The sequence below is a fragment of the Apodemus sylvaticus genome, chromosome 5 (assembly GCF_947179515.1).
Source record: "Apodemus sylvaticus chromosome 5, mApoSyl1.1, whole genome shotgun sequence".
Taxonomy (NCBI): Eukaryota; Metazoa; Chordata; class Mammalia; order Rodentia; family Muridae; genus Apodemus; species Apodemus sylvaticus.
The window spans coordinates 137,782,522-137,852,730 of record NC_067476.1 but is presented as its reverse complement, the minus strand read 5'-3'; the positions used below and the strand labels follow the sequence as shown (position 1 = coordinate 137,852,730).

General features: G+C 49.0%; 4 protein-coding genes and 2 long non-coding RNA genes across 6 annotated transcripts in view; 3 read left to right on the top strand and 3 right to left on the bottom strand.

Moving 5' to 3' along the window:
• The window catches only part of C5H20orf96 (chromosome 5 C20orf96 homolog), an 18,557-nt gene extending 8,795 nt beyond the window's left edge, over positions 1-9,762 (bottom strand). Inside the window, exons 1-5 of the mRNA XM_052183914.1 lie at positions 9,700-9,762; positions 9,462-9,610; positions 9,241-9,289; positions 8,592-8,691; positions 3,082-3,197 (exon numbers count right to left, since the gene is read on the bottom strand). Of these exons, the coding sequence (XP_052039874.1) occupies positions 3,082-3,197; positions 8,592-8,691; positions 9,241-9,289; positions 9,462-9,472 (276 nt within the window). The 5' untranslated portion in view covers positions 9,473-9,610; positions 9,700-9,762. The remainder of the gene's footprint in view (positions 1-3,081; positions 3,198-8,591; positions 8,692-9,240; positions 9,290-9,461; positions 9,611-9,699) is intronic.
• An 11,276-nt stretch (positions 9,763-21,038) lies between these two features.
• On the top strand, positions 21,039-23,966 carry Zcchc3 (zinc finger CCHC-type containing 3). The gene has a single exon (XM_052183913.1). The coding sequence runs from the start codon at positions 21,126-21,128 to the stop codon at positions 22,326-22,328; it is 1,203 nt and encodes a 400-aa protein (XP_052039873.1). The 5' UTR covers positions 21,039-21,125; the 3' UTR covers positions 22,329-23,966.
• A 7,289-nt stretch (positions 23,967-31,255) lies between these two features.
• Positions 31,256-33,330, bottom strand: LOC127684637 (uncharacterized). Its single transcript, XR_007977760.1, has 2 exons — positions 33,272-33,330; positions 31,256-31,356 (listed from the first exon to the last, which is right to left on the bottom strand). It is a non-coding gene; the product is annotated as an uncharacterized LOC127684637 (long non-coding RNA).
• Positions 33,331-35,878: 2,548 nt separating this feature from the next.
• Sox12 (SRY-box transcription factor 12) lies at positions 35,879-39,301 on the top strand. The gene has a single exon (XM_052183912.1). It carries the CDS (start codon positions 36,228-36,230, stop codon positions 37,170-37,172), a length of 945 nt encoding a protein of 314 aa, XP_052039872.1. The 5' UTR covers positions 35,879-36,227; the 3' UTR covers positions 37,173-39,301.
• Positions 39,302-54,055: 14,754 nt separating this feature from the next.
• Positions 54,056-59,678, top strand: Nrsn2 (neurensin 2). The gene is made up of 2 exons (XM_052181523.1): positions 54,056-54,238; positions 58,833-59,678. Exons 1-2 carry the CDS (start codon positions 54,056-54,058, stop codon positions 59,244-59,246), a joined length of 597 nt encoding a protein of 198 aa, XP_052037483.1. The 3' UTR covers positions 59,247-59,678.
• Positions 54,213-65,822, bottom strand: LOC127686069 (uncharacterized). Its single transcript, XR_007977985.1, has 4 exons — positions 65,707-65,822; positions 59,930-60,056; positions 57,431-57,600; positions 54,213-54,546 (listed from the first exon to the last, which is right to left on the bottom strand). It is a non-coding gene; the product is annotated as an uncharacterized LOC127686069 (long non-coding RNA).
• Positions 65,823-70,209: the final 4,387 nt, after the last annotated feature.

The window sequence follows — 70,209 nt, the reverse complement described above, 5'->3', positions numbered from 1 at the left end:
CATCAGATCCCATTACAGATGGTTGTGAGTACAGATGTGGTTACTGGAAACTGAACTCGGGACCTCAGGAAGAGCAGTCAGTGCTCTTAACCTCTGAGCCATCTCTCCGGCCCCCTCTGTATTTTTACTTTTGAGACAGATTCTCATCATTTAACCCTTCCTGGTCTGGAACTCAGCATGTTCAAGGTCACCCTCTACTATCTATATAGCGAGTTAAAGCAAGGTAGGCTACAGGAGACCAGTTTGCTGTTTTCTTTATTTGGTTGGTTGGTTGGTTGGTTGGTTGGGTTTTTTTTTTTTTAACCTTTAAAATGTGGTCCAAATGACTACAGAAGCCATAAAAACAATGTGTAAGAAGGCTGGGTATGGTGGCGCACACCTGCACTCCAGCACTCTCGGGGCAGAGATAGGATTGTGAGTTCAAGGCTAGCCTAGGTTACTCAGACCTGCCTCAGAAAGTTAAATAAAGGAGCTGGAGAGATGGTTCAGCAGTTAAGAGCACTGACTGTTCTTCCAGAGGTCCTGAGTTCAATTCCCAGCAACCACATGGTAGCTCACAACCAACTGTAATGGGATCCAATGCCTTCTTCTGGTGTGTGTCTGAGGACAGTTACAATGTATAAATAAAAATAAATAAATCTTAAAAAAAAAAAAAAAGGAAGTGTAGTGGCTATTCCTGGTTGTCAACTTGACTATATCCTGAATGAACTACAATCTAGAATTGGAAGGCTCACCTATGATCCTAATCTGGAGGCTCAGAGATATAAGTTTCTGACCTGAATCTTAGCATGAAGATCTTGAAGCATAGTGGCTATGAATTCCAGAAGATTAAGACAAGATCTCGAGTTCAAGACCACCTGGGATTAAAGGCAGGGAGGCACGCGCCTTTAATCTGGGCCACACCCTCTGCTAGAGACCTACAGCTTTTAATCTGGGCTACACCCTCTGCTGGAGATCTATATAACGACATTGGAAGAAGGAAAATTTACTCACTCTTCCTTGCCTGCTTGCCTCGTGGGACTGAGCAACTGCTAGATCCTTGGACTTCCATCCACAGCTGCTGCTGCCCATTTTGAGGGAGTTGGACTATAGACTGTAAGTCATTGACAAATTCCCTAACTATATAGAGACTGCCCATACATTCTGTGACTCTAGAGAACCCAAACTAATACAGAACCTGGTACTAGGAGTGGGGTATTCCTGTGACAACCTGACATGTTTTGGGGAGGACTGTGGAAGGACTTTGGAACTTTGAACTGGAAAAGCCATTAGGATATTAAGAGCTCTGTGTAAAGTTCTGCAGGAGCTTGGAAGACAATGTTAAGAACAATGCAGAAGATGGAGACCTGACTTGTGAAATTTCAGAGGGACGAGTAAAGACTCTTATCAGGGCCATGTTTGATTGTGAAGATTCTGTGGTTTTGGTTAGCTGGGGCTGAAGAATCAGCTGTGATTAACAAGATACCAGAACCACTAAATCAAACCTTTGTGTTACTGGGACTATTGATGCTAGTTAGCTGGAGCTAAGAAATTAGTGGTGATTAAGAAGAAACCAGCATCACTGAGGTGAAATCTTCTGGGAAGTGTTTTCTGAGAGCACAGAGGCTGTGTTCCAGAGATAGCCACAGTTGTATTTTGTGCTGTGGCTGGACTTGGTACTGTGTAAGAGTCACCCAGATGGTACTGGTTTTGAAGGCATGAAGGGGTCATGAAGAGCAGCTGAGGCCCTTGGCAGAGTGAGAGGCCATGGAAGGCCATTGGTGAAGGTGCAGCCTCAGTTGCAATTGACAGCCCAGGACTTGAAGGGGTCATGCATAGGAGCAGAGGCTTGTCACCATGAAGAGAGCCTATGAGAGGCTATTGGTGAAGCCTAATTACAGTGGAAGATAGCAGTATTTTGGAGATGCCAGTACCATGAGATGACCACCAAGAACAGCAGCAGCAGTGGAGTACAGGCAGCTGGAGCCTAGAAGACAAGTTGTGTGCTACAAAGGGCAGAGCTGGAGAAGTGACCCAAGCCCTTGGAGGAGCCCAGAAGATCGTGAGTTGGATCCCAGACATTGGACATTTGGAGTTTGAGTTTTGCTTTTGGTTGTGACTGTGCCCTGATATGTTTCCATCTTGAAGGAAGAAAGTATTTTAGTGGAGTCCACAGTTAAGAGACTTTGAATTTTAAAGATATTGGACATTTTAAAGTGATTGAACTTTTAATATGTAAAGGCTGTGGGACTTTCAAAGTAATTTAGATCTTGGGGATGAATAAGAAAGTAAGGGTTGAGACTTAATAGTGATGTGTTTGTGTGTCAAGCTGACAAAGGTTCAATTGTACTGGCTGGTTTTGTGGTCAACTTGACACAGGCTGGAGTTATCACAGAGAAAGGAGCTTCAGTTGGGGAAGTGCCTCCATGAGATCCAGCTGTGGGGCATTTTCTGAATTAGTGATCAAGGGGGAGGGCCCCTTGTGGGTGGTACCATCCCTGGGCTGATGTTCTTGGGTTCTATAAGAGAGCAGGCTGAGCAAGCCAGGGGAAGCAAGCCAGTAAGGAACATCTCTTTGCATCAGCTCCTGCTTCCAACCCTGCTTGAGTTCCAGTCCAGACTTCCTTTTGTGGCGAACAGCAGTGCAGAAGTGTAAGCTGAATAAACCCTTTCCTCCCCAACTTGTTTCTTGGTCATGATGTTTGTGTAGGAATAGAAACCCTGACTAAGACAGGAAGATAAATATAAATAAATAAATAAATAAATAAATAAATAAATAAATAAATAAAAGCATGACAGGAACATGGTTGGCTACAGCGGCATCCACTCTGTGGAGGTTTTGGAAGTATGCTCCCTGCTCCACGAGGGCCAATGTACTGCCAACACTGAGACAAGCCACTGGCTTCCGTCTCTAACGCAGAGAAGGAAAGAAAATCTGTTTTCTGGATGTGTGACCTGGTACAAGTTATTTCTTCCCTCCCCCCCCCCCCAAAAAAAATGCTTAAGCGTGTCCATGGGCTTGCCGTATCATGTACATTGACTGGTGCTACCTCAGCGCTGCCTCGGTCATGGAGCTGTGTGTCCATCCTGGGCCTCTCTTACCCTCATCAGCCGGACCTTGGCCTGCACTTTCCCATGGTGCGTTTGGTCCCTTCTCCGAAGTCCTCGAGAAGTCTTTGTGGTATTTGCCATCTCTACAGAGACCTGGGACTGTGCCACTGAGGACAAACGGGAAAGGGTAGAGAGGGTGAGGGTGGATACAGGCCTCGACCAGGTCCCGGAGACTGCGATAGGCCCCGACCCCAGGCCCCCTCATTACAGATTTACCATGTGGCCCAGACCAAGGATGAAACTGCTGCCCACAGCCTGGGCCTTGATATAGGGAGGGACAAGGCCAGGAGAATGCAGTGATGTGGAGATGTGAGAGGGAGGGCCAGCAAGGGCAGACAGCCAGGGATGGGACCTCTCCCCCAAGCCAGCCACACTCTCAACCAAAACGGAAGTTGAGAACCACCCGGCTACACTCATCCCTACCACAGCCAGGCATGGTGGTACTCTCCTTTAATCCCACTTGGGAGGCAGAGACAGGAAGACCTCTGTGAGTAGCAGACAGCCAGGACTACAAAGAGAGACCAATAAAATAAAGTGCACCGCCCCCACTGTTTCTCCAGCCCTGACACAGATGAGCAGCAAGAGGAGATGGAGGACACAGTGCCAGACAAACCCAGGTCCTCGCTCTCCCCATCTGGCTGGTGAGGCGGGAAGGACTTTCTAGTATCTCTGTCACCTGGAAGGCCAGGTGGTCTCTTGTCCCTCAGTCTCTCCTGTATGATGTGAACAGCCGTGCATGCCTCATAAGTGGGTCAGGAAGGTTGGGTGTCACTTCACCCTAAGGTGCCTGACTTGGGACCTGCCACATCTTCAGGACTGGATACATACTGCCTAGTTACTAGGCAACTAATGATCACTACAGCTATGCAGAACTCCAACCGGCCACCTCTGTGATGCTATAAGAGGCATTTCCAACAGTGGCGAGCAGATGCTTGGAGGCATGCTGGGGATATTATAGCTCAGTTGATGCAGTGCTGGCCCGGCCTGCACAGAGCCCTGAATTTAATCCTTAGTACTGTAGAAACTGGCCATGGAGGTCACAGCACTCAGGTGGTTGAAGCTGGAGGATCAACAAATTAAAGGACACTTAGGCTGCAAAGGAAGGAAGGGAGGTTGGAATGGAGGGAGAAACCATGCTTCCTGTCAGATGATTCTGTACCAACCGCAACCACCACTCAACCGCTTGTCTCCAGACACAGTCTCTGCCAACATCCCTACTCCACGTCAACCATACTAAGTATTGAACAGATCAAGATCCTTAACTCTGGGAAATTTTAGTATTAAGTGCTGAAATATATGAGATAATAATATTATATATATGCTAACTACAGGAATTTTTTTGTTTGGATTTTTGTTTTTCAAGACAGGGTTTCTATGTATAGCCCTAGCTGTCCTGGAGCTCACTCTGTAGACCAGGCTAGCCTCGAACTCAGAAATCACCTGCCTCTGACTCACAGGCGTGCACCACCACCACCCGGCTCTTTTTTTCTTTCTCTCTCTCTTGAGCGTGTGTATGTGTGTGTGTGTGTGTGTGTGTCTGTGTGTGTAGATTGTTGAGACAGGGTCTTGGACAAGCTACATATCCAAGATAGCTTTCTCCTAATCCTCTGGCAGGATAGGATCTGCCTCTCACTTGAGATCACTGGGATCACAGACGTGTTAAGCTAAACTATTGGGACTTTAGAAGAATACAAGATTACTCACATGTACAAGTCTGATGTCAGATATACAGAATTATTGAGCTTTTGTTTGTAATTTGTTGGATTTTTTTTTGCATGTGCAGCTGCGTTGGCATGTGTGGGGACGGGTGTATGTGCAGGTGCATGTATGTGAGCATGCACGAGGAGGCAAAGGTTGACATCAGCTGTTACCCTCATTGGCCCCACCACCACCTTACTACAGTGAGGCACATGCTCTCCCCTGAACCCAGAGCTCACCGATCCAGCCAGTCTGGATAGCCAGCTACAGAGACAGCAGACCACTAGGGCCTGCTGGCTTCCAGCCTAGTTGAGAAAACTTGTTCCCCAGGTTCAGGGAGAGACCCTGCTTCAGAAGGGTAGGCGGAGTGTGACAGAGGACACCTAACACATACTCTTCCATGTTTGCACACAGCTGTTTGCATCGGCCCACACATTCATGCACACACACACAAAATTCATAATCATCTTTTTTAGAAAATGATACTGAGTTGTGTGGGAGTGCCGCGTGTATCTCATCATTTGAGTGGGATGTCTTTCTACAAACCACCAGCCATTGCTGTGGTGCCTGTCCCAGTTTTTCTTTACCAGCATGGGGTGTTGTATGACTTTTCCTCTGGGCATATGGACAAACAGTTGTCCATCCCACATAGGCACTGATGACAAACCAAAGGAATGATTCTGCCCAATTCTACCTTAGGGAACCAGTAAGTTTATTGGGGCCACTTACAGGAGTATGGGGCTGGGGGTCACAGGAGCGTGAGTAACTCAAAGCCCACCCCAGCGTGGGTGACAACCCATGAAGCTGCATACCATAGCATATGTGTAGGAGGTCAGGGACAACCTTATGAAGGAGCTTCTCTCCTCAGACCACGTTGGGCCTAGGCACTGAACTCGGGCCATCAGACTTCTTGGAGAGCACGGCAACTGCTTGAGCCATCTTGCTAACCCCCCTCCAGGTTTGTTTTATTTTAATGAATTCTGGTATGCCTATTTTTCCTCCCTGGATTGAGCTGTTAGCATAACATGTAATAAATTCCACACTTAGTCATATCATAGGCTTTGTGGGGGCTTGAATATGCTTGCCCCATGGGAGGTGGCACTATTAGGAAGTGTGTTGCTGTATAGGTGGGTTTTGAGATCTACTGGTGTTCAAGTTCTACCCAGTACAGAAAGATTCTCTTCCTGGCTGCTTTCAGATCAAGATATAGAACTCTTAGCTCTTCCACCTTCAGATCTGCCTGAATGATGCCCTGCTTCCCACCATGAGGAAAATGGACTGGACCTCTAAAACTGTAAGCCAGCCCCAGTTAAATGTTTGCCTTTATAAGAGTTGCCTTGGTCAAGCCGGGCGGTGGTGGCACACGCCTATAATCCCAACACTCTGGGAAGCAGAGGCAGGCGGATTTCTGAGTTCGAGGCCAGCCTGGTTTACAGAGTGAGTTCCAGGACAGCCAGGGCTACACAGAGAAACTCTGTATTGGAAAAAAAAACAAATCCAAAAAAACAAAACAAACAAACAAACAAAGAGTTGCCTTGGTCATGGTGTCTCTTCACAGCAATGGAAACTCTAGCCAAGACAGGCCCCAACGATGTTTTTATATTCTGCCTTTTTCTAAAAGTTGTACGATTTGTGTTTCATTTTTCTCTCACTTTATGCTTTTATTTTAAGTTTTTTTCATTTATATTACGTGTGTGTGTGTGTGTGTGTGTGTGTGTGTGTGTGTGATTATCTGTCTTTGTACCACACATATGCCATGTACCAGGAGGCCAGAAGATAGGGTCAGATCCCCTGGAACTAAAGCTACAACTAAAGTTACATGTAGTTGTGAGTTGTCTATTGTATGTGCTGGGAACCAGGCCCAGGCAATCTGGAAGAGCAGCAAATGTTCTTAACCACTGAGCTACCTCTTCTGCCTCCCTCTCTTTGCTTTGTATTTTAAGACTGAGTCTTGCTAAGTTGCCCTGGAAAGCCTATAACTGACAATCTTCCTACAAACTCTCAGGGAGTTAGAATTAGAGGGCTGTGCCACCAGGCTAGCTTGGCCAACTGACTTTTTAAAATATACACACACTATTTCTCATCTACTCTGAGAAATGCATAATGTGTGTCTATCATGTCCACTCCCTCCCCCTCCCCACAACTGCTTCCAACTTCAACTTCATGCCTTTATAATTACTAATTACTGCTACCCATATATGCATGGGTGTGGGGCCATCCACTGAAGCACAGACAACCTCCAAGAGTACCAGGCAAGCAAGTAGTCCACAGACATACATGCAGGCAAAACAGCAATACATATAAGATAAAAATAATAAAAAAAAAATCAAAGAGATGGAATGGGGTGCAGCTTGGTAGTTGTGGACCTGTGTCACCATGCCCATTTTCACATGAGTACTGGAGATCTGAACTCAGGTCCTAATGCTTACATAGCAAACACAATACTCACTCAGCCCCACCCCTACCCTAGCACATCTTCAAATAAGGAATGCTCCAAAATAGCTGTTATTTAGTTTAGACTTGGTGTCAGAGGCAGGAGGATTTCTGTGACCAGACACTTTTTTTTTCCCCGAGACAGGGTTTTTCTCTGTATAGCCCTGGCTGTCCTGGAACTCACTCTGTAGACCAGGCTGGCCTCAAACTCAGAAATCCACCTGCCTCTGCCTCCCAAGTGCTGAGATTAAAGGCGTGCACCACCACTGCCCAGCCCAGACACATTATTCTAACCAAGTCTAGCCACTCGACTAGGGTTACTTGAAGGAGTAGGAGTTAAGGGTTACTTACAGGAGCATAGATGGCATTCATGACTCATCGGCAGCTGTATCCCCAAAGCCCACCCAAGCATGGGTGAAAATTCACAAACGCTGCATTCCTGGAGCTCCTTGCTTGCAAACAGCTCTGCCTTACCTCTCGGGGCAGCTAGAGGAGGGCCTATGGCTTTTGTTTAGGGAATATCTTGAGCCTAATAACTTTCCTTTACTTCCTGAGCCCTGTTAATTTCCTTTACTTCCTGAGCCCTGTTAATTTCCTTTACTTCCTGAGCCCTATTAATTTCCTTTACTTCTCCCTCCAGAGTCGGGAATGCTTCTATGAGGAGGAAACAGCTACACAACCCAGGGACAGCTCTTCGAAGCTCAAGTTGCCATTCAGCTCATTAGCTACTGCCTCAGCCCCTGAATGCTGAGGGATTATGTATGTGCACCGTCTTGACTAGCCCACAGTCCTTTTTCACAGTGAAGATATTTAAGGCTCAGAAAAATGAAAGACTCTTCCAAAGTGAGTGAATAGCACTGCCAAGATGCTAACCCACATTTGCCCAAGCCAAGACCTAGAATTTCCCAGGAAAGGTTAGCGATGATATGCTAAGATGATCCTATACATTCCCTCAGACTGCAACCCTCCTGGACACAGAGCTAGACAGTTCCCAGCTTCCCAGTCAGGGATGGTCATGTGACAGGAGTTACAGCTCCTGGGAGGAATACAGGTGGTTTGTGTCACTTCAGGTCTGAGTCCTCTGTTCCTCCTCTCTCTTCAGTCTCTGCCAGCTGAGGTCCTCAAGGACTTACCACACATTAGATCTATGGGGTGATGGAGCCTACATGCCTGAATCACTCACTGTATAGAGCAGACCTCACTTCTACAAATGCATTGCTGGGAAATGAATTTCCATATCAATACCTGAAAATTAAAGGCTATTTGTTATACCAGTTAGCCTACCATAATGAATGGTGTGTCTAAGACCAAAAGCAACCACTATAGCTTATCCCCGGCATCCACAATTGCTCCCAAGAGCCTCTGCCCACCTGGTTGGATTTTAGTCAGACTCTTCGTTTTGCTTTTGCTGTGGCCTTTGGCTTGTCGGAGAGGAGGCAGAGTAGATGGCTTCAAGCTCTTTTCTGACCCCTGCCAGGGAACACAATGCCACCATATAGAGCACAGTCACCCACAGGGTTGATGGGTTCAACTCCAACCTGGTGTTTGAGGGGATCCATATCCTAAAGTGACCTGAACTCTAATGTGAACCTCATGATACAATCCCTGAGTTGGTGCAAGAATTCTGAGAAGTATTTATAAGGCCTGCAGTGGCTCCGTGAGCACTAGTCAATGCTTTTGTCTGTTTTTACTAGGCAGCCAGAACCAAGGCTTCGAGGTACTAAGAATCTGAAGAAACAGAAAGCAAGACCCACCACTCTCTGGCAACCGGAGCAACAGTGCAGAAGCAGTTTGATTCACCCTTATGTTCTGGTTAGGTAATGAGTGGCCTTAAGTGGGGGTTGAAGGCTTGCTCCAATGGCAGTGCTGGGCTTGGCATTCAGTCCCAGAGTGCATCGTACTGTTCTCACCATGGGAGTGGAAGGCAGGTAGAACACAGGGTCGTGGAGAGCCTCCCCCACACCCCCACCCACCCACCCACACAACAGTCTGCCCTACCCTTTCCCGAACTCAACTCACCGGTACTTGAAACTTCTGCCCTGAGAATTGAGTTTTAGAGGAGGTGCGTCTGGAAAGAGTTGAGGGTGGGTGGGAGAACTTCCATTATCCCCAGCCCAAGCAGGGATCCCTCAGCCCCACTTTACCAAAGCACTCCAGGAGCTGGAGCGGGAAAGCAACGGTTGAGGGATGGCGTCCACGCATGCGCTTCCCCCATCTAAACCCCCAAGCTCTCTGCTTACTTCTGTGCCATTGCGGAAAAAAATCCAGATCCTCTGGGTACAGACTGTCTCCAGATACCGGTGAGGCTTCTGCCACCCCTGTCTCAGAATGGAGCCCAAGGAGACCAGGCTTTCCGCTAGCAGCGTCTGGTCTCCAAGGAAACGGCAACCTTGGAACACGGAGAGAGACAAACCTACCCAGTCAAACCGCAGAGGCCCCGCAGACTTCCCAACTTATTTTCAAACGTCTTTTCTTTACCTTGACTTTCATCCAACTTCCATCACTTGTTTCTCGTCCTCACTCCTGACTTTGCTTCCTATTTCATCAAGAACATCGTGGAGATTAGAAACCATGACAGGTTCATCTTACTGACTCCCCCATGCCCCGTCCCCACCCTCACCGCGACTCCTGCACATATACTTGTCTCCCGTATCCATGGATCAATCACCACCTGGGACCAGTTCCTAAACTTCCACTCCAAATTCCATACACTCCCATTCTCTCAAAGATATCTGACCAGAATGAAATCAAGGCAGCCCCTTTCCATCGTGTATGGGAGGGAGCCCCGCAGAGAGGAGAGAGGAGATGGGAGGGAGGAGTTAGGGGTACACATGATAGCGGTACATTCCATGTATCTCTGAAACCCTCAAAGGATAAATTGAGGGAGGGGACTAGGCATACACACACACACACACACACACACACACACACACACACACACACACGCTCCAACTAATTCAACAATGGCTGGTGTGTACAAAAAGTCCAAGAATCCACAAGTTGCTGGGTCCACGAGGCTGGATGTCTCAGCCGGTGCCAGAATCCCAAAGCAGACATTAATGCCAGTGAAGGAACAGATTTGCTAGCAAAGGGACAGCAAGCAGACAAAGAGCAAAAGCTTCCTCCTCCTCTGGGCTGCCAGCACAACTGTGTGGCCCAGATTAAAGGTGTGTGTCTTCCCTCCTCAAAACCCAGATTAGAAGTGGATCTTTCTACTTCAAATTAAGAAAAAAAAATACATATATATATATATCCCTCACTGGTGTGTCTCTGTTTTTGGATTTTAGTTAATTTCAGATGTAGTCAAACTGACAACTAAGAATAGCCGTCACAAAAAGACTACAATTTAAAGAACTGCAAAGAACAAATGATGTAAAAATCTCCACCGGGCGGTGGTGGAGCATGCCTGTAATCCCAGCACTCTGGGAGGCAGAGGCAGGTGGACCTCTGAGTTCGAGGCCAGCCTGGTCTACAGAGTGAGTTCCAAGACAGCCAGGGCTACACAGAGAAACCCTGTCTCGAAAAAGCCAAATCCAAAAAACAAAAAAAAACAAAACAAAACAAAAAAAAACAAAACAAAAAAAAATCTCTAAAACACCAACAGAAGGACGTTACTGTAGAACACTAGGGAAAAGCTCATAATTTTTTCCACCATCTATAAATAATAGGAACTAGGAGGACTGTTGGAGTTTGGAAGTCCCTACACAAACCATGCATACACCAATCTCAAAGAAGAATAGTTTATTGAACGCACACCATAATATTGGATGTGCAGGTTCACAAGAAGGAAAAATCTAAGGTGGTACCAGTCTGTCCTAAGGGTGCACTTTTCATATGAAAGACCAGGTGCAAAAATTCAAAGCAAGCAGTGAAGTGGTACAACATTTTTGGCTAACTAGACAAAGTATTATCAGCTAACCTTTAAGTTGATTGGTCCTGAGTGAAGTAAGAAGGATGATGGACAGGTGGGGGGGGGGGGGGCGCTGTTTGAGGGAGAATTTCAGAACACTGAGATAATGAGATGCCAAATCTTTTAAATTCAGACTCCCATTTTAGAGAACCTGACCTAAGTTTGAACTCAGGTAAACTAACAGGCTGGTACCTAGCATTAGTTTCCAAGTTGTCTCCCAACAAAACCTAGGCTAATCCCCAACAAGACCTGTGTCTCCAGGTTATTCCAACAAACCTGCACCCCCAGGTTACAAGCCCACCCCCTGCCTAATGCTACCAATACAGAGGGGAGCAGATGATATGACTCCCAGCACCAGTCAATTGTGTTCAAGGCCACAGCAGCTTTGGATGCTCGCACACTACTACCTGCTTGCTGCTCACTATATGGCCTTGCCCAGGGAGACATCTAGGGCTCCCCACCACCAAACCATCCTGCATGACAGCAGTGTATTGAGAAGGCCCTAGCTAGCTCAGATAGAATAAAGACCCTGTTGTGAGCTGCATCAGATTGGCTCTTGTCTGTTTTTGGGGGTGACCACTAACACTTCCCTGGCACTTCAAAAACAGAGTACGAAAGATTCAACCATAACTTTTGGCTTATTAGTAGCATTCTTCAGTGTCAGTTATGGATAATTACTTCTGGGAAGTGGAGTCTAAGAACATGAACTTAATTTCACCTTATGAGCAAAATGGAGACTGAATACAAAATGGTTACAGTTATGTTAAAAGGAGAAGGTCTTAACAGAGACATGGCAACACGATGCACTCCATAGATGGAGGCAGGGGGATCAAGGAGTTCAAGATCATCTGTATCTACAGAGTTGAGCTATGTGACCACATGAGATCCAGTCTCAAAAGGAGAGGGAGGGAGGGAGGGAGGGAGGGAGGGAGGGAGAGAATGTTTTAAATGGGATGCCCTCCATGGTAGACAAAAGAAACTGTTAAGAGGAAGAAAAAAAAAAAAAAAAAAAAACAGTGGCCAGGCAGTGGTGGCGCACGCCTTTAATCCCAGCACTTAGGAGGCAGAGGCAGGCAGATTTCTGAGTTCGAGGCCAGCTTAGTCTACAGAGTGAGTTCCAGGACAGCCAGGGCTCAAAAAACAAAAACAAAAACAAAACAGTGAACCTGGGTGTCCTAAATACCAAGGTATACCTGACAGCTCCTAGAGAAATGAAGGAATCACTGTGCCAACTGTCCCCATTTATAAGGCCTACTGTGCCACAGGAACTCACCAGTGCAAAGAAGTTAATATCTAATAAACCAGACAAGAGGCTGGCAGCCTACAGCCTGCAAAGGTGCTCTCAAGCCTGGCGACCTGAGCTCCATCCCTGATCACAAGGAAGAATGAGGAAATCAACTCCCAGAAGTCATCCTCTGACCATCACATAAGTGACACACACACACACACACACACACACACACCCACACACACACGAGTGGCCAAGGAGAAAGGGTCTATTTGTAGTTTGGGGAAAAGCTGTAAAGACTTTTTTGAAAAAAAAACATTATAGATCAAGCACAGACACACAGGATTTCAGTGGTTAGAAAGCTGTGACATCTCAAGTGGTGGTGGAACACACCCTTAAATCCCAGCAGAGGCAGTTAGATCTCTGAGTTTGAGGCCAGACTGATCTACAGAGTGAGTTCCAGGACAGCCAGGGCTACACAGAGAAACACTGTCTTGAAAACAAACAAAACTAAGGGGAAAAAAGCAAAAGAAAGAAAAGAAAGCTGATGCAGGAATCTAGAGATGGCTCTAGGCCTCTTGCAGAGGACTTGGGTTTGATTCCCAGCATCCACATAGTGGGCAACAACCATCTGTAATCCTAGAATTCCTGTCCCAGGAGACATCGGACCTCTGCAAGTTCAAGCATGCGCATGATGCACATACCTACACACCAGCAAAACACCTATATAAATAAAATAAAAACAAATATTTAAAAAGAGAAAGAAAGCTGAGGCAGGAGAATGGAGTTTCAGACCAGCCTCAAAAAAAAAAAAAAAAAAAGAAAAAGAAAAAAAAATCATAGCTAGGCATGGTGAAGAATGCCTGTAAGTTCCAAAATATGGGAACAAAGGAGGGTTAGGAGTTCAAAATCACCCTGAACTATAAATGAATTTGAGGCCACCTTAGTTTACATGGGACTCTGTATCAAAAAAAAAAAAAAGTAATGAATACATTTTAAAATCCACTGCAGGGAGTATGTTTAGAGCATTTCCCTAGTATACACAGGCCCTGGTCCTTAAGCATGACAAAAATGAAAAAATGTGCAGGGCGGTGGTGGCGCACACCTTTAATCCCAGCACCTGAGACAGAGGCAGCACAACGCAAAAAATGCAGAACATTTCCATGTTGTCAGGATCAGAGGAAGTCCTAAGTGCCTGTGTGTCCCAGGGTAGCCTAGAACCCAGGGATATACTTGCCTCAATCTCCTGGGATTAGAGGCTGTGTCTTCCAGCCTCAAGACCTGGGCCACAGACGTGCCCTCCATTTCTGGAATGTAGTTCATCTCAGATATAGTCAGGTTGACAACCACGAAGAGCCATCACATCCATGGAAGCAGCAAAAAGCCAAAGGTATATTATGAGAATTTCTCTGGTACATTTTCTCTCTACAAAGTCACAACAAGCAAAGATCACCAACACAGTGCAAGGTGAACCAATGCCAGCATCATCATGGAAAACCAGTGAATCAAAGCGAGGTGAACAGATGTGTTGCTGGATTTTCCCTGACCAATCACATTAGGGCAGCAAGAGGCCTGTGATTGGACAGGGAAAAGAGAGGCGGAGCTAAACGTGAGGGAAGCCTGGGAGCCTCTCAGGAGAGAGGGAGAAAATGGAAGCCTACATGATGTTATTATAAAGTTAGAATAATTGGAATAAAGCTTTTATCATTATCAATTGGCTATGAAATTGTATTGGCATCTTGTAAATTGTGATTGTATTGATACATAAATCTGATTGGTTAACCATAATCATAAGCTTTAAGAGTCTTGATTTTGCCAGGAGGTGGTGGCGTATACCTATGAAAATATGGAAGACACTGGTGATTTGAACTGTGTAGACCTGGCCCAAGAGGTGTCAGTGGAGAAGAGTATGTGGTCGAGAGTTTGTTGTGATAGTTTGGTGAAAAATATGACTGCTTTTGCCTTTGTCAGAAGAGTCTGCCTGAGGCTAAGGTGAAGAGATTTAGATTAATTGCTTTGACAAAGGAAGTCTTAAAACAGCCTGGTGTAAATTTTATTGTATGTTGGAGATGGGGGAGGAGGAATGGGATGAGGAACTGTCAGAGGGTAGACCAGGAGGGGGATAACAGCTGGATTGTAAAAAATTAATAATAATAATAATAATAATAATTTTTGTGTGGTTAGTAAAGTTCACTCTTATGAAGAACATTTTAATGAAAAAGCAAGCTGAGAAAGGAAAAATACAAAATGTATGTGTGGTAGCTATTTTTGGTTGTCAAACTTGACTACATCTAGAATGAACTACAGTCTAGAAATGGAAGGCACACCTGTGATCCAGATCTTGAGGCTAGAAGACACAGGCTTCTTCTAACCAAAATCTCGACCTGGAGATCTTGAGGCATAATGGTCATGAAGTTTAGGCCCAGGCAAGTTAGTACACGCCTTTAATCCCAGGAGACTGAGGCAAGCAGATAAACCAAGTTCCAGATCTAGGCGTGGTGGTACATACCTTTAATCTGAGCCACACCTTCTGCTGGAGACCTACATAAGAACGTTGAAAGAAAGAAGGTTCATTCTTCTTGCCTGCTTGCACTTACTTGCTAGCACAATTATTGGAATCTACTTCTTCAGGATTCCAGCTTATTCAGAAGACCAGGTAAAACAACTAGCCTCATGGGACTGAGCAACTACCAGATTTTTGGATTTCCCATTCATAGTTACCTATTGTTGGCTTAGTTGGACTACAGACGGTAAGTCATTACAATAAATTCTGTTAATATACAGACATTCCATAAGTTCTGTGACTCTAGAGGACCCTGACTAATACAGAAGTTAGGACCAGGACTGGGTCTAAAGGAGCAGAAGTATAAGGATGGATCTTGTAAGTATCTAGAGTTGACTTAATAAATTGCCAGCACCTTCAGCTACTGAAATAGACACTCTCTTTCCTGGGACCTCAGAGAATATGGAAGGCCATAGTGGAAACCACATTTCAAACCTAAAGAAGCAGACGTCTTTGATCATCTTGATCCATTAATGGAGATTGGCAATGAATCAGGTGATCCTGTATGCAAGATATTCTACAGTTTGAGAGACAATAAGGAAAAATGGGTTTGCAGGCTCATTGCTCTTAGCATCTCTGAGCAAACTGCTAAAAGACAGGAATGAGCTATATGGTAAAATTGAATGGTTCTAGATGCAAGTAAACAATCTAAAGGTTTCTAAGTGCATCCTTGAAGAGAATTTTCTCTCCAGCAGCACAGACCTCAAGATGTAGAAGCCCTCATCTAACGTTGGCTGAATTACAGCGAAAATTCAAGTCTCAGCCTCAGAGGGTGTCAGCAGTTAAAGTAAGGGCATTAATTGGCAAAGAATGGGATCCTATAGCTTGGGATGGGGATTGTGGGAGGCCCCTGTTGAAGCTGAGACCTTTGAATCCTTATATTCTCAAGGGTTTACCTCACTTGAGGAAGTAGTTAGTACCCTCAGCCCCACTCCCTTGAAATAATGCCTTTTCCACATGAAGAAATTAATCCCTCAAAGTCTGGTAAACCAGCAGTGACCTTCTCTAAAGAAAATGTCAAGCAAGACAAAACTGATGTTCCTCAAGGCCCACCAATAGTCATCTAGACCTATAACCAGACTCATGAAACTAGATTAGGCTGAGTTTATTGATATGGGTCCTCTCAGTGGAGATTCTAGGTTTAATATGGAGGCTCCCACAGTTAAAAGAGATGTCGAAGTTTGTTTGAATAGTTGGCTGAAGCCTTTATCAAAAGATGGCCTACTGAAAAGGAGCTGGAGATGCCTGATATCCCTTGGCTTAGTGTTGATGAAGGCATTTTAAGACTCAGGGAGCTGGGTGTTGGTGGCCCACTCCTTTAATCCCAGCACTTGGGAGGCAGAGGCAGGTGGATTTCTGAGTTCGAGGCCAGCCTGGTCTACAGAGTGAGTTCCAGGACAGCCAGGACTATACAGAGAAACCCAGTCTCGGAAAAAAAAAAAATCAAGAAAAAGAAAGAAAGAAAGAAAGAAAGAAAGAAAGAAAGAAAGAAAGAAAGGAAGGAAGGAAGGAAGGAAGGAAGGAAGGAAGGAAGGAAGGAAGGAAAAGGAAAGGAAAAGAAAAGGAAAAGGAAAGGAAAAGAAAAGGAAAAGAAAAGGAAAAGAAAAGGAAAAGACAAGACAAGACAAGACACAGGGGCTAGAGAGATGGCTTAGTGGTTAAGAGCACTGACTGCTCTTCCGAAGGTTCTGAGTTCAAATCCCAGCAACTACATGGTGGCTCACAACCATCTGCAATGAGATCTGATGCCCTCTTCTGGGGTGTCTGAAGACAGCTACAATGTACTTACATATAATAAATAAATAAATCTTAAAAAAAAAAAACAAACAAAGAAAAGACACCTAAAAGTTTTGCTGTTAGCTTTTCTCCAGTTCTTACCCAGAGGAACTCATGGCCTTTTATAAGGGTAAGTGTACAGTAGGGGAAATGAAATAATCACTTTCTGGGGTCTATTGGATACTGGTTCTGAATTGACGCTGATGCCAAGAGATTCCAAGAAACATTGTGGCCCTTCAGTTAGAATAGGGGCTTATGGGCTGGGCAGTGGTGGTGCATGCCTTTAATCCCAGCACGTGGGAAGCAGAGGCAGGCAGATTTCTGAGTTCAAGGCCAGCCTGGTCTACAGAGTGAGTTCCAGGACAGCCAGGGCTACACAGAGAAACCAAAAAAAAAAAAAAAAAAAAAAAAAAAATAGGGGCTTAGCTTATGGAGGACAGGTAATTAATGGAGTTTTGACTGATGTCTGACTCACAATAGGTCCAGTAGGTCCTCAAATCCTGTGTTCATTTCCCTAGCTTAAGAATGTATAATTGGGGGCTGGAGAGATGGCTCAGCGGTTAAGAGCAGCAACTGCTCTTCCAGAGCTCCTGAGTTCAATTCCCAGCAACCACATGGTGGCTCACAACTAACTGTAATGGCATCTGATGCCCTCTTCTGGTGTGTCTGAAGACAGTGACAGTGAAATAAATAAATCTTTAAAAAAAAAAATTTAAAAAAAAAAAAAGAATGTATAATTGGGATAGATATACTTAGAAGCTGGCAGAACTCTTGCACTGGTTCCCTGACCTGGGGAGCGAGGCTATTATGGTTGGAAACACAAAATGGAGGCCTTTAGAGTTGCCTCTGCCAAAAAAAATAGTGAATCAAAAACAGTATTGTGCTCCTAGAGGAATTGCAGAAATTACTGCCACCATCAAGGACTTGAAAGATGCAAGGGTAGTGATTCCCACCACATCTCCTTTAACTGTCCTATCTGGTCAATGCAGAAGACAGATCATGGAGAATGACAATTGACTACTGAAAACTAAATCAGGTAGTAGCTCAGATTGCAGCTGCTGTACCAGACAGAAGTAGTTTCCTTACTTAAGCAAATTAACACATTTCCTGGTAGCTGGTTTGCAGTTACTGACCTGGCAAATGCCTTCTTCTCAGGACCTGTACATAAGGACCACTGGAAGCAATTTGCTTTCAGTTGGCAATGCCAGCAGTATACCTTTACAGTTTTGCCTCAAGGATATATTAACTCTCCTGCCCTCTGTCATAACTTAGAAGAGATCTTGATCATGTGTCTCTTCACAAAATATTCATTGGTACAGCATACTGGACCAATTATGCTGACTGGACCAAGTGAGCAGGAGGTAGCAAACACTTTGGACTCATTGGTAACAGAGGATGGGAAATAAATCCAACCAAAATTCAAGGTCCATTTACCTCAGTGAAATTCTTAGGAGCCCAGTGGTGTGGGGCATGCAGAGAGATTCCTTCCAAGGTGAAAGATAAATTATTGCACCTAGCCCCTCCCACCACCAAGAAAGAACTGTAACATTTAGTGGGTCTATTTGGATTCTGGAAACAGGGTAAACCAGATATTAAATACTTGGCAGGGAAGAATGTCTGGGAAAGGACACTTATTGAATAAACTCTCAGCGCTTCTATATACCTCATTAGCAGGGAGAACTCTGTTTTGGGCTACATGACCACAGGTCATGTTTTCTTGTGTAGGAAGTGTGGCACGTGTTCCAGGTCAGGAATCTAGTAGGGAACAGGGAGCCACCTACAGTCTCAGGTAGTGGTGCCTGGGTGCCAGTGACTCAGAACCTGTTCAACTGTACCAAGTTTCCTGGCAAGGTCCACTGTCCTGCACCCCATGGTACTTGAAGTGTCAGTGGCAGATAGAGATGCTGTTTGCAGTCTTTGGCAGACCCCTATAGGTGAATCACAGAAGAGACCTTTGGGATTTTGGAGCAAAGCTCTACCATCCTCTGCAGACAAGTAGTTTTTGGCCTGCTATTGGACCTTAAGTGAAAACTGAACAATATTATCAGATCAAATTTGGTCTTGTAGGTCAGTATAACACTCTTCCCCAAACAGCTGATCTTTAGTAACACTTATCCCCCTTGCTAAATTATGTTGTTCTATTTTTGTGGCTTCACACCTCTACCACAACCACCATTGTCACTGTTGACCAGCTTGTAGAGTAGCCGACACCAATCCCTCCAAATCTTGGGGAATAACTGTATGTTGCATAGCCCAGTTATTTAACATTTCTTTCAAGAATGGAGAGTGCAAGCCATACAATACAATAGCCTCTTTAAAATGCTTTAAATCCTGTAATCCCAGCACTTGGGAGGCAAAGGCAGGTGGATTTCTGAGTTCGAGGCCAGTCTGGTCTACAGAGTGAGTTCCAGGACAGCCAGGACTACACAGAGAAACCCTGTCTCGAAAAAAAAAAATGCTTTAAATCTAGCATTTCTATTAGATGCTATGTCCACGCATTAGAGGCATGACCATCACCGTTTAGAGTCTGTCTTAGTTAGGATTTTACTGCTGTGAACAGACACCACGACCAAAGCAACTCTAATAAGGACAACATTTAATTGGGGCTGGCTTACAGGTTCAGTCCATTATCATCAAGGCAGGAACATAGGAACCTGGATAGACAGGGTTGATGCAGGAGGAGCGGAGGGTTCTACATCTTCATCTGAAGGCTGCTAGCAGAATACTGACTGCCAGGCAGCAAGGATAAGGGTCTTAAGCCCACCCCACAGTGACACATCTACTCCAAAAGGGCCACGCCTCCAAATAGTGCCAAGCATATTCAAACCATAACAGAGTCTAAAAAGATGCTTTAAGGTTAATAAATACAAATTATAGGGCTGGAGAGATGGTTCAGCGGTTAAGAGCACCAACGGCTCTTCCAAAGGTCCGGAGTTCAATTCCCAACAACCACATGGTGGCTCATAGCCATCTGTAATGGGATCTGGTGCCCTCTTCTGGTGTGTCTGAAGAGAGCCATGGTGGTGTATGTATTCTTGAACTCAAGTTCTCAGAGTTCTTTCCCACAGCTCTAAAGGCTGTCCTGAAGATCTCAGCATTTACCGTTTTTGCTGAGGAACACAGGACACAGTCTCCCCTCTTGCACTCACACTGTTTCTAAATGCCATGGCAGAGAGAGCATTCCCCTAAGGAGGAACATGAAAACCTGTACATTATTATACAAAGAAGCCTTACACCTACAGCAACTGTCAACCCTTGTGAAGGCCCACACCCTGCTGGCTCCACTTCAGGGGTGGAAACCTCATCACACCGTTCCTTCTGAGGCTGTACAGGATTTGGCAGTCTTGACTTTTTACACGGCTACTAGCCTTGTTCACAGGGCAAATGATACTAAATTTTTTTTTCTGCTAGCACCATGCTTTCTCCTCTTCCTCCAGGAATAGATTCATAAAATTTCCCAGGTAACAGTCAACCAAATGCTCCTCCACTCATACCTCCCAAGGAGCAGGACCCCACCTACTCCCTACTCTCCTGTCTCAGGCTGTCCCTTTTCAGCAGGAAGTAGCGAGATCGGAATCGTTGCCCTATACCCAAATAGGTTGGGATGTTAGGTTGGAACCCCTGCTCATCTCCTGCACAAGCTGGAAAACCCAGTCTGCCCTTCTACACCCAACCCCACCACCACAGAGACACCCCCTCCATTGAAGATCACTCATGTCCCCATTTCCAGAAACCCACCCAAGAGCGCCCGCCCAGGGACTTAGTTTTTGACCATGTATGGACACCATCCTAGCTCATAGTTGGCACTTCATTCCTTCCCCAAACTCTATAAAACCCCCTTGCTTTCGCCTAGATGTGTGACTTCACTGACCTCCACCTGTGAGATCGATGAACCCACATGAGAACTGCCTCCTAATAAACCTGCCTTTACATACTTTTAACCTGGCCTGTATCTGTGCCACCGAGAGAAAATATCTATCATGTACATTTGAAAATGTTCATAACCTAAAAGTGATGGGGAGAAAATGTGATGTGATTCGGGCGGCGCCATTTCTTTTGCTTTTTCACAGAACGGACACTCAAAAGAAGAGCGAGCAAGACTGTAGTGAAGTCCTCGCAGCGTGCGCTGTAAGCACTGCTCCTGGAATGCAGCACAAGCCTGCTTGAGAAATGCCAAAACCTCGAGAGCGGTAGGGCGGGCGCCGCCATCCGCAGAGGGGAGGCGAGCCGGGGCCAAGACGGGCTGTCTCCGGCCGGCACGAATTGGGGCACACAAGACTTCCAAGGGGGCGGAAGCCAGAAGCGTCGGATTTCAGAGTGGGGGCGGAGAGTCGCCCACGCAGCCCTCGGCCCTCATCCCGAGCGGGAGCGCGCCATGGGCACCTCGGACAGCGGGAGCGAGTGGAGGATGCTGGGAAAGAGGTAACATGGCCACCGGCGGCGGAGCGGAGGAGGAGCCACAGCGGGGCCGGCCGCAGCTCCCGCTCCCCGCGCACCCCGTGGCCCGCGCCGAGGAATCCGAGGGCGTCCGCGAGAAAATGGGCTGGGCCCAGGTGGTTAAGAACCTGGCGGAGAAGAAGGGCGATTTCCGCGAGCCGCGGCGGCGCGAAGAGGCAGGCAGCGGTGCGAGTGGCGGGCTCAGCAGCCCCGGGGGCCTGGCCGCCCCGAACCCCGGCGACTTCCCACCTGCTGCTCGCGGGGACCCAAAAGGCCGCCGCAGAGACCCTACGGGGGAGGCGGCAGACGCTTACAGGAAGAAGGGCGCGAGCGGTGCGGGAGACCCTAGTCGAAGGAAGAAGGCCGAGGTGACGGCGGCCATGGCGACCCCCGCCAGGCCCGGGGCGACCGAAGATGCAACCGAGCGTCCGCTTCAGGACGAGCCACCGGCTGCCGGCCCGGGTAAGGGCCGCTTCCTCGTGCGCATCTGTTTCCAGGGAGACGAGAGTGCCTGTCCGACCCGGGACTTCGTGGTAGGTGCGCTCATCCTGCGCTCCATCGGCATGGACCCTGACGACATCTACGCGGTCATTCAGATCCCCGGCAGCCGCGAGTTCGACGTGAGCTTCCGATCCGCCGAAAAGCTTGCCCTGTTTCTCCGCGTCTACGAGGAGAAGCGAGAGCAGGAGGACTGCTGGGAGAACTTTGTGGTTTTGGGGCGGAGCAGGTCCAGTTTGAAGACCCTCTTCATCCTCTTCCGGAACGAGACCGTGGACGTGGAGGACATCGTGACCTGGCTCAAGCGCCACTGCGACGTGCTGGCCGTGCCCGTGAAAGTGACCGACAGGTTTGGCATCTGGACCGGGGAGTACAAGTGCGAGATCGAGCTGCGCCAGGGCGAGGGCGGAGTGAGGCACCTGCCCGGGGCCTTCTTCTTGGGAGCAGAGAGGGGCTACAGCTGGTACAAGGGCCAGCCCAAGACGTGCTTTAAGTGTGGTTCCCGGACCCACATGAGCGGCACCTGCACGCAGGACAGGTGTTTCAGGTGCGGGGAAGAGGGCCACCTGAGCCCTTACTGCCGGAAGGTCATCGTGTGCAACCTCTGTGGCAAAAGGGGACACGCCTTTGCCCAGTGTCCCAAAGCAGTTCACAATTCCGTGGCAGCTCAGCTGGCCGGAGTGGCGGGACACTGAGGTCGCGTCTGCCTGCCAGGGTGAATACACAGCCAGCTTACCCCTTTCAAGTGCCAAAACTTTTTTTTTTAATTTTTTTTTTTAATCGGTTTGGAAGAAAATATTTCTAAAACCTACCAGAGACCTTCTCTCTATGCCTTTTTAAAACCGCGTGTGCTCCTTTTTGGCCTGTTTGAAATGGTGAATGTTACCAGTAGGGACTGTTTGGAACCATTGCGTTACAGATACGTCGCCTGCTTTTTTTTTTTTTAATTCCTGTTTCGTATTTGTTTTTGGTACTTTCATCGGCCCCCCTTCCCCCTTTTTACTACCTCCCTCCCTGTACATTGTCTCCTTAAAAGATGTGTGCCCTTTGGACCGCCTTGCTCATATCTTTATGTCTAAGCCCAGGGTACAGGGCCCATCGCGGGATAGACACTCTTATCAAGGGTTTCACTGAATCAGAGCGTTATTGACTGGCATCTGTCAAGAGTGTCGCCCTTTTGCTGACTGGCATCTGTCAAGAGTGTCGCCTTTTTGCAGCTCTCTGCTGGGCCCTTTTCATTTGCTGCTTCTATGTGGTATCAGACTTTGTGAAAACAGTGTTGCCAGAAGTGTGTAATCTGAATAAGCTCTGAGTGGTGACCAAGGGCCCCTCGTGGCAAAAAAAAAAAGTAAAAAAAGTACCTACATTGTGACAGCTCCTTGAGGTGGCTGAGAAGCCATAGGCCTACCGGATCATGGAGCCTGCTGGAAACGACCCAGGAGGTGGTTTTGTTGGGTCTGGGAGAGGGGTTGCGTTTGGTTTTGTGTTTTGGGACAGGGTCTCACTGCATCCCTTGGCCGGCTTGGAACTGGCTGCATTCATACAACAGGCTAGATGCAGACTTGGAGTGACCCTCCCGACTCTTGCCTGTACCTCCCTGGACAGGGTTTTTTAAACTAACCCCTTGGTTTTCCAGCAGATAAAGTGAACGCAGAGAAGTTAAATGACTGGGACATAATACGCAGCATGGTGCCTCAGATAGCCCATCGTAGAGTCCCCTGACCCCCATGCCCGGTGCTCATCCCATTACCTCTCACACTTCACAACGATCTCGACACTGGTGCGCAAGGGAGTCTGCTCTCCACGGCGATGATCCCAGCAGTGTTGAGACATCACCCTGAAAGGGCAGAGAAAACTTGCCCTGCTGCTTGGGAGCTAGGGAAGGAAGGGACAGAGGCGCACACCCTAGGCTGCCTGCTTCAGCCCTTGGAGTACCACATCTTAAATGTTCCAGGGCCCTCCCCTTCCACTGTCACAATGAGAAACGGTTCCCCTCAGTAAAGAAACTTACCAGACGTTTACATTTTCACCTCTGCCTCAGCCCCTAGGAACCCTAGAGAAAGCAGCTCATCCATAACCTTTAACCTCTGACCCTCAGGAAAAAGGTGGTTTTAACCCAGAATCATGAGGGAGCTGTAAACTAGAACATGTTCTTGGGGAAAACAGGCCAAGACAGGGCCTGGCTCAATTAAGTGTTATCAAGTTAAAGTGAAAGACGGTAAACTGCTTTTCTTCAGTTATTGTCTTCTCTTTGCTGTTTTGCTATTTCCTTGTGGCTTAGAATGTAAAATCAATTGTTAAGATTTGTTCTGAATAAATATTTATCTTTCGTATTACTGTGAATTTTTTTTCTGAAGTGTTAGATGAAGTTGCAGAGCCCCCCCACCCCCCAGTTCAAAATCCTTCCCTACTTGCTATTTCTCTACCCTGCGGGCAGCCGCCGGGCCTTCTGCAGTTAGCTAAACCCTGCGCATCGTATCACTCAGCTCACTAGTTTATGTGCTTTTCAGGTTTGGGGGGCAGGGGGGAGGTTGGTGTTTTGTTTCTTTGAGTCAGAGTTTCTGTGTAGCCCTGAAACTCAAGAGATCGGAGCGCTGGGATTAAAGATGCACCATCCTGCCAAGGCTGAAATTGTCCTGCCTAGACCTCCCGGGTGCTGAGATTATTGGGGACAGATGTGTGTCAGTGTGTGCACGCAGAACACACTGGAAATACGTGAGGGTGGGGTTGGCATGTGGGCAAAATAGAGATGCTAGGTCTGTGGACCCGTATCTGGTTCCCTGCTGCTCCTAAGGGCTTGGAAGGCTTCCACCATTAGGTGTTCTGAAGATCTGATGTTAGAAGGATAAAATGTCCAGTGTAGGATTCTCAAGACTTGACCAGGATTTTGCAGAACTGATCTGAAGCAGGGACTGGGAGATCCTTGGGAACTTGCTTTCTTAACCAGCTCAACCCCTCTCCTTCCCCAAAGCCCTCAGATTCACCACTCCAGAGTAACTCCCTCCCTTCTTCCTCTTCCCCATCCCCCCCCCCCCCGAATTCTCCCTCCCTCTGACAAGGCTAGCGGCCTCCTAGAGAAAGCAGGCTTTGAGCACGCTCCCCACCCCCTTCCTCCCAGCAGGCTGTGTGCCTAGGAGCTGGTGTTTGAAGGAGTCTTCGCTCGACGCCCCTCCCCCACCCCTGGAACCCCGAGGAAGAAACAGCTTCCCTGCCCATCCCCCTCGGAATGCACGCCTGGGCCTCCAGCAGGCGGTCCTGGCTCGGGCTGGAACACACCAATCCTCCCCCCAGCTTCCTCTCCTTGTCAGAGCGCAGCCCCCGAGCTGCAATTCCTCTGGGAGGCTGTCTGACCAGTGAATTTGTTCAGCTTTCCAGAGCCTGCCCCTGCAGCAAACGGGCCCAGCGTGGCACTCTGGAGAGCTGCCATCTGCCAGATAGGCCTACGGTGGAGGTGGGGACGACAGGTAACCAAGCCAGCAGGCAGCTGGAACAGTTTCATCTAGTGTCTTAAGAAACTTCATGTGGCAACCAAAACAAACCCACCTGTCCAGAACTATCTAAAGCAAATATCTTTCTGAGAAGAGGCAAGGTCTTGACTGAGACCCACCATATAAGGAAGGCAAGGGCTTGGGAAGAGAAACCCAATAGCAGACATCTTTGGAGCATAAAGTACACAGGGCGGGGAAGATAGCTCCAGACTTCAGTAGTGTCTGCCTACCACAATATACCCGAGGTGCAGACTAGATTCAGGTCAGCTGAGGGCTGCATAAGTGGCTAGAGACAAGGCTAGGAGATGGTGGGGCTGTAAGCTAATCTAACGACTATGCTTTTTGCTTCAGGGCTTCCAGTCAGGCCTCTGTTCTGTCCACTTCAACGTTTGTAAAGCAAGGGCTTTTTGAAAGCGGCTGGGACTCTAGTCAGGAATCTAGTCACATACCTGCAAGGGTGAAGTCCCTGTTAGTCAAGGAAAGCTGGTTCAGACTAGGGTCAGAGATAACTTCCCACAGAAAATACCTGAAGTGGGCTGGGGGGAGTGGCTCCTATTTTTAATCCCAGCACTTGGGGAAGCAGAGGCCATCCTGGTCTACACATAGTGAGTCCCAGGACAGCCAGACTACATAGTGAGACCTGTCTTCAAAACAAAGCAAAGCCGGGGATAGGGGTGGGAGGTTGGGGAGGTGGGAGGGGGGGGTGGGGGTGGGAGGGGGGTGGGGGTGGGAGGGGGGGTGAGAGGGTGGGGGGGTGGGGGGAGCATACGCCTGTAATCCCAGCACTCTGGGAGGGTAGAGGCAGGCGGATTTCTGAGTTTGAGGCCAGGCTGGTCTACAGAGTGAGTTCCAGGACAGCCAGGGCTATACAGAGAAACCCTGTCTCAAAAAAACCAAATCCAAAAAAACCAAAAAACTTTTATACATAATGAGATCAAGCCCAGCCTGGGCAACAGATCCAATTTCAAGGTAACTCACACCTGTCATCCCAGCATCCCCAGGCCAAAGATAGGATGGCAAGTTTGAAGCAGGCCTGAGCTCCAAAGCAAGTCCAGAGGGAGAGGGAGAGGAAGAATGAACAAATTTAAGTCTAAAAATGATGAGTCACACAAGAACTTTTAAGCAGGCAAATAATGTAGTATAGGGTTCCTTTTTTCAAGTTTTTAAAGATTTATTTATTTATGTATATGAGTACACTGTAGCTGTCTTCAGACACACATCAGATCCCATTACAGATGGTTGTGAGTCACCATGTGGTTGCTGGGACTTGAACTCAGGACCCCTGGGAGAGTAGTCAGTGCCATCTCTCCAGCCCCCCATAGGGTGCCTTCTTGTCTGTGATATTTTTATTCAGAGTATTGAGTCTGGAGCATACAGATTAAGCAGGCCCTCTACCTCTGAGCTACAACTCCAAGCCCCAGGGATGAGTTTTTAAGTATCTGGTAAAGAGAAAAAAAAAAGAAAAAGAAGAAAGAAAGAAAGAAAGAAAGAAAGAAAGAAGAAAGAAAGAAAGAAAGAAAGAAAGAAAGAAAGAAAGAAAGAAAGAAAGAAAGAAAGAAAGAAAGGAAAGAGAGCGAGATCCCAACTAGAAGCTGAATACAGTCTCCCTGGTGGGAAATGGCACCTTGAACCTGGAAGGAGGCGGCGAACAGGGAGCAGCAAGATTAAGAGAGTTTAGCGTCATACAGGGCTTGCCACACAAGCGTGAAGATCTGCATCCAACCAGCAGGGCCCGTGGAAAATATACAGTAGCCAGCTCTGGTGCCCAGCACTGGGGAGGGGGAGACAGGCAAATGTCTGAGGTTCAGAGCCAGCCAGGGATAAATACTTCATCCATCTGGTAAGCAGGCCAGTGAGTGTGACAACCTCAAAAACAAACCTGGGATCTAGGAACAGCACCCAGTGTTATACTACAGCTTACACGGGAGTGTACATGTACAACCGCATTCAAGAGAGATTTAGGAACCTGGATATAGGAAACTACAATCTCAACATGTTTGTAATCCCAACAGTTTGAAAGGCTGAAGGAGCCGGGTGGTGGTGGTGGTGGTACACACCTTTAATCCCAGCACTTGGGAGGCAGAGGCAGGTGGATTTCTGAGTTGGAGGCCAGCCTGGTCCACAGAGTGAGTCCCAGGACAGCTAGGGCTACACAGAGAAACCCTGTCCTGAAAAACCAAATCAAAAAAAAAAAAAAGAAAGAAAGAAAGAAAGAAAAAAAAAAAAGAAAGGCTGAAGCAGGATGACTGCCAAAAAGTCTGAGCTAGCCTGGACTAAGTGTGAGGCTGTCTCAAATAAAAAGCAAAAATCATTGTAGGTAGGTCTCTCTGCCTCTGGCCAGTGCTGGGCAGTCAGCTTTGTCTATGCTACCCTGCCCACTGTGATGAACCAAAACCGTGAGCTAAAATAAGTTCATTCCTCCGGTTACAGCAGGTCTCAGCGTCAATCGATGGGTGTCTAAGAGGTGAGGAGTGCCTAGGGGAGTAGCACTCCCCCCAACCTCCCAAGAGACAGTTCTGAGCTTGAGAAATAAAACAGGAGCCATCTTCCACACTCACACATCCATTCCTCATTGTTCCACACGGTAGAATGCGTGTATTTAGCCATGGCTGTCGTTTTTTTTTTTAAGTTTATTTATTTCATGTATATGAATACACTTGTCTCTGTCTTCAGACACACAAGAGCACCGGATCCCATTACAGATGGTTGTGAGCCACCATGTGGTTGCTGGGAATTGAACTCAGGACCTCTGGAAGAGCAGTCTGTGCACTTAGCTGCTGAGCCAGCCCTCCAGCCCTATCCAAGGCTGTCACAGCACTGGTGCTAGGCATCCACAAGGGCAGTGCCGGCCTCCCACCAGGCCTTGATGCCTTCATCTTCAGGATCCTCTTCTTGGCGCCAAACTCAGGGTTCAAAACGATGCCAACCGAGGCGGTCTGGAGGACGTTGAATTACAGGTCAGTTTTCCGTCTTTGAGGATCGTTCGTCCACACACACATCCATCCCACCCCCACCCCACCCCACCCCCACTCTAGGTGGCAGTGCGTGTCCCTTCTGGGCCCCAGCGGGGGCCGATACTCTCTTCCAGGCCGCCCTGCCCCCAGCGCACGGAGCTGGGGGCGGCACCCGCCGGAGTTACTCTTCCAGGCCTTGGTTGCCAAGGGAACGTCCGCGCGCCCCACGCTCCAGCAACTCAGCCAATGGGCAACAAGCCCCGTAGCGCAGCTCACCAATCGGCAGGCTCTCATGACTGAGTGCTCGGCCTTCTGCAATGGGACGCCACCAATGAACAGTGTCACTGACATCCTTATGGCTTCCCTGGAACGGGACTGTCTTTTTTTTTTCTTCTAAAGAATTAAAAACAAAAAACAAAAAACGGTGAAGGCCTCTCTGCCAGTTGCAGCCCAAGTGTTCTTCGGTCTCTTGTATTAGAAGATCAAACAATACGTGCTGATCTCTACTAAAGTAGTTTCAAGCAGTGATCAGTTCTTTTGCAAATGATCAAGAAATTCGTCATCCTTCCTCGGCATTTTGAGACAGGATCTCTCTATGCTGAAGCTCACAGTGGCCATGAATTCGCAGCGATCCTCTTAGCTCTGCCTATCGTGTGCTAAGTTTCAAGTCAATATCACCTGCTCCCTCTTCCTTGATATTTTAAATACAAACTGCAAGCTATGTGTGAAGGGGAAGCAGGAAGGTCAGGAGATCAAGGGTCTTTTTGTAGGCCGGCTTTCACTACCATGTGACAAATGCCTTCGCCCGCTCAATACTGGACTTTTTGATACCGAGCTCATGAAATGTTGGCCTAATAGGTGTCTTTTATTGAATCCAGCCTAACTCCTGAATCCCAAACATATTAAAACTAAGGGATAAATCATTTTCCCCGTTAACTTATGTATTTATTCACTTTACATCTCGATCACAACACCCCTTTCCCCACAGTCCCCCCTCACTTAACACCTCCCCAACCGTGTCCCCCCTGTCCTCTGAGAAGGGGGAGGTCCCCCTGGGTACCAACACACCTTGGCATATGACGTCACTGCAGGACTAGGCACATCCTCTCTCACTGAGGCCAGACAAGGCAGCCCAATTATGGCAACAGGATCCATAGAGAGGCAACAGAGTCAGAGTAAGCTCCAGGGTCCGCTCCTGCTCCACCACCACGTCTTGTCTCAGCACACTTTGCTAATCAGCCATAGTCCACAGAAGTAGCAAGAAACTACAGCACCCCCCAAAGTTTTCTGGTGTGTTTCTCTCTATGGAGTACCAACAAATGCAGTTCAACTACGCAATGTACACCAACACACACGTTATTGGGAAGAATCCTTCATCACGTGTCCTTTCACACACTTGCTTTAGCAGAACATCCTTTCTCCTGTGTCTGCTTCAGCTAAACCTTCCTTCACGAGTCAGTCTTTCACCTGTGTCCACTTCAGGAAAACAGTCCTTCCAGGAGTTTGCCCCAGCAAAACACCTTCCAAAGAATCCTTAAGTTTTCCACTTCGATCCCACCCACCCAGCTCAGTAAATGTAGATTTTTCTTACTTCTAATTTCACTTTTCCTTTACCTGTTCATTTAAATCTTGTTATCTTTTGAGTCAGGTCCTTCCTCAGTTTGGCTCAGGCTGAGCCCAGACTGGCCTTAAACCTATTGCCAGCCAACCCACTGCCTCAGCTTCCCAAGTGCTAGGATTACAGACATGAACCACCAGGCCCAGTAAGTCATTCCAACTTCAAATCAAACCATATAAATGACACTCTAAAGCAGTTCTCAACTTTTTAGAGACCATCTCTAAAAGTAAGGTACAGAGCCACAGAGGACAACATCTGATAAGGGCCTCTGACCTCCACATGTGCACACGTGTACAAACACACACACATTCACAAGATATATCCGTGTGACACACATATACTATTATAATCGGAGGGTTGTATGTTTGTTTGAAGAGTCTCTCTGTTATGTAGCTCTGGCTATCCTAGAATTCACAATGTAGACCAGCCTGGTCTTAAACTCACAGAGATCCACCAACCTCTGGCTCCAGAGTACTGGGATTAAAGGCATGCTTCATCATGTCTTAATATCTGAGTTTTAAAGAAATTAATTGCATGTGTGTATGATACTTGGACGAAAGTTTTCGTTATGTATTCCACTGCTATGAAGAGAGACCATGACTACGGCAACTTTTATAATGAACATTTAATCGGGGCTGGCTTACAGGTTTAGAGGTTCAGTCCATGATTATCACGGCAGGAAGCATGGCAGCGTCCAGGCAGGCATGGTCATGGAGAAGCTGAGAGTTTTACATCTTGATCCAAAGGCAAACAGAAGACTGGCTCCCACATGGCTAGGAGGAGGGTCTCAAAGCCTGCCCTCACAGCGACACACTTCCTCCATCAAGGCCACGCCTCCTAATAGTACCACTCCCTGTGGGCCAAGCACATTCAAACTACCACAAGGCGAATGTAGAGGTCAGAGGACAGCTTTGTGAGTGGTTCTTTCTTTTCGCCTTTGTGTGAGGTTTGGAGATCAAACTCAGGTCACCATGTTTGTATCCTCAGATAGCAAGCACCTATACCCTTGCCACCTAATCTCTCAAAAAAAAATTTATTTTACATGAAGAAATTTATTCAAGGGTCAGGCATGGTAGTTGAATGCCTTTAAGGCCAGCTCAAGAGGTAGAGGCTGGTGGATGTCTGAGTTGAAGGATGGCCTGGCCCATATAAGTGGTTCCAGGACAGCCAGGGCTCCATCGTGGTGAAGCCACTCACTTGTCTTGACTTCCTGAATGTTCAGCTACCCTAGGCTGGAAGATGGGTGCTTGGGAGCCACACAGTCGGTGTAAGTCTAGCACAGTGATGCCCACACTGGCTGACTGCACCTTCCTTCCCTGAACACACAGTAGGAGCCTACAGTATGTGTAGTTCTGCTAGGTGCTTGGGACACACCATAGTGAGACCATAAAGCCAGATGTGTCTACCCAGCAATCTCATGGAGTTTCCAGGACACACGGAAGGATTTACTACAGAAATGCTCTGAAGTGGGGTACCAAATAGCTGCATGGGTAATGGGTACACTGTCTGCAGACAATTCAGAGAATAATAAAATTGATTCAAGGACAGGAGAGATGGCTTACCAGTTAAGGGCACTGCCTGGTCTTCCAGAGGACACAGGTTCAATTCCCAGGACCCAAATGGTTATTCACAACTGTCTGTAGCTCCAGTTCTTTTAGCTTCTCTAAGTATCAGGCACACATGTTGTACAGACATATATGCAGGCAAAACAATCATACACATAAAATTGAAACACAGTCTACTTTTATAAACACCCTGCAACCTCAGCTCTTGAAGCATACCAGAAATAATCTCTCTTAAAAGGCCAAGTTGGTGGACTAGCTTGAGTTTTAGCAGCATTTTTGTAAGCTCTAAATTGGTTATAGGCTGTTACAGGTAACAGTTTACAAGCAAATTGATTCAAAGCACTATAGACACACAGTCAACCCCAGCATCCCTGAAGCCAGAGCTAGTTACATGTATTAGGTTTGAAGAAAATTCCTCCCTGTACACATTTGATTCCTGTACAGACGTGTCTCCCTGTGTTAGCATAAGAATCTGCATTTACGCAGCAGATTCATGATAAACAATAACACATCGGCCCTGAAACCAAAGGATCTGATTTTGAAATGTTTCCATACTGTAATTTCATATGGTCATTTGAGGCATTTGTATTGAATTTTTATTTAAAGATTTGTTTATTTACTTTATGTATGTGAGTACACTGTCACTCTCTCAGACACCCCAGAAAAGGGCATCGGATCCCATTACAGATGGTTGTGAGCCACCATGTGGTTGCTGGGAATTGAACTCAAGACCTCTGGAAGAGCGGTCAGTACTCTTAACCACTGAGCCATCTCTCCAGCCCCCCGTATTTAATTTTTTAAAAGTTGTTTATTACATTTACTTATTTTGGGGAGGAAAGAAGGTACAAGGCACTGTGCCTGTCTAGAAGGAGGCCACAGAACAACACACAGGAGTTGATCCTCCCTCCTTCCACCACAGGGCACCAGGAATTGGACTCTGATCGTCAGACTTGACGGCCTTTACTCACTGAGCTGCCTTGCTGGCCCCCAGCTTAAAAATCTAAATAAACCATGTAAAAATTTAAATAGACCAAAAAAAGCAAATAAACTACACAACATATAATTTAGCAAAATTCTATTTCTACTGTTTAGCAAAATGTCATTTTACCCAATTTGAATACTTAATACTGAAATTGGCTTTCATGCATTTATTGAAATTTTTTTTCAGGTTTTACTGACTTCTGAGGTGCTGGGGAAGGAAAACCAAGGGTTGTGATTTGAACATTAAACAAGCCCCAGAACTACAGAGCCCGAGCTGGCTCTTAGTTCTAGTTCCTTCTTTAAGATACGCAGCTCTGACTGGCCTGACAATATGGAGACAAGGCTGACTTTTAACTCCAGCTGTTTTTTTTTTTTCTTTTTACTTTTTTCTGTTTTTTTCTTTTTGGGTTTTCAAGACAGGGTTTCTCTGTGTAGCCCTGGCTGTCCTAGAACTCACTCTGTAGACCAGGCTGGCCTTGAACTCAGAAATCCACCTGCCTCTGCCTCCCAAGTGCTGGGATTAAAGGTGTGCACCACCACTGCCCATCTCATATTATTAGTAGTAGTAATATTCATTTTGTTTTATGACTGCTACTTGAAAATACCACTTAAATGGAGTGACCATTTAAAAGTTGTCGTCCCTCCCCACACCCTCTCCCTCATCAATGTACACTAAAGAAAGATGGAGCTACTGAGCCCGCTCAGCAGGGAAGATGCTGTTGTCAAACATAATGACCAAAGTTGAATCCCTGGACCCCACATTCTAGAAGGAGTGGTTGCCCTCTGACCCGCACTCATGTGCTCCAGATCCACACAGACTTTCTATTCCTGGTCCACGCCTGGTCTTGAGGACGTCCCATCTCCAAATCTTTCAGTGCCTCGCCCCAACTCCTTAGTCAAGCCCCATTTTTCTTCTGCTGCCTCCTTGGATGTCTGTATTTCCCTAAGGACCAGAGTGTATCTCATATCCTGAGCTGTAAACCCACACCCAGGCTCTAGCATCCTTTCTTTCCCAGGACCCCCAAGACTCACATGATGGAGAGAAGTGACCGCCATTAGTTCTTGGATTGCTTCTGTGGCCAACCCTATCCCTGAAATAAAGTAAAATAGGAGGACTTTTGTGTTAGTTCTGTACTTCAGTAGCCCTGGCTTCTAATTCAGTGTCTTGCGCATTAAATGTCTGCTCATTTGGGGGAAGGTGTTTAGAACAGCTCACATACCACATAAGTGTCTCTAGGGGAGGGGAAAAAACAGGTGATGACATTTCTCTCCATTTGGAAATCCCATGCTAACAGCTGTAACAGAGACGCAGAACGCCCCTCCCCCCTGCCAGATGATCTATGCAGCAGCCATTACAGGGCCTACCTATGGAATATTACTGAGTAGATGAGCTCGTGTGTGGAAGGACAGAGCAAAGGGTGGGGGAAGAGCACATGTGGTTTTTTGTTCTTTTGAGAACAGTGAAGCAACCGGATCACATTAATCTGACCAGCAACATGGCTCGGAATGGTTCTTAAGACACTGGCCTAATGACATTTGCAGCTACAGAAATGGTTGTAGACAGGCTTGAAGCAATGAAAGGGAAGCTCTGCTAGCAATCTTATGACACTCTAAAACATGTATTTATCTCATCTCCCCTGTGTCGGGGAGAGAGACAGACATGGAGAACTAGAGAGGCACGTGTCACAGGGCAATTTAGAATGGTCTGTCCTCCACTTCAGTCTGTGGGATCCGGGTTTTGACCCAGGCAAGTGACTATAATTGCTAAGCTATCTCTCTGGCTCCTACGTCACTTTAAATACTTTGTCTAGTAAATTGCAAAAGTACTAATTTTTAAGAAAAGGTCTCTAATATTAGCCACTACCTCAAACCGAAGGTACATAAATCTTGCCACAGCCTGACTGCTGCTGCGATTTATAAGCGCTAAGATATCTGTCTGGGGAATTTCAACTAATACACACTATGATTACCGTTTTGATATCTTTTTTGAAATGTGAAATTCATCCCAAACTCACTAAATGTTTTTCTCATGAAGTTGGTATCTGTGCACTGCTGGTGACCTAGGAAAATCTAATTCCCGACAACTTGTTCTTTTTACTAAGCATCAAGACCATGTCTACAAGCATTATCCCATTTAATCCATAACGCCAAGAGCTAAGGAGAAACTGCTTTATCTGCATTTGAAGATAAGCAAAAGGAGGGGCTGGGAAGTGAGCGCAGGAAGTCTGCCTCCACCGAACAAAGAACCACCCAGGCCTCAGTTGGAGGGATTAAAATGCAGTGATTTCCAGCTTCCAATGAGAAGAAACCCTGGGCAGGGCCAGAGCCTGAGCCCTTCCCGCATCGGAGCCTTTTAGAGTTGCCCCCTCCCAGGAGGAAAGCTCCATCCATTCGCCTGTCCACCTCCCAGATCACTATCCCGCACCCCGCAGCTGCACTTCGGCCCGCGCTCACTCCACTTCGCATTCAATCCTTGCTGCACTCAGAGTTGAGTGAGGTCTACTATTCCTTGCCTACCCGGAACCATGCCCACTCCACTACAGAGGAGGTCACTTTCCAGATACTGACCCGACCCCTCCCAGTACGGTATAGAGGGGCGAGGCCCTCACGGCCCCTCCCATCGCCAAGCCCAGGCGCCATGAAGGTGACCTCCCCCTAGGGCTGCACGCGCCGGGTGGTGCTACAACTGGCTCACACGTGGTGAGCCTGGAGAGCGAGGCCCCTCCCCGCCACGCGCGGCCCGCAGTCCTCTTGGCCACGCCCCTAGGAAGACTCCGCCCTGGGCGGGGCGAGCGCCCAGCCGCCCCCAGTGAACTGGCTGCGCGCGCTGGGCAAGATCCAGGACGCGCCCGGGATACAAGAACTGTACAAGGTGGCTCCGCTCCCGGAGCACGGTGGCCCTGCCCCTAGGTGCTCTAGGGAGCGCGCTAGGACCGCCAGAATACCTAGAATGGCAGCGCGCGTCCTGCGGCTTGTCTTTGGAAGGCGGGCGTTCTAGTCCCTTAGGGATTCCTTTAGCGCCCCAAAGGATAAAAAAAGAACACAAATAAAAACCACTATTGGGCCTAAAAGCATTTGTTAAGCCTTCTGTGGCTGGACCCTGTGTGTAGTAGGGAGGGGCTCCAACCACAAGGTGAGTCTGTTTCCTTAAAAACCTTTTCCGAGTCTCCGTTCCTCTACCAATTCTCTGTAGCAGGCAGTTCAACGGTGTCCCAGTAAGAGACCGGGAAGAAGTGCTACCTGACGGCAGGTGTCATTGAATAATTGTGCAAGGCAAAGAAAGGAAAACCTTGGGAGGACAGATGGGCTGCGCTCCACGTCCCGCCCCCCAACTTCACTCCAGCCGGATCCTAAGAAAAGAAACCTATCTCATCCGTCCCCCCAGCCCCCATCCCAGGCGCGAGACCGCCCGCCCAAGCAACCAACGATTGGGAGATGCAAATACTGAGTTCTCTGCCCAGCAACGGATGACGCGCACCGAGCGCGAGGCGTGGCCCGGCCGCTGCCCGAGCGGGCACCTCAGTGTTTACACGGGGCGGCCCCGCGCGCGCCGCAGCGGCCCGCAGACGGCGAGGGGGAGGGGAACGCGCGCGCCTCCGGGGCCGCGCGGAGAGAAAGACACTGGAAGGCGGCGGCGGGCGGGCAAGCGCGCACGGGGCCGCGGAGAGCCAGGCCGCGACCAGAGCCCGCGGGAGCCCACGAGGCTCGAGTCCTTGGCCCTGCAAAACAATGCGCGGCGCGCGGAGGAGCTCTACCGGCCCGGGGAGGCGGGGACGCGCCGAGCCCTCTTAAGCCCGCGCCGCTGACCTCCTCCCCCCCACCCCCCGCACAGACGGCCCGAGCGCCGGGCGCCGCGCTCCCAGCTCGCGGGGGCCGGGCCGAGCCGCGGGGCGGGGCCGCCCCTCCGTCGCCGCTGCCTCCTCCCCCACCGCCGCCGCGGAGGATGCGGACGGCCCCCGGCGGCGTCTAGCGGCCCGGGCCCGGCACGATGGTGCAGCAGCGGGGCGCGCGGGCCAAGCGGGACGGCGGGCCGCCGCCCCCGGGGCCCGGGCCGGCCGCCGAGGGGGCGCGCGAGCCAGGCTGGTGCAAGACCCCGAGCGGCCACATCAAGCGGCCGATGAACGCGTTCATGGTGTGGTCGCAGCACGAGCGGAGAAAAATCATGGACCAGTGGCCCGACATGCACAACGCTGAGATCTCCAAGCGCCTGGGCCGCCGCTGGCAGCTGCTGCAGGACTCGGAGAAGATCCCGTTCGTGCGGGAGGCGGAGCGGCTGCGCCTTAAGCACATGGCGGACTACCCGGACTACAAGTACCGGCCTCGCAAGAAGAGCAAGGGGGCGCCCGCCAAGGCGCGGCCCCGCCCCCCCGGAGGCGGCGGTGGTGGCAGTCGGCTGAAACCCGGGCCACAGCTGCCGGGCCGCGGGGGCCGCCGAGCGACGGGAGGACCTCTGGGGGGCGGCGCGGCGGCGCCGGAGGACGACGACGAAGACGAAGAGGAGGAGCTGCTGGAAGTACGCCTGCTGGAGACCCCCGGGCGCGAGCTGTGGAGGATGGTCCCGGCGGGACGCGCCGCCCGCGGACCCGCGGAGCGCGCGCAGGGACCATCCGGAGAGGGGGCAGCCGCCAGCGCCGCCTCTCCGACCCTGTCGGAGGACGAGGAGCCGGAGGAAGAGGAGGAGGAGGCGGCTACAGCAGAGGAGGGCGAAGAGGAGACGGTGGCATCGGGGGAGGAGCCGCTGGGCTTTCTGTCCAGGATGCCCCCGGGCCCCGCCGGCCTGGACTGCAGTGCCCTGGACCGTGACCCGGACCTGCTGCCCCCTTCGGGCACGTCACATTTTGAATTCCCGGACTATTGCACCCCCGAGGTTACCGAGATGATCGCAGGGGACTGGCGCCCGTCTAGTATCGCCGACCTGGTTTTCACCTACTGAGCCCACCGTCAGCGGGGCGCGCACGCCCCCAAACCAGCTGTTTACATACAGGAATCAGGTATTGGGGCCCCTCGGAGGCCGAGGCTGGCACCCCATCTCCCGCGCAGCCTCCCCCCTCCTAGTTGTGCCCATCCCCCCACAAATCCAGACATACCCCCTCCCCCGCAGACACACCCCAAGGCAGCCCAACCCCCACTTTCTCCCTGACATCTAAGCCCCTCCCCATCCAGTGCTGTCCCGCGTAGCCACCAGCAGCCAGCCCCCCTCGCATACACCTCCCGGTCCTCCTACATACCTTAACCCCTCCCCTCACTTTGCACACGCCCCTCCTCGTGGCCGGACGGCACACCCCTTTGCTCCAGATTCCCTCCGCCCTCGCTTGGGCCTGCCTTGGTGGTTAAGGGGGCGCTGCAGTCTGGCAGTCCAGCGCTCCTCCCAGTCCCCTCCTCTTCTGGGGGGAAGGGCGCCATCCCTTCCCCTCTGGATCTCAAGGCCCCACCCCTCAGCTTGAACCATCCCCCACTCCCCCTTCTTGCGCATGCTTGATGCTTCTTGGAGGGGGCAGGTCCCAGTTAAGCTGCAGGCCTCTGTTGCCAACTCCGAAAGGGAGGGGGCGATTATAGAGTGATCTAAGAAATCCTTTGATCCCGGAGCCTGTGGCTTACTCTCAACCCAACGGGGCGTCACTGCCTTAATGGGAGGCGCGCTCAAAGGGAGAGATAGAAACTAGCTAGCCCTAAACTCTGCAAGTGTCGACCCCCTTTCTATAAAGGGGTCACCCACGCCCACCACCACCCTCCACCGCGTGACTGCCTTTACAGCCCATCTTGGTCGCCGGAAACTTGATTTCCCCAAGTGGGAATTTGGAATTCGGTCTTTGGAAATCCACCAAGATGGGATTGTCCAAGAGAACTCAGAACCAAGACACCTACCAGTCTGGGGACAGAGTTCCTGCTGCCCCCTCAATCCCCCCTCCTCGGGAAGCGCCCTATCAGCTCAGGGCATCCTCTCTGCCTGGGCTCCTCCCAAAGTCCATCACCCTTTCCTATCACTCAGCTCCGGTCTCAGCAACCACAGCTGCAGTATTCAGTGGGAGAAACTGAAGCTCGCTGTTGCTAGGGTTTAGGACAGGCATACCAGCAGATGGGTGGCAAGAATGAGGACCACGTCTAAACAAACTTGGCTTGAGGAGAGACCAGGCCAGGGGACGATGGCTGAGCTAGTGGACTCGGGTGCCTTGCACCTCAGTCTGCCCTTGTGAGAAATGGGGTGGCACTGCTGTAGTTAGGAAGCTGTGTTGAGATTAGGTTGCCCTCCGGAGCCCTGCCCGGTTGCCAAGTCTGCTCCACTGGTCTCCCGCTCCAGCCCCGCCCCTCCAGCCTCCTCATCCTCCCTCTGCCCTCACTACCTGTATCTCACCGGCGTGTGATCACCCTCTGGGTGGTTCACACACACTCATTCACACACACACAAATCTCAGGAACAAACGGTCCCAGAGTCCTCCTCGACCCCCACCCTGGGTCTCTGCAGGTCTCTGCCCCACGCGTTCCCTTCGCTGACAATGCCACCAGCTGCCTCCTTTAGCTTGGTGCTCCGGCTCTGGGCCTTTCTTGCGCTCTTTTTCTCCTTCTCGTTTTGTTTTCTTCCTTTTTTTTTTCCTTTTCCTTTTTTTTTCTTTTTTAAGAAAACAACAAAAAAAAAGACAATGAAAAAAAAAACGGAAAACGTCATGTGAGTGAAGAGATGTCACTGTCTGTGGTCTTTGGAGAACTAGTCTCGTAGCTGAGGGGAGGGGATTCCCTCCTCTGGGGCGCTGGCACCCACAGCAGGACTCGCCAGTCTGATGCCAGGACTGAATAAAGTGTATTTGCCCCGACCTCGCCCTGTGGTTCTGCAGTGTGTGCTTCTCATCCCGGCCAGCCAGCTTCAAGTGCCTAGAGTATGGGCTGGTGCAGGGAAAGCAGGACGTCTCCTGAGGCCCGGGTTAGCCTCTATCTCAGGAATCCCTGTCTTCAGTGATGTAATTCCCATCATTACAGTGGCTAGGCAGGCATCACAACTGGGAGGACTGGGGTGGACAATGTTGTCAGTGCAAGGGTGCATTGTAGACAAGTAGCCATTTTTTTTTTCAAGAGGTGCAAGAATCCAGTCGTTGTGCTTGCTAAGTCTCAGGTCAGAGGAGATGAGCAGGCAGGCAGGCCGGCAGGCAGGACTGATCTTTCGGGGTCAGTTCAGCTATTTAATGAGGATTGGGAAGCAGGCTTGGTAGCTGTGCTCAGAGCCCATCTCCTGAGCAGCTCTACCCGTGTGTGTCTTGTCAGGTTCAGCATGGTATTTTCAGGGTAAAACCATGCCTGAGGTAAGCAGCCTTTAATGTGGTATGCTCCATAAATTGTGTTGCTTCATTTCCAGAGTAGGAAGCTGGGGGTTCCCATCAAGCAGCCATGGCTAGACTATTGAGGTATCCCACAAATGTGCTGTCCGATGCGGAGCGTCGGCCAAGGGCCTGACGTACACAGGCCTGCAGTGTAAGCCTACCACGGGACCAGAGGGCAGCAGGCCAAGAGTCTTCTCATGAGGTTCTAACTTCTTCCCTGGAGCTCTGAGCCTCCCCTCCCCCCATGCTCTGCCTTGTCCAGTGAATGTCAGTGCTCACGAAAAGCCCTTTTCCCGATAAGCCAGGACTGGGCGTGGGTCTTTTCAGGGCATCTTCTCTGCTGCTGGTCCGAAGCAGACTGGGAGGGATCATGACTAGATAGCATTGGGAAAGGGGGGGACTGGGTATGTGCCAAACACAAGTCGGTTCAAGGAAGGGTTTCCTAGGCCAGAAGAGACAGGGTCAGTGAAAAAACCCCAGCACGCTCAGCCCCTGACTTCAGTCTGCCCAAGGCCACACCCTTCTCCCTAGTAGGCCTGCCCCAGTGTCTAAGCTAGGTTGTTTTAGTGCTTCTGGGGCAGACTGTCAAGCATTTCTTCCACAGCTGGGGCTTTCTCAGACCGCCTGCATTTTGAGTTCTTCATGCCCAACCCTGCCTTTTTTCCACAGGTGTTCGTCCTAATAAACATCTTACACTCAAACTCACTCTTGGTGTTGTGTCTGCTTCTGGAAGAACTTTCTACTGTGGAGGGGTTAAGGCTGACAAAGGGAATGTGGTCACTGACTTAACAGTGACAGGGCACCTCAGATGCTCCATCTAACTGCCTCCAGAGACATCTTCCTTCCCCAGACCCTCTTCCCCCACCCCCAAGCCTGAGGCTGGCCCTTCCGAAGCCTGCTCACCATGTTGAGGCAGCTAGTCTCCTGAGTCAAGGCACAAGAAACGTGAGCTTGGTGAATGTCCTAAACACCTAGGACAGGACTTGGCTAGTTCTAGCTATCCGTAGGCCTTAGTACCCCTCACTGAGGTGATGGGAGCCAGACTAGTAGGGAGACATCTTGCATTTCAGATGCTGATATGAAGCAAGGGGAAGGCTAATGTTTACAGGGACTCTGGGGACATCTAGTGATTGAGGAGTAGAAAGCAGGTTTGGTGGGTGGAGGTCAAGTCTCCAAGGAGCTCAAGTGTGGTGGTGCTTCTGGGGTCCTGTCTTCCAGCGGACTAGTCCATAGTGCTTCCAAGGTGGCTTGTCTAGCTTTTGCCTTTGCTTTTGTCTAATGGAATATCTTTTGGGTTGGGTTTTGGTTTGTTTTTGATACAGGGTCTCTATAGCCCTGACTACTGAGAGCTCACTGTGCAGATCAGATTGGCCTCCAACTCAGAGTTCTGCCTGCTTCCGTTTCCAGAGTGCACTGATCAAAGGCATGTGCCACCATATCCAGCTCCTTTTTGACTTTTCATTGGGGGGGGGGGGGGTGGGGGGAAGGTGGCAGGACGGGGTTGGTCTTTAGCCCAGGCTAGCCTCCTGAGCTGGGTTTGTAGATACAGACTATCATACTGGGTTGATACAGTGCTGAGGTTTGAACTGAAGACTTCGTGCATGTTAGGCATACACTCTAGCAACTGAAGTTTATCTTGGATTTGGTTTTTTCGAGACAGGGTTTCTCTGTATAGCCCTGGCTGTCCTGGAACTCACTCTGTAGACCAGGCTGGCCTCGAACTCAGAAATCCGCCTGCCTCTGCCTCCCAGAGTGCTGGGATTACAGGCGTGCGCCACCACCGCCTGGCCGCCCCCAACACTTCTTAAGAGTGTGCTTTAGCCAGACAAACCTCAGTCTTCCCTGAGCCTATGGATCTAAAGAGAAAGATATAAACCCAGGCCTAAGAATATTCAGATGACACTAAATGAGTTTGTGGAAGCAGAATCAGGATACGGCACTCTCCGTTCACAACCCTGTGACCTGAAATTGTAGTAGATGGTGACTTTAGAGTATGGTGGGGACTGGAGAGATGGCTTGGCAGTTAAGAGCACTGACTGGAGCCAGTCAGTGGTGGTGGCACACACCTTTAATCCCAGCACTTGGGAGACAGAGGCAGGTGGATTTCTGAGTTCAAGGTCAGCCTGGTCTACAGAGTGAGTTCCAGGACAGCCAGGGCTACAGAGAAACCCTGTCTCGGGGGGAAAAAAAAAAAAAAAGCACTGACTGGCCTTCAATTCCCAGCAACCATATGGTGGCTCACAACCATCTGTAATGGGATCCGATGCCCTCTTTCTTTTTTTTTTTTCTTTTGGTTTTTTTGAAACAGGGTTTCTCTGTATAGCCCTGGCTATCCTGGAACTCACTCTGTAGACCAGGCTGGCCTCAAACTCAGAGATCTGCCTGCTTCTGCCTCCCAAGTGCTGGGATTAAAGGCATGTGCTGCCACTGCCTTGCGCTGATACCCTCTTCTGGTGTGTCTGACAGCTACAGTGTACTCGTAAGTAAATCTTTAGAATGCAGCTACAGATTTTGACAGTCTCCCTCGAGTTTCCCTGTCAATCCAGGCTGGCTTTTGAAATCCTCTCATAAGCAACAGGATGTTTTAGGATAAGGTCACTATGAACTGCCATGTTGAAAGGCCAATACTGAGGCTGTCATGCCATCCACAATTGAAGACTGAGGTCTGACACTGGATGTACAAATGCAGACGCTGGGGGACAGTTCCAGTGTAGAGTCATTGTGTCCTTGCCAGATTTTGGAGGCTCTGAAATCTCAGGCATCATGAGACTGGGTCAAGCCACTCTGCTCTGACCTATCTGAATCCAGTGTAGGGAAACAGCTCTTTGCACTGAGGTTTCAGGAAGTTCATCAGCAAGCAGTGCCTGGAGCCAGGGGTGGGGGTGGGGCAGAGTTATGCACAGTTAAAAACAGTCTAGAGAAAGGAACAGGAGGGCCCAACAGGAGTGGCTGACCCAGAGATGGCTGTAGGAGGTAGTGTGGGGCAGATGGGGTGGACTGACAATAGGAAGGGTCTTGAGGTATCTGGATATTACCAGAGGTCTCCACACTGCGGTGCAAGGGCCTCTGGAACATGCAGACAATGGTCAGTGCTGGGTGGGGGGGAACCTTTTCAGGCTCCCCATTGTTTGCAGGAAACAGTCTCCAAGTTCTTAGCTTTAGTTCAAGGCCTTTTTGTGCTTGGCTCCTTCACTGTCGTAGACTCATCCTCAGCGGTTAAATCTACTTCCAAACTGCCTCAGCCACGCCTAGCCACCCCCTGGTGATACACTGCCAGGCCATTGCCACTTACTTCTGCTGAGAGTGTCGGAGACTTGACTCTCCTTAGCTGTGCACTTGGGTGGATGGACTGGACGTCTCCCAAGAGCACGTCCAGCCTGGCAGTCTAGGAGTCTGTAAAAGGGAGAGAGGGGTGTTTGCAGGGAAACCTGCCTATCTACTATCTTCTGGTTTGCCTAGCTGTGAACGCCAATCCTCTTCCCATCCTTAGAGGTTTCTTAGCAACCTTAGAGGTTTCTGGCCCTCAGCTATTTCTGGCCTCCTTTTAACTAAATGTCAAGTTCTTTTCTTCTTCTCCAAAAAGAAACCCAAGACCAAGGGTCTCTGTCAAAACCAGGATCCAAACTCAGTGGGAAGAGGCCTAGGCTGGAGGTCAGTGAGGTGTTTGCTGTGCCACCTAAAAGAGCCACCTAGGGCTGGAGAGGTGGCTCAGTGGTGAAGAGCACTGACTGCTCTTCCGGTGGTCCCAAGTTCAATTCCCAGCAACCACATGGTGGTTCATGACCATCTGTAATGAGATCAGATGCTCTCTTCTGGTGTGTCTGACAAGAGCAACAGTGTACTCATAAAATAAATGAATAAATCTTAAAAAAAAAAAAAAAAAAAGAACCACCTAGCCTCTCTGGCTTTTATGTCAGATTATGCTTAGCTGACACCTACCTGCTCCTTGGGGCTTTCTCTTCTCTTGTGTGTGTTGAGTAAACTGACAGATCTATTCATACTATGATGAACTTTTGCTTTACTTTTATATTATTAAGATACATTTTATCGGGCCGGAGAGATGGCTCAGCAGTTGAAAGCACTGTCTGCTCTTCTGAAGGTCCTGAGTTCAAATCCCATCAACCACATGGTGGCTCACAACCATCTGTAATGGGGTCTGATGCCCTCTTCTGGTGTGTCTGTAGACAGCTACAGTGTACTTACATACAATAATGAATGAATCAGGTTTGTTTTTTTTAAGGTATGTTTTATCTGGGAAATGGCAGCACATGCCTTTGATCACCACTCTCAGGAGGCAAAGGCAGGAGGCTCTCTATGAGTTCCAGGCCAGCATGGTCTACCAAATGAGCTCCAGGACAGCCTAGCCCTGTGTAGCCCTCACAGAGAAACCTTGTCCTAAACCTCCCTCCCCCCAAAAAGATACAGAGACATAAGTAAAAATAAAATGTGGGTGGTCATTTATTTGCATGTGCATGTTGGTGACCATGGTGACCATGGCAGCTAAAGGAGGTCATCAGAGTCCTTGGAGGTAAAGTTAAAGGTGATAGTGAAACCCTTCTGGAGAAGGTGCTAGGAACTCTGGTCCTTGGCAAGAAGGGCAATGATTTATAACCATTGAGCCACTTCTCCCAGCCCCTGTTGCAGCAAACTTTAATGACAGCCAGAATGTGCCAGGATCATCTCCTCCTCCTCCTCCTCCTCCTCCTCCTCCTCCTCCTCCTCCTCCTCCTCCTCCTCCTCCTCCTCCTCCTCCTTCTCCTCTTACTCCTCTTCTTCCTCTTCCTCCTGTTTTTCCAGGCATGGTTTCTCTGTGTAGCCCTGTCTGTCCTGGAACTTACTCTATAGATCAGGCTGACCTGGAGTCAGAGATCCACCTGCCTCTGCCTCCAAGTGCTGGGACCACCACCAAGTGTGTCACCACTGCCCAGTTTACCAGGCACAGTTTTAATTAAGGCCAGAAGGTGCATCAGGGAAGAACTCATACTCCCTGCCTCGCAGTGCTTGCGCGTGAAGGGAATGGAAAACCAAAATGATGGGGCCATGTGGTAGAGGGGCTACCATTTTAGATGAGGTAATTAACCAAGTGAGGAAAGCCAAGCAGGGAGAGACCCAAATCTTCAGCTACTCTGTGTCTTGTTCTACTACCATGTGTGTTCCTCAAACGCTGAGGTGGGCTAACAGCTCTACAGAGGAAGAAACAAGCGCGGTATCACTGGGAGGCAACAGGGTCGAGAGTTATTATAGGGAACAAGATTTTTTAAATTACCTTCTACCTGCAAACAATTGGAGACCCTAGGATCACTTTTCTTTATTTTTTAAAAAAGATTTACTTATTTTATATATGTGAGTACACTGTTGCTGTCTTCAGATCCCATTACAGATAGTTGTGAGTCACCATGTGGTTTCTGGGATTCGAACTCAGGACCTCTGGAAGAGCAGTCAATGCTCTTAACCACTGAGCCATCTTTCCAACCCCATTTGGGACACCTTAATGGCATTAAATGCACTGAGCTTTTGCGGTGTTCCCAGAACCACTCACCTCTTGGCGAGGATTCGCTTGGCGAGTGGTTCAGCTCACATGGAGAGCGAACCCTCTGTCCGCCTCTCTTCCTTTCTGCCTCTTGCCTAGTCTTCCTCACGATTGCTGGGCCCACCGCCATCGCTCACACCGCAGCAGCACACCCAGCCGCCGGACGCCATGCCGCCCTCCTTTTGTATGTGTGCACTTTATTATTAATGTGTATGCATGCTTTGTTCCTTTCGAATGTGTTTGTATGTATGTGTGTTCTCAAGCCATGGCGTGCACGTGGAGGAGGTCAGAGGACAACTTGTGGAGTCCTCTCTCTCTTGCCACCTTTACCTGGGTCTTTATTTTTTTGGATTTGGTTTTTTCGAGACAGGGTTTCTCTGTCTAGCCCTGGCTGTCCTGGAACTCACTCTGTAGACCAGGCTGGCCTCAAACTCAGAAATCCGCCTGCCTCTGCCTCCCAGAGTGCTGGGATTTCAGGCGTGTGCCACCACCTACCTGTGTAATAATAAGGATCTAAGTCAGGTCACCTGGCTTTCACGGCGAGTGCCTTTATCTGCTGAGCCACCTCCCTGGCTCATGATACCTGGTTTTATAATAAATAAATAAATAAATAAATAAATAAATAAATAAATAAATAGAACAGAAATACAAAACTGATTCCTGAAAGTTGCCCTATGACCTCTGTGCACACTGTGGCATGTGATCACACAAAATAAAAACACAAGTGTAATAGAAAATTATGCCAATGCTTTGAAACAAAAATAGATTGTCACTAAGTAGCCCAGGCTGGCCCTGTGATCCACCTGCATTAGCCTCCAAAGTATCTCGCAATACCAGCCTGTGAGAATAGGCCTGGCTCACTATATTGTTTTTCCATAGTGTCAATACCGTTTTCACTGTTACCAACAATTCAAACCGACAATTCCATCACACAGGTATTTTTTTTTCTTATATGTTTCTTTTGTCTTCTTTTGTTTGTTCGTTTCAGACAATTGGATGTACCCCAGGCTGGCCAAAACTTGAGAATGACCTTGACCTTCTGACCCTCCTACTTTTACCTATGGAGTGCTGGAATTAAAGGCATGTGCTCCCATGCCTACTTTATGTAGTACTGAGGATGGAATCCTGGGTATAAGGCACACCAGGCAGGCCCTCTACCATCTGAACTACATCCTCAGTCCTGTGACAGGTCCAGAGAAATGACTCCTAAATGGTCCTCTGACCTCCACATGCCATGGCACGTACACACATACACAAATGCACATGCTAAGTGGAAGAAACAATTTTATACGTGTTACATGCTGGTGAGATGGGACGCTCAGAAATGCTAAAGGCCCTCACCACCAACCTAAAGACTCACATTTCACTCCTGGGACCCACGTGGTGGAAAAAAAAGGTCTGATTCTGTTGTCCACTGACCACCATAAATATACACGCTTGCATGCCCACACATATTCACAAGTCACACACAAAATAATAAAATGTAATTTAAAAAATATTGTTGGGGGCTAGAGAGATGGCTCAGCAGGTAAGAGCACTGACTGTTCTTCCAGAGGTCATGAGTTCAAATCCTAGCAACCATGTGGTAGCTCACAACCATCTGTAACAAGATCTGATGCCCTCTTCTGGGGTATTTGTACAGATTTATATATATATAAAATAGGTAAATAGTCTGTACTTATATACAATAAATAAATTGGCCTAAAAAAATTGTTGCTTTCTGAGACAGGGTCCTGGCTGTCCTGGAACTCACTCTGTAGACCAGGCTGCCCTTGAACTCAGAGATTCTCCTGCCTCTGCCTTCCAATTAAAGTCATGTATCCCTACACCTAGTCAATAAAATAAATTTAAAATGGACTCAAAAGGCCACTCAAGAACAATTTTATTCAAGTTTGAGGAAACATAGAAGCTGTGGACATGTGGACCTTCATCCTTTTTCAGTCCATTTATATAACACATGCTTTCCCCAAGATTACATATAGAAGGCTTTTCTCTCACACCCTGTTCCTTAAAAGGACTCCTGGTCAGCTACAAACAGACTCCTTGGGCGTTTTAGTTCATGCTGTGATTCCTGTTAGGACCTAGGTAAAAATATTAAAGCCTAAATAGAATGTTAAGGCCTAGGTGACTGTTACCTGGCTAGCCTGTCATTATAAGGAAACCTTCTCATATGTCTGCTACTAATAGGACACTTTCTAATGCCAACATTGATTACATATTCTGTTACGTTCTGTGCCCTTGAAAACCAGTTGTGTTAGAAGTCAGTAAAACTGTTTTGTGTAGTTACCCACAATAAGCTTGGACCTGAACCAACCATCCAACAGCACCTCCTGCAGGTATGTATAAACTTTTACGGAATTTGCAATTATAAGCTGTCCTGAGGGATGGACCCCAACATAAGAAAGATACCTGTGCCAATATAAGAAACTATTTGGAATAAGAGTTCCATTTAAGTAGTAGTGGTTTAGTAACATTTAAGTCCCAAGACCTCCCTAGGACCTGACATCCTACTCAGCAGAAAGGGAACTGACATCCTGGTTGGCAAGTTAAGACATGAATGTTTGACAAGTCCCATCTTGGTAGACAAGTTAAAACATGAATATCAAACAAGGCAAGTTCCTGCCACAGTTGAATGCCCCAACCAATGGGAACAAATGGGTACAACAAAGACGACATGTTCCTAAGGAAATCTCCTATCACTAAATCCTGATTGGTGAAATAATGTGGCACAAATGTTTGTGGATTTTGAACTTAAGAACCCTGTGGAATCTTAACTCAATGTCCTGATTCAGTTCCCAAATCTGGACCATGGCCCTGGTTGACCAATCCTGGGGCACATACTCAATAAACTCTCCCTGTCTGACTGAGTTCAGTGCTTGTGTGGTTTGTGCAGTGATTCGTGGATCTTCACACAATCTAAGTAACCAGCTGGCTCTAGCTTTCTCCCCATATACCCCCCTCATCAAACTAGCTACATAACCCAGTTCAGCCTTGACCTTGTGATTCTCCTATTTTAGCCTTCTCAGTAGCTAGGATTACAAGCCCGTGCCTCTAGGTCTAGCTGGGGTGTGTGTGTGTGCTTCCTTCCTTCCTTCCTTCCTTCCTTCCTTCCTTCCTTCCTTCCTTCCTTCCTTCCTTCCTTCCTTTTTTTCTTTTTCTTTTCTTTTTTTCTTTTTTGTTTTTTGTTTTTTGTCTTTTCAAGACAGGGTTTCTCTGTGTAGTCCTGGCTGTCCTGGAACTCACTCTGTAGACCAGGCTGGCCCCGAACTCAGAAATTTGCCTGCCTCTGCCTCCCAAGTGCTGGGTCTACAGGCGTGCGCCACCACTGCTCAGCCTTTCTTTCTTTATTATTATTTTCTTTTTTGTTTGAGACATAGTTATGCTGTTGTGTGACAAAACTTTTCGTGGGGGGATGCAACATACACATCTGCTTACTCTAGACAGGAACCCACAACAGATACCACCAAAGTCCAACTTTTTATTGGGAAGTCCATAAATTTTTATTGGGATTACTTATCAGAATATAGATGAGGAATTACATAAGAAATGATTCAAAGACAGCTACATCACCAAAGGCCACCCCAGCATTGGTGACAGCTCACAAAGGTGGGAACCTGGAGCACAGTGCAGAGTCTACAGACAACTTAACAGGTTGAAACATACTTCAGCTAATCTAAACCTCTTCCAGGCAGCTCAGCTGCGTTGTTTCTTGCAGGCAGCTGGTTTGGTCTCAGATTCTTCTTTGCAGCTGTCTGAGCGTCTTCTTTGTAGCTCAGCTTCATTCCTCTGAGGATTCTCACGCTTTGTTGCTGACTTTGGCAGGGAGAGACCTCATGAGTCTGGTCAGTTTCAGGGACTTCCTGAATATATACTGAGTAAGCTACACACTAGCCACTGCCGCCTCCTCTTCCTTATTTTGAGACTGGGTATCTGTGGTGGTTTGAATACGTTTGGCCCAGGGAGTAACACTATTAGGAGGTGTGGACTGGTTGGAATAGGTGTGGCAACTTACAGAGGAAAGGGTTTATTCATCTCACGATCTCAGAGCACGGTCCTCATCACAGGGTAATCAGAGTGGCCAAATCTTGTCAAGCCGACATTTAATATAACCCATCATGCATTTCCTGGCTCAAGGTTAGCCCCACTTCCCAACGTATTTGGTATCCATCACCTCCAGAAACTCACCCATTCCAGTATGATAACATCAGTCATTCCTAAATTCCCTCCCTCTTGTTCCCAATGATGGTGCTCACCAACATACACACACAGACACACACACACACATGCACACATGCACATGCATGCACACATGCATATCCACAGGCACACATGCATGCATGGATGTATACATGCATACACACATACACACAGAAACTTATGCACACACACAAACGCACGTGCGCACACACAGATGGTTAAGTACTATAGTGCATACAAAGCCCTTCACACAAAATGTGCATCATTCATTCGTGGCTATGATTAGCAGGTGCTCAGTAAATACTGACACAATAGCAGTAAAGCACGTATGGGGAGCTTAGGATACGATATGGAAGAAGAAGTGTATTGTTCAGTCATTAGTGTCACAATTATCTTTCTTTCTCTAGCCTCCAGCACAGGGAGCAACAGACTTACTTAGTCACTGTTCTGTTGCTGTAGAGACCTCATGACCATGATGATTCTTATAAAAAGAATGTATGTAACTGAGAGCTTGTTTACATTTTCAGAGGTTAGTCCATTATCATCATGGTGGGGAGCATGACAGAACACATAGTGCTGGAGCAGTATCTGAGAACTTTATATCCTGACCCCCAGGCAGGCAGAGAGATTGGGCTTGGCATGGGTTTTTGAAACCTCAGTGCCCACCCCCAGTGGTGTTGCTTCCTCCAAAAGACCAAAACCTCTGCCACAAGGCCACACCCACTCCAACAAGGCCACACCCACTCCAACAGGTCATGCCCCCAATCCTTCTAATCTTTTGCTTGTTTGTTTGGTTTTTTGTTTTTTTTTCAAGACAGATTTCTCTGTATAGCCCTGGCTATCCTGGAACTCACTCTGTAGACCAGGCTGGCCTCGAACTCAGAAATCTGCCTGCCTCTGCCTCCCAAGTGCTGAGATTAAAGGCATGTGCCACCACCGCCCAGCTCTTCTAATCCTTTTCAAATAGCACCACTCCCTAATGACTAAGCATCCAAATTTACATGAGCCTGTGGGAACTATTCTTATCCAAACCACCACAGATGATCAAAATACAAAGGCATTTTTGAGCAGTGGTCTCTGAAAAGGCTCAGAGAGGTCCCATGAGACCACACAGTGAATGTGGGAGTTCATGACAAACTATGACACTGACAGCCTAACACAGGCCATCATGGATCCCTAGTGGATCTCACTGACAGGCACTGCCCACCACAGGATTGGAGCCAAACAGGCATTGATCATAAGAGAGTCTGTTGTAGACTTCTGAGGGAGAGAGGGCCTTCTCCAGAGACCTCCTCGTCCCCATCCCAATTCCCATCTGAAGGTAGGGACAACTAATGCTTAGCCTGGGGTGGAGACACAAAGAAGAAAGGACACGAAGAAAGAATAAGGGTGGACTCTGAGGGGGAAAGGGAGTCAGAGAGATTAGGGATCTTGTGGCGATGGAAAGGGTGCTCTGCGAGGGTCCGTGAGAGATTCTACTCAAGGATGGCAGCTCCTGAGGCCAAGGCCTTGCAGAGTGGAGACCCCGAGAGGATCCCAGGATCTGTAGATTTATTATTTTGAGACAGGGTCTTGCTACGTAGCCCAGATTGAAGATTCTTCTGCCTCAGCCTTCCATGTTGATATACACCTCCAGGCTGCCTTAGGGTGTAGGGTTTGTAGTTATTGTTGTTGTTGTTGTTGTTGTTGTTTTGAGATAGGGTCTTATGTAGCCCAAGCTAGCTAGCCTAGAATTAGGTATTAAAGCTAAGGACAACCTTGAACTTTTTTTTAAAAAGATTTATTTATTATATGTAAGTACACTGTAGCTGTCTTCAGACACTCCAGGGAGTCAGATCTTGTTAAGGGTGGTTGTGAGCCACCATATGGTTGCTGGGAATTGAACTCAGAACCTTCGGAAGAGCAGTCGGTGCTCTGAGCCACCTCTCCAGCCCCAACCTTGAACTTTTGATCCTGCTGACTCTACCTCTGGAATGCTGGGATTACAGGCAGGTGCTAGCACGCTGTGTTTATAGGGTCCTGGGGATAGAACACTATCCTGTGGTGGTTCTGGTATATTTCCTGTAAGCACTCTCTACCCACTGAACACTACATCCTCCAGCCCAGGTATCTGTTTTCGGTATAGGTTGGGGACTCCCAGAGGGATGGAGACCCGGAGGAGGTCTGATATATAGTGAGAAGACAGAAGCTTATGGTCTTCTGTGAGCGTGAGATCTGAGTGTGGCTAAGGAGTTAGAGGGCTTGAAAGATAATCAAGATTCTCTCAGAAAGAAGAGAAGGGAGCTCAGTAAGGGACAAAGGTGGGGAACTGCATAGGACTACAGGCTGCAAAGCCAGTTCCGGGGTCGGAGGACCCCCACCTTCCCTCTCCCCAGGATCGCCTCCTCCCATCCCACTCCACCCCCGCCCGGGATTGTAGCGCAGGCGCGAAGCAAACTCGCTTTGCTCTGCTCCAGCTCCGACAGCTTCTGTTGGCTCCGGAGACGCAGGTCCAGAGGTGAGCTCAGACCCCTGCGGCCGACCCCCGCCCGGCTGACTCCCCTGCCCCTAGCACACGCACACACCCCCGCCCACCTCTGGCATCCCCAGTGTGATTGTGTCGGGTCAAAGGTGGGACATCTGCTCTGGCTTGGGGAAGTGGAAGTGATACAGCCCCTTGGCACTGTGGGCCTCGACACCCCCCCAGGGTTTATGGACTACGCAGAGGCAGGCGTCCAAGAATGAATTTACCCGCCCCTCTCCTCTCTAACAACTCATTTCTATTTCTCTGTGCCTCAGTTTCCCTTCTTGGAAACTACGCAGTTTATTTCGTCAGAGATGGTCAAGTCAGAGAGTGTGGCTGGTGATGCTTTTGACTCCTCTAGCCACCGCACAAGGACGATTTTCCTTCCTGCTGCGCTCGCTGGGGTGGATGAACCTAAGGACAGATTCTGTGCATTCTGTGGTCCACAGGTTTGTCTCCTTTGAGACAAGGCCCTGGCTTTCGAGTCTCTTTTCCCAGGCCACACAGCCTCTTCCTCTTCCAGCTCTCTTCCCATTACATGTCTCCCTTTGCAGGTTAGGAACACACTCCTGGATGTTTCCATGGCAACCCGGCGGGCTCCTCAGCATCCTGTCACTCCCTGTCCTCTTCCCATCCCCCCCACTCCCAGACCTGCTTCAGACCACTCTAAGATGGGAGGAGGAGGGGCCAGGCGGGGGGGGGGGGGGAGACACAGTCAAGGTCACCTTCCTTCTTCTTTACCAGTGGGATGAACAGACCCTTCGCATCTGGAGGCAGGGCGAGCTAGAATTACAGGGGAGGGGCTGACTCTGGCCCTTTGTCCCTGTGTCTCTCCCCGCCCCTTGCCCCTTCTGGGCCTCTGCTTGACTGCTCTGGCTGTGGCGCCTTCTGGCCGCTTTCATTTTCTTCACTAGCGCACTCCCAGCCAGGGCCTCTGTGGTCTCGCTCTGGACGCATCTCTGCCCGCACCTTCTCTTGTAGTCCTGTTACCTAGTCCTCATCTACGTCACTGCTGTGCCTTGGCCTCTACGCTTATCATTCTCTAGATTGTTTGTTGTTGCTGTTGTTTTATTCCCCCTCTTATTTTTCTTCCTTCCCTTGAATTGTGGGGCGAGCAGACAAGCCACAACCTCGTCATCACTCCCGTGTACATGTGTGCCGTGTGTGTGTGTGTGTGTGTGTGTGTGTGTGTGTGTGTGTGTGTGTACACGCAGGGATTCTGGTGTTACGCTGACTGAAGGAGAGAAGGATCCACCAGAACAACTCCACTGGCTTTATTTTGAAACTGCACGGAGCTGAGAGGTGGGGAAAAGGCTGCAGACCAAGCTTTTTCCCAGTACCTCGATGGACACGGGTCTCTTCCATCCCTAAGATTTCAGAGTCTCCTTACGTGGGTTCCTAAATGGTCTTTCTGTTAATCTAGTTGTCAAAAGGACCGACTACCCTTATCCTGAACTCCCAATTCCTTGGGACTTGTGTGTAGCAAAAATCAGAAAATCAGCCTCGGGTTTTTGGGACCACACACAGCTTGAGAACTCCCACCCAACCGACGAAAATTACCCCCCAGAAAGGGTCCTGAAAGGGACAGAAGTTTTGAGGGGGAACATAAGGTTCTCTAACTGTAAACATGGAAGCCCAAAAAGTTGAGAAAGGAAATAAAAAAACAAAAAAATACTGTAATTGTGGTTGCCAGCATGGCTCAGGGCATAAAGACACATGCTGGGGCCAAGCTGATGACTAGGGGTCACTCTGCAGGAGGCTTCACTCCGGGAAAGGGAGCAGCAACTCCTGCGAGATAACTTCCACATGGGTTTGCACGCACATATGTGCCTGTCACACAAGTGATAAGTAAACTGGAAGAAGACGATGCTATAACAATTACAGAAGACCACTGAGTGAAACACTTGTCATCGTGAGGTCATTGTTAGTTCTGTTTCACCAACAAGCGAAGCCTGAGGTCAGCACACGGCCTCAAGTCACACCAGAGAAGCTGTGGGCCTGAGACTCAGGCCAACAGCAAGGTTCAGAGCCACCTTCCAGCTGCCAGATGCTCTGCAGAGAAAACGCGCAGACAGACAGACAGACAGCCGCCAGGTATAGAGCTGAAAACTGCAGGCTCGTGCACGAACTTAGGGAAAGACAGGATGCTGAAAGGGTAGCTGGCCTGTGAGGGTGAAGAGGAGAGGTGAGGGGACCTCCCATGCAGGGGGGGGGGGTGAAAGGGTTACCGTGGCAACTCTCCTGATCTCCCTCTGTCACTGTGCCCACAGGGACCCATGATGAGCTGCGGTCACCCCTGTCGCCATGGCACCAATGCGGAGGAAAGTACATGGTATGGGGTTGACTTCTATCCTAATCTCTTCTACAACGACTGGCTGGGCACCACCACTCTCCCCTTTAACCCCGATAGAATCCCCATCCGGTATATCAACCGCCCCTGGCCTGCACTGTGTTGGAAGGTAAGGCCAAAGGAATGGCTCCTGGGGTTTTGGGAAGAAGGTGGCATTGGACCGAGGCCAGAGCATGGCTTTATGAGAGATGTTCGAGTGACCGGGAGTCTTCATGTTCAAGGGTCAAAAGTACAGTGTAAATAGGTCTCAACAACAAAGTTCATTTTCTAGAAGAGACCAGAGGTTGGATTCCTTCTGGCAAAGTTGGATCCAGCCAGGGCTGCGGCATTTACCAGCTTTTTCTTAAATCTTCACGCTCCCTGTGTTATCAGTTCACACAGCCCATCAGCTTCTTGCTGCTGTGCTGACTCATGGCCCTTAAAAAAATAAACAATTAAAACATCATTATTTATTCAACTCCCAGCACGCACATGGTGGCTCACAAGCAGCTATAACTCTAGGGGAAGGGAGCCCAATGGCGTCTTTGATCTCCACAGGCACTAGACATGCATGTGATGCAACCGTAACTGCAAGCAAAACACTCATACACATGAAATAAATACATCTAAAAACGCTTTAAAAGCGTTATCATGTGAGTGTGTTCACGTGTATGTCAATGGTTTTGATTTATTTATCTATTTATCTATTTATTTATTTATTTATTTTTGGTTTTTCGAGACAGGGTTTCTCTGTGTAGCCCTGGCTGTCCTGGAACTCACTCTGTAGACCAGGCTGGCCTCGAACTCAGAAATCCACCTGCCTCTGCATCCCAGAGTGCTGGGATTACAGGTGCGCGCCACCACTGCCTGGCGTGAATGGTTTTAAAATGTTATAACAACTATTAGTTATTAATATGACCTGGCCAGGCCCCCCCAAATAATTGAGGCAAAGTCCTAAGAGTTAAATTTAAACAGCTGTAGCACAATTACTGGGCGAATTACCTCTAGTCTATTCTTCTGTTTGCTAGGCTGGCTAACTCTCCAGCTGTGCTCCCAGGCACTTGCTGTCTGAGTCTGTCAGGGTTATTTCTGCTCCAGCAGTCTGTCCTCAAGGGCATTTCACTCAGCCACATGAGGACTGGTCCACCCTGTCTAGTGGAGAGCTCCCTTTCCCTCATCTTCTCCCTCCTTCTCCCTCCTTCCTCCTCTTTCTTTCCCCGTGATCCTGGAAATCCCACCTACCTCTATTCTCCCCAGGTATTGGCTGTAGCCACTTTTATTTAACCAAAGGCTTTAAACTGGGGAGCAAGTTTGCACAACAAAAGTGGTGTGTGTGAGAATTCTGTCATCTGGGAGCAACCAGATCTTGGGGTACAAAATTTAGTGTTTGAATGCATAGCAACACCAGAGCAACCTCCAACATCTGTATGCATTTGGATATACATGCAGGTATATATATATACAGGTATATACAACACATACATACACACACACACACACACACACACACAGAGGGAGGAGGCAGGGGGAGGGAGCTAGTTCTGTCTAAAATACTCTGACAGGAAGTCTTCCGTCTTCTCTGATACTCTATACCACACACTTCCTTTTTACTTTTTATTTTCAGGCAGGGCCCCACTAATTTGCCTGGGATGGCCTTAAACTCACTCTGTAGCCCAGGCTGGCCTTACACTAGCCCTCGTCCTGCTTCAGTCTCCTGAAAGATGGGATTACAAGCGTCACCAGACCCAGCTAACATCTTTTTTCTTCCTTACCAAGACAGGGTTTCTCTGTGTAGCCCTGGCTGTCCTGGAACTCACTCTGTAGACCAGGCTGGCCTCGAACCTAGAGTTCCACCTGCCTCTGCCTCTCCAGTGCTGGGACTAAAGGTGTGTACCACCATGCCCAGCATCTTTTAAAATGTTTGTTTATTATTGTGTCTGGGTGTGAATGATGTGTGTACGTGGGCATGTGTGCCAGGGTCAGAGAACAACTCTGTAGAGTTGCTTCTCCCCTTCTACCTTTACATGGCTGACTGGGCTCGAACTCAGGCTGTCGCGCTTGCTCAGCAAGTGCCTTAACCTACTGAGACATCTTGTTCGTCCTCTTTCAAAAAAAACCCCCCAAAACCAAAAAGTGTGTACATGCTTGAGTGTACATGTGTGTGCACACATGGGGAGGTAGGTGTTGTGTGTACACACACGGGGAGGTAGGTGTGTGTGTGCTGTGTGTGCACACACACGGGGAGGTAGATGTTGTGTGTGCTGTGTGTGCACACACGGGAAGGTAGGTGTTGTGTGTGCTATGTGTGCACACACGGGGAGGTAGGTGTGTGTGTGCTGTGTGTGCACACACACGGGGAGGTAGATGTTGTGTGTGCTGTGTGTGCACACACGGGGAGGTAGGTGTTGTGTGTGCTATGTGTGCACACACGGGGAGGTAGGTGTTGTGTGTGCACACACGGGGAGGTAGATATTGTGTGTGCTGTGTGTGCACACATGGGGAGGTAGGTGCTGTGTGTGCTGTGTGTGCATACACAGGGAGGTAGGTGTTGTGTGTGCTGTGTATGCACACATAGGGAGGTGTGTGTGTGCTGTGTGTGCACACATGGGGAGGTAGATGTTGTGTGTACTGTGTGTGCACACATGGGGAGGTAGGTGGTATGTGTGCTGTGTGTGCACACATGGGGAGGTAGATGTTATATGTGCATGTGTATGCACACATGGGGAGGTAGGTGTTGTGTGTGCTGTGTGTGCACACACGGGAAGGTAGATGTTGTGTGTGCTGTGTATGCACACATGGGGAAGTAGGTGTTGTGTGTGCACACATGGGGAGATAGGTGTGATGTCTTCCACTATCTTTCTCCACACTGTCTTTTGAGACAGTCTCTCACTGAATTCGGCTGGTCAGGAGCGCTGGAGATCTGCCTCACTCCACCCTTGTGGCACAAGAGTTACAGGCATATGCCGCCTGGCTTTTTAAGACAAGGTTTCACTGTATAAAGTAACCCCAGCTGACCTTGAACTCTCAGAAGCCAGCCAGCCTCTGGGATTAATTACAGTAATGTTCTACCATGCCCTGCCTCGAGCCTGGCTTTTTTGTATGGGTTTCGGGAATCCAAACTCAGGTACTTGTGTTTACATGGAGGCACTTGACCCCTGAGCCATCTCCTAACCCCCCCCCCCCACACACACACACACTTTAAGAACTCTCACGGATGGCCCATTCCATCGTTCAACTAGTACTTAGTACTGCACGGAGCACAAGACCCCCAGTCTTTGTTCTCACAGGGTTCAGTCTAGTAAAACAGGCAGACATCACTCACCTAAAAACTCAGATCCATGCCCAGATCTGTTCAGAGGTGGGTGCACGGAACGACCAGGTGGCACTGGGCCCGGTAAAGAGAAAGAAGGACGCCTGCCCCAGCTAGAAGTCTCCAGGGAAGTACCTTAGAGAATGGTTTCAGATGAGAACCGAGCATGTATGAGCAGCAACCTAGCAAAGAGACAGACGGCGAAAAGGATCATGGGGTAAGATGGTACCCAAATAGGAGTGCCAAATAGGGCTGGGATATGGCTCAGTCAGTAAAGTGCTTGCCCTGCCTCCAGTCCCCAGTACCCACATACAAATGCCAGGTAGACTTGGCTATGGAAGTGCACGCCTTTAGTCTCAGCACTTGATACGCAGGTGCAACTTGGTGAGCGGGAGGTCAGCCTGGGCTGTAGAGCAGTTCCAGGACAGCGAGAGCTACGTAGAGAGACCATGTCTCAAAATAAATAAATACAGGAGGCTGGAGAGATGGCTCAGTGGTTAAGAGCACTGACTGCTCTTCCAGAGGTCATGAGTTCAAATCCTAGCAACCATATGATGGCTCACAACCATCTATAATGAGATCTGATGCCCTCTTCTGGTGTGTCTGAAGACAAGTACAGTGTACTTACATATAATAATAAATAAATACATCTTTTAAAAATAAATAAATAAATAAATAAATAAATAAACACAATAGTGAAAAAGAGAGAGACAGAGACAGATGGCTCTCTGGGGCTTACTGGCCAAGTCAGTTCAGTTCCAGGTCCTGGTAAGAGATCTTATTTCTTTTTTTGGGGGGGGGGATTTGGTGTTTTTTGAGACAGGGTTTCTCTGTATAGCCCTGACTGTCCTGGAACTCACTCTGTAGACCAGGCTGGCCTCGAACTCAGAAATCCACCTGTCTCTGCCTCCCAGAGTGCTGGGATTACAGGCGTGCGCCACCACCGCCTGGCAAGAGATCCCATTTCTAAGAAACACCAGAGGTCGACCCTTTCCTACTATATACTCTTCTCCATACAACACACACACACTCAGTAATGATAATAACAAATGGGACCTCGATAACAACGGACAGAACTCAAAGTTAGCTTTGGAAACCATTGCTAGGGTGGGTATGGTGATTCACACCTGCAATTCCTGTACTTAGGAGGCAAGCTCAAGGCCACCTCGGGCTACATAGAAAGTTCCGGGCTATCCTGGGTAACTGAGCACGACCTGCCCTCAAACTAAAATCCAAAAAGGGCTGAAGGTGTAGCTCAGTAGTAGAGTGCTTGCCCCTTCCATGTGCAAAATCCTGGGTTCTGCCCCCATCTCTGTCAGTTAAGTCCCAGAGGGATGCTCTGTGACGCCCACTTCCTGATCCTGTGTCCTGGACCTGAGCCTGAACCCTTGCTGTTCTGTCTGCCTCTCCTCAGGTCACCGTGTCTGTGGCCTCTCTGTTTCTCCTGCTGGGGGTGGCAGCTCTGACCACTGGCTATGCTGTGCCCCCCAAACTAGAGCTCGTTAACGAAAGTAAAGTCTCATCGACGGACGATCCAGTAGCGGACTACAACCAGGCCCTGATGACCTGCCGCGTGGTGGGAGCGACGCTGTGCGGCGTCGCTGGCATCATGTTGGCTGTCTGCCTCTTCTTGATCGCCTCTGGTTGGATGATCCAGGACATCAAGGCAGAGCCCCTAGTCACTGAAGCTGACAGCCCTGTGGAGGTATTCAGGGATGAGCCCGAGAAGCTGTCCCCTGCCCTCCTTGAGGCCAGCAGTCAGTCGCCGTTCTTGACTCCGCCCAGCCCTTTCGGGCAGCAGTCGGGCAAGCCCCAGCGGGACTTGTAGGTCTGCAGGCCGGAGAAGTCAGACACTTCCCGCCTGGCACTCCTTGCGTTCATCACCCTGACTTCTTCTCAGTAGTGCCAATCTCTCTAGGACCCTTATAGCTTCCCCCTCCCCACAAATCAATTCCCATGCACCAGTCTCACCCCTGCTTAGGTCAGGGGCCAACTCAACCAAGAACTGCTCTTTCAGACTAGTGAAACGGCCCAGAGAGAGCCCAGAAACAGCCCAGGAAGACCCAGGGCCTTCCTGGAGTGACCGATGATCTGAGTTTTATCTCTCAGACCTACAAAGTGGAAGAGGAGAAACTGGCTCCCTCCAGTGGTCCTCTGACTCTCACCCCAACATCCCACTCACAAAGAAAGGAAATAAAGATACACATTCCAAGGATTAGGGAAAGTGGAATGTTTTTGTCCCTCAAAGTGCAACCCCTAGACAGCGATGCCCTCTGGGCTTGATCCTGACCCTACTGATAAACAAACCCGTGTGCATCCTTTAAGCCCCAGCACTTCTTCCTGTGGGTGGTCCAGCTAAAAGCGTGTCCTCTTGTAGGACGCTAGAGGGCGCTCTAGGACAGCGTCGGATCCTGTCTCTGGCAACCCCTGCAAGCCCATGGGGCTTCCTGGGTGGGAGGAAGAGGGTTCGGGCACTCCCCACCACCTTTGTGCCCCGCTGGTTGTACTTACCAGATCCCTGTTTCTCACCTCCTCCATCTTGCTTCGCTTTTCAATAAACAGTTGATGCATACCATCTTTGCTTCCTTTTGCCTAGTCCGGCAGTTCTCAACCTGTGGGTCACGGTCCCCAAGAGTCACTAAGAACATCAGAAAACGCAGATATTTACATTCCAATTCAGAACAATAGTAAAATTACGAAGTAATAATAAAAATGATTATTTGGTTGGGTCAGCACACATGAGGAGCTGTATTAAAAGGGTTGCTTGCAGCATACGAAAGTTGAGAACCACTCTTGTAGATCATTGGAACATGAGGCGTGGGAGAGAGAAATGGTTCCTCACTGAGACCTACTGTGTGCTTGAGTCCTGTATTCTCATTTGCTCCCAAGGACAATCATTTTAGAAAAAAAAAAAGATTATTAAACGAGGAAGAGTGGTTCAAGCCTTTAATCCCAGTTCTCAGGAGAAAGAGGCAAGTGGATCTCTTGTGAGTTTGAGGCCAGCCTGGTCTACATAGAGTTCAAAGACAGCCAGAGCCACCCAGAGAAACCCTGTAACGAGAGGGTTGCAGGGGAGATTATTTTATCCACAGGTAGATCACTAATGGTCAGAGATGGGAAGTCAGGGGTCTAAAGCTTCTTCTGACAGCTTTATTTGTTCCTTGTTCTAGGATAGCTCTCCCTCCTGTCCTTGGGTGGGAAGGATATCAATGACTCATCCCTGAGAGGAATGTGGGGGGGGGGTTAGAAGCCACTGGAGTTTCTTTTGTGGGACCCTAAGAACCAGGCATGGAAACACGCGCCTGGAAGCTTAACACTGAGGAGTTGGGGGCAGGAAAACTGTACAAGTGCAAGGCCAGCGTGGGCTGTCTAGAAAGAAAAACACACACATGCACACGCGCGCGCGTGCACACACATACACATGCACACATACACATGCACACACGCATGCACACAGGCATGCATACACACATGCACACACACACATGCACACGCACACACATGCACACATACACATGCACACACGCACACAGGCATGCATACACACATGCATACACACACACACACACACACAAGAAGGACTACCCACTCTACAGGACATGAGTAAGGCCAAGCCCTGTTCTCCACGCTTTACAGACAAGAGTTTCATGTCTCCAACACAAGCCTGTGTGATAAGAAAAGCTGTCATTCCCAAACCTGGCTTCTAACCCCTAGGCCTGTGCTTTCAGCTCATCACTCCCAGAGTGAACTTCCTCTCAGCCTCCCCTGACTGTCCCACTGTTCCGCCCAACCCAGCGCAGCCTCTCTGCTGCCTCCAAGATGGCGAGCAGCTTCAGTTGCTCCAAGTCTCAATGTCATCCTTCATCCCTTCCTTTAGCCCATTCCTCATACCCAGCACAACTCAACCTTGGACACAGATCCAGTCCCCAGCCATGTCTTGGGCTAAGCTAGCTCCCTGACCTGGCTATCACCATCTCTCTCCCAGCTGCATCTCCCTGGTGTCTGGAGGCCACAATCGCATGTACATCGTACTTCCTGGATCTAATTTCTACACTACAGCTGGACTGGAGCTTAGGTCAAGCTCCACCAAGCTCAGGGGTGGCCTCTGAGTAGCTTGGTGAAACCCAGAGTTTCCCTGAAGCTTATAAGGCTTCATCCCACGTGCAGGCACTGTGCCTGTCTTCTTTGGGACCTGGATCCTGCCGCTTGCCTGGTCTTTAACCAGTCACACCAGTCCTCTGTGCCTCAGCCTCTAGTCCAGGCTCCAGCCTTCCCGTTTTTGGCCTAGCTATTACAACTGCAGCCTGCCCCTTCCCAGTTAGACAGTGGTCAGTTCCCTGGCCTCCTTTAAGCCTGCTCAAAAAAGACCAGGGTGTGGTGGTGCGTAGTGAGACTGTCTCAAAAAATAGAAAAGACTGCCCAGAAGTCACCCTATCAATGTCTATTTTAAAAAATGTGCACCCCATTTTTCTGTTCTCTGTACACATTGGGGTTTAGTTTTGCTTTTTCATAGCTCTGATCTTCCTTCCTTCCTTTTTCTTCTTTTAATATTTTGATACAAGGTCTCGCTATGTAGATCTGGCTGCCCTGGAATTCACTCTGAAGATCAGGCTGGCCTCGAACTCAGAAATCAATCGGCCTGCTTCTGCCTCCCAAGTGCTCGGATTAAAGGTGTGCACCACCATTGCCCGGCTTGATCGCCTTTTACTGCACTGCTTCTTAGATTATTGTTTACTCCCCGTCTCCTCTGTTGCTGTAAGCTCCACAGGCTCGAGGGCCTGAACCCACAGATGCCTTCCGCAGCGCCCGACTCACAAAGGCTCAGTAAGTGTGGTGAACCAAACAGTCCGTAGCACAGGGAGGCTGAGATAGACAGGGAGCGTCTGAAACCAGGCTCGAGGTCTCAGCAACTTGACACCCTAAAAAGGCGTCCGTCTGAGTTTTAGAGTAATAGGTTTTCTCTGCTGATAAAATAAGCCAATTCAAATGAAATTAAAAATACAAAACAGGTTCATTTGGGGACAGCTCTTGGGCAGGTTCACTGGTGTCAGAGAACAGTCCCAGCAAAATTGTCACGCAGACAGGAAGACATGGGTGGGGGGAGCAGGGGGGGCCCACACAGAGACAGAAAGTGCAGGGAGAGTGTATGAGAGGAGAGAGAGAGAGCTGGTGGCCAATATATCTGGATTATACAGGGAAAAGCCTGGGGGGGGGCAGCCCTACACTGAAAGGTTCAGGGTGGAGAATATCCATGAGTCTCCACAGAATGATACCCCGGACTCAAATAGTAAGTAAACCTCAAAGAGGTTTTGTTTTTGTTTGTTTGTTTGGTTGGTTGGTTGGTTGGTTTTTCGAGACAGGGTTTCTCTGTGTAGCCCTGGCTGTCCTGAAACTCACTCAATAGACCAGGCTGGCCTTGAACTCAGAAATCCACCTGCCTCTTACTCCCAAGTTCTGGGATCACAGGCGTGAGCCACCACGTCCGGCAAAGAGTTTTTTTATCCTGCAGAAGTCCAGCATGCTCCGGTTTCCCATTACCAAGAACAACCAAGTGAGCTCACAGGCCAGATTTAAGGCACATTAGGGGATTCTGGGGTAGGTGACCTTTATCCTACTCCATCTCTGGGGACATTCCATTACTGGGACGTGGGGGCTGGAGAGGTCTGGAAACTGCTGCTGAGAAAGTCTGGAGACTGGGGCTGACCCATTGTCCCTGCCTCAGGCCAGCTTCTGAGGGCCTGGCCTTGCCCAGTCCTGAACTGCTAAGTTGAAGCCTGTCATGGAGTCAGCCTGGCCTTCTCAATGTCAGTCATACTAGGTAGCAGGTAGGAACTGAGGGATGCTGGGAGAACCTGGAGGCCAGGTTTGTTAAACAGGCACCTCAGCTGCTTGTCCCAGTCTGAAATCCAACAAATAGATTTGGTCACTGTACTGGTTGGTTTTGTGTGTCAACTTGACACAGGTTGGAGTTATCACAGAGAAAGGAGCTTCAGTTGGGGAAGTGCCTCCATGAGATCCAGCTGTGGAGCATTTTCTCAATTAGTAATGGGGGGGGGGGGCTTGTGGGAGGTACCATCTCTGGGCTGGTATTCTTGGGTTCTATAAGAGAGCAGGCTGAGCAAGCCAGGGGAAGCAAGCCAGTAAAGAACATCTCTCCATGGCCTCTGCATCAGCTCCTGCTTGAGTTCCAGTCCTGACTTCCTTTAGTGATGAACAGCAATGCAAAAGTGTAAGCTGAATAAACCCTTTCCTCCCCAACTTGCTTCTTGGTCGTGATGTTTGTGCAGGAATAGAAACCCTGACTAAGATAGTCACTGAAGCTTAAAGGCCTTCAAGCTACTGGTTCAAAGACACTGAACTAGTGAGTGGCAGACAGGACATTCAGAGCCACAGGCCAGGCCACCCTACAGTGTCTCCGTGTGACGTCTCCGTGTCCCGAGCTGGGGTCGCAACCTGAGGACCAACCCGTGTAGAACTGCAGGTAGATGGGACGGTGAGTGTGTTAATGAAAGACCAGATCTTTTAAATTCAGACTTCATTTTAGAAAACTTGAACTCAGCTAAACTGACAGGCTGGTACCTAGCATTAGTTTCCAAGTTACCTCCTAACAAAACCCAAACTAGCTCCAGTTTTTAGGTTAATCCCAACAAAACCAGCTTTTCCCCAACAAGCCCGAGCACCCCCCGCCCCCCCCATGACCACCAGTGCAGAGGGAAGCAGAAATTAAGCCATGGTTTGACTCGGGCAGCAGACAGTTATGCTAAAGGCCACAGTGGCTTCCTAATTAGAGGCTTGCCAGGTTAGAAACACACACACACACACACACATACACACCCTTGCTGCTTTCTATAAAGCCTCACCTTGGTAGATATTTGGGGCTCCTCTCCACCAAAACCATCCTTCGTGTCAGCGGTAGGCTGAAGGGCCCTAGTACATTTGTGTGTGGGGGGGGTACTAACACTTCCGTGGCACTACATTAACAGAGCATTTTCCCAGGGAAGTTAGGAATCCAATGTATTTTCTAGAATTCAAATTTTTATAAAAAAATGCATTCATTAAAAATTGGGGCCAGGAGGTGGTGGCACATGTTTTTAATCCCAGCACTTGGAGGCAGAGGCAGGCGGATTTCTAGGATTGAGGTCAGCCTGGTCTACAGAGTGAGTTCTAGGACAGCCAGGGCTACACAGAGAAACCCTCCCTTGAAAAACCAAAAAGAAGAAGAAGAGGAGGAGGAGGAGGAGGAGGAGGAGGAGGAGGAGGAGGAGGAGGAGGAGGAGGAGAAAATTGGGGTTAGTGGTGGTTTATGCTCTAACACCAGCATTTGGGAAGCAGAGGCAGAAGGATCTCTGAGTTTAAGGTCAACCCGGTCTACAGAGAAAGTTCCGTCCGGGACAGTCAGGGCTACACAGAGAAACCCTGTCTCAAAGAAAACAACAACAACAACAACAACAAAAACCCCAATGAATAAATAAATAAATAAATCAGTCAGTCTATCAGTCTCTGGAGTCTGGGGCTGGGAATTGTGGGACACACCTTTCCCCCCACCCCCAGACAGGGTTTCTCTGTGTAGCCCTGGCTGTCCTGGAACTCACTTTGTAGACCAGGCTGGCCTTGAACTCAGAAATCCGCCTGCCTCTGCCTCCCAAGTGCTGGGATTACAGGTGTGCGCCACCACCGCCCAGCTAATGGGGGCACACCTTTAATTTCAGCACTCTAGAGAATCAGAGGCAGGATGTTTGTTTGAGGCCAGCCTGGTCTACAAGGTGAATTGTTGTTCAGCCAGGGCTACATACAAGATCCTGCAAAGGGGGTTAAAGACTGGGGAGAAGATCAGTTGGTGAATTGCAGGCCCCAGTGTAATCCCCTAAACCCCTCTCTACCCCATGAAAACCCAGGCTTGTCTGTGCACAAGCATGCAGTGCCTGTGAAGGCCAGAAGAGGGTGCCAAACACCCATTTCCCGCCCTCACCTCTGCCACTCACTCAACCTGTAGCCCAGGCTGTCCTGGATCACTATAGACAACCAAGAATGGCCTTGAACTTCCTACGCCCCAGGTGCTTGAATTCCCGTGCTGCACAGTACCTGCTCCCTCCTTCCGTCCCTCCGTCCTTCCCATTTCCCCCTTTCCCTCCCTCCCCTTCCCCTTCCTTCCTCCGGCAGCGTTTCATTCACCCAGGCAGGCTTCTAAGTTGATATATAGCACCTCATTCTCCTGCCTTAGCCTGCCGAGGGCTGAGCTTACGGGCATGTGCCACTATTCTCAGCTTGGGAAACGTGGAAGTTCTGACCTTGAACTTAGCTGCTGTATGTAGATCATTCCTCACAACGGACAACACAAGGCTTTGTGCCAGGAGCTCCTGGAGAGCGGCACCTTACAGACAGGAGGCAGAGCTGATAAGGTCGCCCCCTGGTGTTCCTCTGGTGGAATCGCAGCTGCTCCGAAGGCTTTCCTACCTGGGAGGGAAGGAAGCTCTTTGTCCCTCAGGAAGTCCCTCCCTCTCTCCCAGAGACCCCAGCCAGAACCGAGAGGTGGGGTTTGTTTTGTGTTTTCCTTCTCTTTCTTAAAAAAACAAAAACAAAAGCAAAAAACAAGAAAACAAAACAAAAAAAAAAACCATTTACCCCCCTAGTACTGGGGGAATGGATATAGGACCTCCGGTATGCTAGGCAAACGCTGTACCACGAAGTCACGTCCGAGCCCTGTTCCGCCTATTTAAATCCGTGTCCGACACACTACCTGCAAGCTGCCCCCTCCCACCAACGCTGTAGATCCAGGGGACTAAATTATTTCAGAGAAACAGCTCTAACTCATCCCCAGCCAGAATAGACAGACAGGTTCGTTTCTGGGAACATGACTGGGGCGGAGAGCCAAGACGCAAGAAGGTCGAGCTGGCAGAGGTAGGGAAGATGTTGGGGGAGGTTGGGAGGGTGTTCCAACGGCCAGAGAGACAGAAATGAGCAGCAGCCTGTTCTAGACTTTTCTCCCAAATCTTCCATCTAGGGCCTGTGAGGGTAAGCCGCGGTTAGATAGTGTGAGCCTAGGGCATGTCTCAATCTCTCCAAACCCAGGGTTTGCTTTCATTTTTGTTTTCATTTTTTAATTAAATTTTTATTTTATTTTATTTTATGAGAGAGAGAGAGTGTGTGTGTGTGTGTACCACATGTGTGTGTGCGCCCACAGAAGCTAGACAAGAATGCTGGATTCCTGGAGCTGGGGTTGTGAGATACCCGACAACAGTGAGGTATGTGCCACTATGCCTGGCTGGGTGCACAACCATTTTGCTGTGGATTTTGTTTTAGTTTTGCCTCTAAAAGATGGACAAGGGCCCTGAATCCTTGAGATTGTTTGGAAACCTGTTGAGTCTGACACCTGAACCAATAAATGTTAAGCTATCACGGAAAGCGAGAGCCCAGCCACACAGACAGAAGCCTGTCCTCCAGGCACTCACAGTCTGGAGGCATGCCCTGTCCTGCCAACAGGACGACAGACCAGGCAGTAGACCAGGGTAAACACTGCAAGGGATGCACTATCACAGGGGACAGACAGGGAGCTTCAGAAAGCACACGGGCTGGGGAATATAGCTACTTGTTGGAATGCTTACCTAGCGGACACAGAGCCTTGGGCTGGATCCCCAGTACTGCATAGGCGAAGTGAGGCTCATGTCTGTAATCCCAGCACTTGAGAGGTAGAAACAGGAGGATCAGCAGTTCAAGGTCATTCCTGAATACACAGTGAGTGCAAGACAAACTTGGCATTTGGAGGGAGGAAGGGAGGGAGAGACAGAGACAGACAGAGAGACAGAGCGAGAGAAATCTGTGAGTTTGGGGCCAGTCGCGGCTACGTAGTGACTCTTTCTCTTAGAAATAACCAATAATAGTGGCACATACAGCCCCTGACTAGGTTAAGTTTTGTCCTCAGGAGATTCTAGAGGTTTTTAATACATCTGTAGATCTGAAGGGGGTTATTATTGTCTCCAGCTCCCAGAAAATAGAGCATAGCATATGTGTGTGTAAGCATCCTGCCTGAGATTGACCAGCTACTGGGCTTGGAACCATGCAAGTTCCAAGCCCATGCCTCCAGCACCTACAGTCTAGAAACTCACCAACATGCCATGGGCAAGGATCATGCCCTCCAACACCACCCTGCCCAGACCGTCGGGCAGAGGCAGCACACCTGTCTACTTTGATGAACACCATTCCCTGCCCCTGACGCATGCTCAGAGAACCTCTGAGTGTCACCGTGGAATGGTGTGCATTGTTGGAGGTAAGCAGTAGCTCCAGTCCAACTCCCAGACACAGATGGCTGGATGCAAATCAGACATAAGTTCAGTAAGTGTGTTACATCTCGGGATGCTCTTTGGTGTGCATTCACATGTGTGTCAAGTATCAGGATGAGGTCTGAGGTACACTGACAGACCCCTGTGCATTTACTCTTTCTCTGCTACTGTTTTTATTTTTCATTTGTTTGTTTCCTAATAGCTACACTGATTGAGCACTTGATGTATAAAACTTATGTGGCTTGGCCAATGCACATTTGGCAAACAATGGGGATTGGAGCCCTGGTCCTATCCGCAGTCTCTACGCTTTGCCGTGTACCTGAGTGAACAGGTGTGTTGTGGCTGGGTTTCCATACTGACATTCCCCATGGCCTTGGATGTCACATGTTCCTGGGAGCCCATGTTCACAGGTACACTCCACGGTCACGCATGGTGATAGGACCAGCGCCTCTACTTCCTCGCGTGTGTCAGCCGGGGCTGTTGTTAGCAGAGTTGGGAATTTCCTGTCCCAGCCTCACCAAAGCCAAGCTCTGGGCAGCAGGCCACCAGGGACCTGGTGAGGGAGGAACACAGAGGATTTCATAAGCATCCGATCTGGGACACGTGCTCGGGGCCGAGAGAGGATAAAGAGAAAAACAGGATGTCCTTTGGGGCGAACACCTGGGCAGGGGCCAGACCTGATCTCGTTTGACAGGGGAGGAGCTGGCAGGCTTGGTGTCTGATTGTGTATACACTCAGTGGGTGTGTGAGTGCGGGTGGAGGAGGGGTTTACAGGGAGGGTGCACTTTACTGACCCCAGGCAGGCCAGCTAGGCTGGAAGGCGGGCCAGTGGGAATGGCCAGAGGAAGGCATGGGGGAAGGCATGGGTTCATTTCTTGGCACAAGTCTTTTGTTGTTGCTGCTGTTGTTTTAAGAGGTGAGGCTATCCTTATGTTGCTCAGGCTGATCTGGAGCCTGGCAATCCTGCCTCACCTTCTCAGAGGCTAGGTAGCCATTTCAGAGGTCATAAGTGATCGAGGATTATAGTACATCCCTTAAACTTAACCCAGCACTCCAGATCTCTATGAGTTCAAAGCCAGTCTGGTTTACACAGTGAGTTCCAGGACAGTTCAGGGCTGCAATAGTAAAACCCTGTCTCAGAACACACACACACACACACACACACACATTTGGCAATCAGAAATGGCTCCAGATGGGTGTTGTGGGTGCTGGGTGTACAGCATCGACGTGACCCTGCCCACTGCCTGGCGACTAAGAGGACTCCTGGGACCTGGAATGACCCTTTGACCTTACTGTGCCTTATCTGGAGGAGCAGGTGGTGTGTAGTGTGTGCACACGTGTGCCTGTACAACTAGTCATCTGCCACTGCATGTGCCCCGAGAACACGGCCTAGGCCATCTCCTTTCCGGGCTTCCACTTCTGCTTGGAGCAGCAGCAACTAGGCCCTGCGCTTGAGAGGCCCAGCGCCCATGCAAAACTTCTTCCAGCTCCAGGGCAAAGGTCTCCTCAGCGTAGACTTCAGGACTCCTCCTACCTCAGGGATCCTGATCCTATCAGTATGGGCTTCTCCACCAGGAGACTCAGACATAGGAGGAAACACACAGAGCCAGAGGCCTCTCTTCTGGCCCACCTAAGTATATTTCCAAATTTTTAAGCACTGACAAAGCCCTCAGACAGATGTGCAAATGAAACGTTGGTCCCTCAGTCTACAAGTAGTACGATGCTAATGGCTTTCACTTCTTGTTTTCCTCTTCCATTTCTCCCTCTTGCTCCGGCCCCTGCTCGCTCTGACACATAGGTTCTTTATTTATTTCTCATTACAGATGGTTGTGAGCCTCCATGTGGTTGCTGGGATTTGAACTCATGACCTCCAGAAGAGCAGTCAGTGCTCTTAATCACTGAGCCATCTTTCCAGCCCGTACTTTCATTTCTATACACAGACTTTAATGCAACCCAGGCAGCCTCACTGTGTAGCCAAGGATAACCTTACATTCTTGACCCTACCTCCCAAGTACTGGGACTGCAGTCCTATGAGACCACACCTTGATGTGTGTTAGTAGCTTTGTACTTTGGAAGCTTTCTGACCAACATGGTGGACTTAATTTTGTCATTCTCTGAGTCCAGTTGCTTTTGTTTTTGTTGTTGGTGGTGTGTTCTGTTTTGTTTTTGTTTTGTTTTGAGACAGGGTTTCTTTGTGTAGCCCTGGCTGTCTTGGAACTAGCTCTGTAGATCAGGCTGGCCTCGAACTCAGAGATCTACCTGCTTCTGTCTCTCAATTTAAGGTGTGCACCACCACCGCCAGGCAAGACCCAGTTTTTGTTTGTTGTTGTTTCAAAGATTTATTTGTTTATTTTATGTATGTGGGTATGCTGTAGCTGTCTTCAGACATGCCAGAAGAGGGCATTGGGTCCCATGACAGATGGTCATGAGCCACGACATGGTTGCTGGGAATTGAACTCAGGACCTCTGGAAGAGCAGTCAGTGTCTTAACCGCTCAGCCACCTCTCCAGCCCT

Bases quoted from the DNA above. Each gene is read 5' to 3' on its own strand.
- Sox12 (XM_052183912.1), top strand. From the start codon at position 36,228: ATGGTGCAGCAGCGGGGCGCGCGGGCCAAGCGGGACGGCGGGCCGCCG.
- Zcchc3 (XM_052183913.1), top strand. From the start codon at position 21,126: ATGGCCACCGGCGGCGGAGCGGAGGAGGAGCCACAGCGGGGCCGGCCG.
- Nrsn2 (XM_052181523.1), top strand. From the start codon at position 54,056: ATGATGAGCTGCGGTCACCCCTGTCGCCATGGCACCAATGCGGAGGAA. The intron at 54,239-58,832 runs GTAAGGCCAAAG...GCCTCTCCTCAG, and splicing joins GGCCTGCACTGTGTTGGAAG to GTCACCGTGTCTGTGGCCTC.